The sequence below is a fragment of the Magnolia sinica genome, chromosome 8, assembly GCF_029962835.1.
Source record: "Magnolia sinica isolate HGM2019 chromosome 8, MsV1, whole genome shotgun sequence".
NCBI lineage: Eukaryota > Viridiplantae > Streptophyta > Magnoliopsida > Magnoliales > Magnoliaceae > Magnolia > Magnolia sinica.
This window is the reverse complement of record NC_080580.1, coordinates 5,417,444-5,489,532: the sequence shown is the minus strand read 5'-3', so window position 1 is coordinate 5,489,532 and position 72,089 is coordinate 5,417,444. Positions and strand designations below refer to the sequence as shown.

At 40.5% G+C, this 72,089-nt stretch overlaps 4 protein-coding genes across 16 annotated transcripts; all 4 read left to right on the top strand.

Moving 5' to 3' along the window:
* The first annotated feature begins 1,996 nt into the window (after nucleotides 1–1,996).
* On the top strand, nucleotides 1,997–18,155 carry LOC131252699 (uncharacterized). 12 transcript variants are annotated; one of them, XR_009174645.1, is made up of 9 exons: nucleotides 2,010–4,510; nucleotides 11,109–12,263; nucleotides 12,491–12,599; nucleotides 12,728–14,160; nucleotides 15,648–16,191; nucleotides 16,461–16,546; nucleotides 17,046–17,102; nucleotides 17,418–17,465; nucleotides 18,020–18,155. XR_009174645.1 is itself a non-coding variant. In XM_058253378.1 (8 exons), exons 4-8 carry the CDS (start codon nucleotides 13,843–13,845, stop codon nucleotides 18,045–18,047), a joined length of 576 nt encoding a protein of 191 aa, XP_058109361.1. In that variant the 5' UTR covers nucleotides 1,999–4,510; nucleotides 11,109–12,263; nucleotides 12,491–12,599; nucleotides 12,728–13,842; the 3' UTR covers nucleotides 18,048–18,155. The 12 variants fall into 12 exon arrangements, 1 of the variants encoding a protein (XP_058109361.1); XM_058253378.1 differs by lacking the exons at nucleotides 17,046–17,102; nucleotides 17,418–17,465 and having other exon boundaries at nucleotides 1,999–4,510; nucleotides 15,648–15,688; nucleotides 16,089–16,191; XR_009174641.1 differs by lacking the exon at nucleotides 17,046–17,102.
* A 4,650-nt stretch (nucleotides 18,156–22,805) lies between these two features.
* Nucleotides 22,806–27,871, top strand: LOC131252697 (UDP-glycosyltransferase 76B1-like). Its single transcript, XM_058253374.1, has 2 exons — nucleotides 22,806–23,362; nucleotides 26,919–27,871. The coding sequence occupies exons 1-2, from the start codon at nucleotides 22,876–22,878 to the stop codon at nucleotides 27,794–27,796; spliced, it is 1,365 nt and encodes a 454-aa protein (XP_058109357.1). The 5' UTR covers nucleotides 22,806–22,875; the 3' UTR covers nucleotides 27,797–27,871.
* A 5,631-nt stretch (nucleotides 27,872–33,502) lies between these two features.
* On the top strand, nucleotides 33,503–47,201 carry LOC131252693 (UDP-glycosyltransferase 76B1-like). Of its 2 annotated transcripts, XM_058253371.1 has the most exons (3): nucleotides 33,503–33,654; nucleotides 38,780–39,152; nucleotides 46,210–47,201. In XM_058253371.1, the coding sequence occupies exons 1-3, from the start codon at nucleotides 33,622–33,624 to the stop codon at nucleotides 47,085–47,087; spliced, it is 1,284 nt and encodes a 427-aa protein (XP_058109354.1). In that variant the 5' UTR covers nucleotides 33,503–33,621; the 3' UTR covers nucleotides 47,088–47,201. The 2 variants fall into 2 exon arrangements, with proteins under 2 accessions (XP_058109354.1, XP_058109353.1); XM_058253370.1 differs by lacking the exons at nucleotides 33,503–33,654; nucleotides 38,780–39,152 and adding an exon at nucleotides 44,170–44,720.
* Nucleotides 47,202–63,706: 16,505 nt separating this feature from the next.
* On the top strand, nucleotides 63,707–66,523 carry LOC131252695 (UDP-glycosyltransferase 76B1-like). Its single transcript, XM_058253372.1, has 2 exons — nucleotides 63,707–64,235; nucleotides 65,510–66,523. The coding sequence occupies exons 1-2, from the start codon at nucleotides 63,740–63,742 to the stop codon at nucleotides 66,385–66,387; spliced, it is 1,374 nt and encodes a 457-aa protein (XP_058109355.1). The 5' UTR covers nucleotides 63,707–63,739; the 3' UTR covers nucleotides 66,388–66,523.
* The last annotated feature ends 5,566 nt before the right edge of the window (nucleotides 66,524–72,089 follow it).

Sequence of the window (72,089 nt, the reverse complement as noted above, 5' to 3'; positions counted from 1 at the left end):
TGTAATTTATTTTCATAGTGGATTTCTGTCACTTTGTGCCGTGGTTTTTTCCCACAAGGGTTTTCCACGTTAAATCTTTGTGTTCTCTTGTGATTGCTTGACGTTATTGGATTGTTATCCTAGATATAGATCTGTGTGATTCCGTAGCACAAATCCCCAACATATATATATATATATATATAATATTCCTTTGAACTTAAATACTACACCGATTGAAATTTAGGCTGTATATTGAACTTTCGATACAACCACTTCTTTCCCTTCGACATAGATAGAATATATAATCCAGTGCAAAAAGTGGGCCACACCATGATGATCACTTTGCATAAAGCATGTTCCAAAAATATGAAAAGATATCTCGATTACAAACACAGTAGAGTCGAGTCGACTCGAAAATTATTAGTTTCTCCAAAAACTGATAGGAGGTTTTTTTTTTTTTTTAAAAAATTTATTTTTTAACGACAACTATCTTCTTCTTTTTTTTCCCTTTTCTTTTTTGATTGGAAAATTGGTTGTGCATCCAAATAGGCCAGCAGAAGTAAACATCATGAACCATAGCTTCCAAGTAGGACAACAACTTAGAGCACTGCAGCATTCCTCTTGAAATCACGGTGGACTGCTTCCCTCAACAGCTGCATCTGCTCCCTTGAAACAGTCCTCACCAGAAAGCCAAGCCCACATCTAGACAAACCAAAAACACCAACATCATGTTAGAAGTTATACAGATTAATGTATTTCTGTATAATGTGGAAACCGAAAAGAGCAAAATAATCAAAAATCAGGACAGGCTGAAGCACGTCTGAAACGCTGTCCTTAAAGCGTTATTTGCCCCTACTCAAGTGAATTGAGTATGCTGATAGGTTACAGGCAAATAGCTTCTAGGATACGACAAGCCTGGTGTGGGTCTGCGTTCAGCAAACACGAAGGCCTACCAAATAGAACTCAATTACACGCTTTCTGGCAGTATTACAGTATAAAGGAAAAAAATCCCAAAAGAAGAAGAAAAGAAGAGAAAAAGAGTTTTGACTTCTGCACAGGTCAGTTCAAATCTTCAGCCACTGGTTCAGTTGAACAATTCTAGACCACACCGCTGGTCTGTTCTTCAAGCTAAGGTTTAAGCCTTGCTATGTTGCTGGAAACACTAGAATATATGAGTAGAGAGGGGCTGGTTGTCTCAGTTCGTATGGGTTTGTTGGAGTGAGTTCAGATGGTTTGGAAACCCATCCAGGTCCTCCTTTTATAGGCTATGGTGACTAGGGGGTTATGGTACAGAGACTTAAATTCCATTAAGCCATTTCTGGTTGTTAGAAAACTAGCCGTTTTATGGCCGTTTTCTGACTGTTGTGCATGGACCATTAAGCTGCTGCATGCTGACTGTTGTGAGACAACAACTAGCCGTTTTCTAGCTGTTGGGCTAGCCATGCAACAGTTACAGCTGGACCCTGCACTAATGACTCAGCTGTTACAGTTTCTGCTGCAACAGATCTTTTCAGTCCCTCTATTTATACTGAGAGATTTCTCTCTCAGTCCTTTAGTCTCTTTGCTAACCAGCCACCCGCCATAGCCACTTAGTCGCATCGCGACTCGCACACGTCTCACTTCGGTTCGCTCAAGGTCTCGAAGGAGCAACCCTCTGCGATACGATGCGGACGTGCGAAGTGCGCCACTAGCGCCTCTACAGCCACACTGCCTCACATGCCCACGCCCTCGCACCGAGCCCGAGCCCGAGCCCGTGGCCATGCCCGTGCCCGAGCCTGAGCGCACGCGCGCGAGTGTTCCAGTGCTCGCAAGGTCCATAGTCCACGGACTAGGTAGGTAAATATTATAGTACTCCACATCCTTCATATAAACCACAAGTTTTTCTCTTCTCTTTTCCATGTGGGACTATTCCGAAAAACCCGCAGAAAAATGTTTTTTCAAAACAACTTTTTATATTATATATTATTTTATTATTAAAATATTTTTTATTAAAATCAATATTTTTTGCAACACATCAATCTGCCCACTGTGGCCTCCAAACCTCACTGCCAAAACAGCCAGCTCAAAAGGGCCGCAAGCTGCATGCAACCAGCAACAAACTCACAGCCACCATCCAAAACCAAAATGGCAGTACTACCAGCCACACCACACCAAACAGCTGCACCGGCAACAACATCGCCACAGCAGCCCAACGACTATTCCAGCACTTAGGAGCTTAAGCACCAACAGCTGGACTGCAGCCAAATCAGTGCATATCAGCTCGCATTTAGAAAAATAGGGAGCAATGTACAACTACCCTGCAGTCCCACTGCTGACCGTCGAGTTCTTCACGCCCATCAACTGCTCAACGTACATCCAGCAAGCTATATACAAAAAGCAACATCCCATCGGACCATCAAGCACTTCTACCAAAAGACCACCAGAAAAGGCGAATTGCAACAATTGCAACCCTGCTAAAAGCCAACACCTGAGCGGAACATGTTGCCTTCCCCTGACTGAAAGAGGGACAGCCGCCCAAGCCCAAGCCATAGCCTAACAACTGCAACCCTGCCAGAAGCCAACACCTGAGCAGAACATGTTGACTTCTACTGACTGAAAGAAGGACAACATGAAAGCTAGTTCAGGCGAATGGCTGCAGGTCGGACCTCAGGTAACCCGCAAGAACCCTTCACCCTCTTTGCAGGAAACATCTCCTTCGACACGACGGTAGAGGACATAACCAGAATATTTGGGCGATATGGTAAGATTTCAGACACCATACCTTGGAACTTCAATATTAGGAGACGCCTTCATAATATTCCAATACCCAGATGATGCAAAAGCAGTATTGGATATCCTCACTGAGAAGCTGGTGGATGGTCGAATTCTGATGGTAGAAATGGCAAAGGCCCGTTCGGCCCAATCACCCAAAACCCAGCCACCGCCAATTAGGGATGCCTCAAATCCCCCTACAACAGTCCATAAAGTGCCTGAGAAGGAAGGTAGGTCTTTCGTCGAAGTGGTGAAGGGGGCGGACATCAGACGCACAGAAGGTGTTCGACAAAATGGGGTGGGCATCAAACACGCAGAAGGTGCTCGACAAAATATTACAGAGAAGTTCACAGTCAAGGCGGATAACAAAAGTGTAGCTTTGAAGCTGAGGGAGTTGAGCTCAGCTCTGGTGGCTCATGCAGTGAACATAGACGTGCCCATTATCAGACTAATTCAGGAAATTAAACTCTCCAAGTATGTTTCCTCAGCCATAGATGTCTCGAGAATTGGCCAAGACAGATTCCTTATGGTCTTCAAGACGAGGATGGAACTCATTTCTTTCTTCACAGATTCTTACCTACACAAGAAGATGGGCCTTGGGAAGGTAGAGGCATGGTCACCGAAGTACGTCACTGGGGGCGAGGGAGTATGGATTCGGTTCCATGGCATCCCGGCACATGCCTGGATGGGATCAATGTTTATGGCTCTAGGAAAAACATTCGGTAAGGTTGTAGAGGTGGACAGGTGTTCGCTTCTGGGTCTAGTCCAAGTTGCAGCTAGAATCAGAGTAATTATCCAACCAGGTACAGATACTCATACGCCAAGAGGTCTGGAGGTGGCAGGGAAAACTTTTCCGATATGGCCGACAGTTGAAACACCCCACGCCATTATTGCGACAGATATGAGTCACCCAGGAACGCAAAAGGACAGGCAATCCACTAGGCAATGGGTGGAGAAAGCATTTTACTACCCAGCCCTCCTAGGGCACAATAGAAATGTCAACCATCCCCTTTACTTCCCAACCATTATCATTCCACCATGGTCTCCCCCATTCCCCTGTCCAGGAGCAACTCATACAATCCTCCACGAAGCATGATGAAAATCCAAAGGAAGATGCTTTGAGGACACCCTTAACCTCAGCGACCAAATTGGCCTTTTGCCCACCCCTCATTCGATCCCACACGCCCAGCTCCTCCCCAACTATGCAGTCTGAGCTGCGTCCGACCCAAATACCAGCCCCAAAAGTCCACCCCCCCCCCCCCCCCCCCCGAAACAGATCTCCACAACTCAGCAGATACACATGGCCCTCCAATTCAAATCTCCTACATCGCCTCGGAAAGCCCTCTCAGAAGGGAATAGCCCACTAAAGATAGGGGAAAACTTTGAGGAAGACCCGGAGGATGCTCAAATAGAGGCATAAAATGCAGTGAAAGAAAGAAGGGTATTAGGCGGTGGGGGGCTGCTAGCTGTAGACCTCTCCCCATACTTAAAACCTGTCTCTCCAACTAACACCCTTCTAGGCTCACCCCAAATAGTCCCAATAAGCTCAAAACCCAAACTCTCCCTGGTCATGTCTCAACAAGCCTCGTCAGCATACTTTAGGACAGAGGCATCTAACAATGAGCTGCAAAGCAGTCCTTCAAGTATTCCTCAACGAGATAGCAGCCACTACAAGAAAATACCTTTTTACTGGCGCATTTTTTTACCAGCGGCCATCTCTATCTACCGGTGATAATGAGAATCACCGGCAGCCATCAAAAATCGCCCCTGATTTTGATAGGTGGGCGCCGGTGAAAGGTTTTACTTAAAAAAAAAAAAAAAAAAAACCAGTCGCATTTCATTTCATTTCCCTCTTTCCCTCTCTTTCCCTCTTTTCTCGCTCTCCCTTCCCCGATCTATCGGCGCGCCCTTCATTTCCCGTTCTCTTTCCCTCTCTTCTCGCTCTTCCTTCCTCAATCTCTCTCTCATCTCGCTTCTCCATCTCCCTTCCTCGATCTCCTTGATTTCCCTCCCTCTCATGATGTCTCTCTCCCTCATTCTCTTCGACGCACAGTTTCATCAATCTCTCTCCAACAGTTGAAGAGAATAGAAGAAATTAGATGAGGAAGTCGAAGGTACTCTCTCTTTCTCTCTCATTTCCTCTTTTGATGGCGAGAAATTGGGCAGCAGCCATGGCAGCGGTAGCCATATCCGTTGCTGTCCATGGCCGCCTACATGTGTATTTTAATTGTTTGAAGAAATGCTTCAGCCATATTAGTTTGTTGCTGAACAGGATCCAGTTCCTTCATGTCGTTGGAAGGTCCACATGAGTTTTAGATCTACCTGATTTTTGGATTCATAGCAGAACATGAGATGGTGTAGCTGATGGACGGAGTGGATGCCAAACAATATCATGGTGGGCCCGACAGAGCTTTTCATGGCACGGGCTCCCTGCATCAAGTGTTATAAGACATTCGAGTTGGAGGACCTTCCACCGTCCATGGCGCAATGAACTAACATTTACATGGTTGTAGAGCCAGTGAATTCTAGCTGTCCATCTGGTGAGCTTAATAAGATGCTGCCATTGCATTAACGGACTTTTCTACTTTAAATGTGATTTAGATCGGGTTGCGGACACTTTCGTGTACAAGATGGACCATATAAGGCCCAATCGGAGGCGGAAGTGATTCGGACCTCATAACCTTAAAATAGGCTTATCTTGAAAACCAGAAAGAGTTATTCCACATGTGGACCCTCCATTTTTTTTAAAAAAAGAAGTTTGCCTCGTTCTGTTTCTGATGTGTATCAAAACATGGATCAAATTAGACTGTCCACAGATTCCATTGTAGAGGTATCATGAAAAAAAACTATGCTCATTTGATTATTTGATTATCTAATTGGTGGGCATTTACTGGTTGCCATTTGTTATTGTTCTGCAGAGTTTTTTTTTTTTTTTTTGAAATGAGGTGAAGTGTTTTTTCATTTCTGTAATTCTATTTGTTACTTCTATCTCAATTTGTCATGAAGAAACCCCAGGGTGTAAAAAGCAGTTGTTATCCCATGTAAAATTATATATATATATATATATATTGAAGGATAGGATCAAGCAATAGAGAACCCAAAGAAGTCACATCACCACTATTGGTAGTTAATAATGGAGTACCACCACCAACCATGATTTAGGGCCACAATAGGAATGAGGCTAAGTCAGACTACCTGCATCAAAGATCAAATGGCAACCCGGTTCCAGTGTTAGGGTACCGATTCAGGTCATCCAGATAATCAGAGTAATGGTAGTCATTGCTTGTGGGAGATAATTGGTTTGTTAGGGTGATGCAGGACATGAAAATTAAATATGATATGCGAGATTTCAGGCTTAAGATCACGTTAGTTCAAAAACAATTTCACAAATTCCATATCCCACATGAAAGTCCATACATTCAATTAAGGGGAATCTATGCGGGTCCAGGCCTACACATTATAGGGCTGGATCAATAAAAATTATGAACCAAACGATACTCGAAGATAAGAAATAATCATCCACGCATGCATAGTAATCAGTCCCTAATCCAAGGGATTCAGAAATTCCAATTTGGGGAACTCTAGGGTAAGAAAATTGACAAATAACTTAGGGAAAACGTAATCTAGGGTTAGGATTCATGAAAAACGGTTATGAGAGGATAAAAGATGATAAAAACCTGAGCCAAAAGACGATCTCGCGTGTGGACGGCAACAATGGCCTAGACGGACGTGCGTGTGATCTCGACCACACATGTGTGGGACCCACTATTCAGAAAAAAGACACCTTGGCCCTGGTTGGCCAGGGATGGTCTCTAAAACTCCCAAATCTCAGCTTGATCTGATGTACGGTTTGTGCGTGGTGCTCCGCTGAAGTTTCAGCTCGCTTGCGGGCCGAAATCTGGAAACCTGCTGTAATGAAGAAATCTGATGCAACAAAAGGACAAATTTAAAGTACGGATGGTGAGGGAAGATGGAAAAAAAGATGATGGAGGATGGGGGTGAATCGGGGTCGATGTGGCTTCGCACCACGGTAGTTAGCCCTTCGAAAAGGGAGGGCTTCGCACCCACTTTTGAATTCTTCCACAACTCACGAAGAAAGCAGAAAAATAAAGCAGAAATTTTTTTATTAACTTCAATGAATCAAAAGAACTACAAGGGGTGCCTATTTATAGGGAAAATCCTATACCCCAAAACTCGCACCATGTGCGCAACCTATTACTTGGCGATGAAGTAAACTAAAATAAAAATCAAATAGAGAAATCTAAAGCGTTCACAATGTTCTAAATAATAACAATAACCAAAACCTAAAATATGAAATCAATCCGACGAGTGGGCCACAATCATGAGATCCTATGATGGGCTTTTCTTGATTATCAGGCCCAATCTTTTGAACCAAACTTTGTCTTCTAGGTAAGAGGCCCTCCTTGGACATCATCATCGAGACAAATCGATGGTGGGGCCCTCCTACTCCGTGCGTACGTGCGTAGGTGAGGCGACGTGCGTGCACGTATGCGCGAGATGTCCCCATCAATTCTCCTCAGCTGTGAAGATTTCGCTACTAGCGAAATAAAACTCCTGAACCACTCCAGGACGTCAAGATCAAGTCTCTGAAGCTCCTCCGTAGTGAGTCACGTGCTGTCTGAAGCTGGGCGTGACTTCCACTTGACCAGGTACTTTTGAAACTTGCCGTCCAACGTTAAAACTATCTGATGGTCCAGGATATCCTCTATTTCCTCTCTCAGTGTGTGAAGGTTAGGTATAGGAGGGAGTGACTGAGAAGAAATGTCAGGAAGAATATGTATGGGAGGTAGAGGTTGAGAAAATGGGTTGGGACGGGTAGGTATGGGAGGTAGAGGCTGGGAAAATGGGTCGGGACGGGTAGGTATGGGACGTAGAGGCTGCGAAAATGGGTCGGGAAGGGTAGGTATAGGACGTAAAAGCTGAGAAGATGGGTCAGGACAGGTAGGTATGGGAGGTAGAGGCTGGAAAAATGGGTTGGGACGAATAGGTATGAGAGGTAGAGGTTGGAAAAATAGGTCGGGAGGGGTAGATATGGGACGTAGTAACTGAGAAGATGGATCGGGACAGATAGGTATGGGAGGGAGAGGCTGGGAAAATGGGTCGGGAGGGGGCCATGGATCAAAAGGTCTGATGAATCATGATGGTTAGGCGAAAGGATAGACAATGCATCAATGGCCCCTTTAAATGCAACTAGATCCTCCACATTGAATGTAGAACTAATTCCCATGGAGGGTGAAAGATTTGTCACATACGCATTGAGACCGTTTCGTTTTATAATTTTGACGGGTCCAATACTACGCGCGTGTAACTTACGAACGACCCCCGGAGGATACCGCTCGGGCCTGATACGGACCATCACAGAGTCCCTTACATTGAATTCTTTGAAACATTTATGCTGGTTTGCAGAAAATTTGTAATGTTCATTACTAGTAATGATGTTCTGCCTGATTTCTTGATATCATGAATGAATGTGATGCACAAAAGACTCTGCAGGCTCTGACGGCCTATGGGACAGTGACTAGGGATAAGATCAATAGGTTTCTCAAGTTTATAACCAGTAATGACTTCATAAGGACTGAGACCTGTGGACCTATCGACGAAACTATTAAATGCAAACTCAGCTGTAGGTATTACGGTGTCCCATGTTCTGGTGTGCTCTATATCCCTCCTAGGGGGAGACTCATCCAGTAGATCATCAGGAAAGACATCACGAAACTCATCTACTACCGGAATAGCCTTAGTAGGTAACTCTATACTAGCCTTTGGGGCACTCTCTCTAGCCACAAGGCCGTACGTGTTGTGCTACTCAAAATAGTGGTCTTGATCCCTTGTTGGGGTGGGTGCATGGGTGCATGCCCATGACTGATTCCTTGACCACCTCTATTCATTGGTATATCCTCCTGGCCACCTGCCTGTGATTGAACATCTACCCCAATGCTGGGATTTGTCCTGGCGGAGGCCTTTAGTTGGGTAATGCGCGTATCAAATTGATCAAAGCGTTGGTCTATATATTGTTCATAGCACTTACCCAAATACTCGATTTGCTGGGACAACTTGTTCATTGACTCTAGCAGTTACTCTATGTTTAGTGTAGGGTGCAAGCCAAAACCATGACCCGTACGTGTGGGCATACGCTGGCTAACTCAACCTAAGGACTTTCTATGACAACTATATGCGTCTAAAAACTAAATGATCCTACGAGACTCTATATGAAGGATACTACACACCGTTACGAAAATTCAGCTATATATATCAAGGACTACGGTTTTCTAGCAGCCATATATGATGGACTGGATGCATGAATGACTCAAACAAATTAAACCCTAAATATGTGGTGAATTCCCTTATAAGAACCCTAGGCTCTGATACCAAATTTGATGCAGGACATGAAAATTAAATATGATATGCGAGATTTCAGGCTTAAGATCACGTTAGTTCAAAAACAATTACACAAATTCCATATCTCACATGAAAGTCCAAACATTCAATTAAGGGGAATCTATGCGGGTCTAGGCCTACACATGATAGGGTTGAATCAATAAAAATTATGAACCAAACGATACTCAAAGATAAGAAATAATCATCCACGCATGCATAGTAATCAGTCCCTAATCCAAGGGATTCAGAAATTCCAATTGGGGAACCCTAGGGTAAGAAAATTGACAAATAACTTAGGAAAAACGTAATCTATGACTAGGATTCATGAAAAACGGCTATGAGAGGATAAAAGATGATAAAAACCTGAGCCAAAAGACGATCCCGCGTGTGGACAGCAACAATGGCCCAGACGGACGTGCGTGTGATCCCGACCGCACATGTGTGGGGCCCACTATTTAGAAAAAGGCCATCTTGGCCCTGGTTGGCCAGGGATGGTCTCTAAAACTCCCAAATCTCAGCTTGATCCGATGTACGATTTGTGCGTGGTGCTTCGCCGAAGTTTCAGCTCGCCTGCGGGCCGAAATCTGGAAACCTGCTGTAATGAAGAAATCTGATGCAACAAAAGGACAAATTAGAAGTACGGATGGTGGGGGAAGATGGAAAAAAGGATGGATGATGGGGGTGAATTGGGATCGATGTGGCTTCGCACCACGGTAGTTAGCCCTTCGAAAAGGGAGGGCTTCGCACCCACTTTTGAATTCTTCCACAACTCACGAAGAGAGCAGAAAAATAAAGCAGGATTTTTTTTTATTAAATTCAATGAATCAAAAGAACTACAAGGGATGCCTATTTATAGGGAAAATCCTATACCCCAAAACTCGCACCATGTGCGCAACCTATTACTTGGCGATGAAGTAAACTAAAATAAAAACCAAACAGAGAAATCTAAAGTGTTCACAATGTTCTAAATAATAACAATAAGCAAAACCTAAAATATGAAATCAATCTGACGAGTGGGCCACGATCATGAGATCCCATGATGGGCTTTTCTTAATTATCAGGCCCAATCTTTTGAACCAAACTTCTTCTTCTAGGTAGGAGGCCCTCCCTGGACGTTGTTATCGAGACAGATCGATGGTGGGGCCCTCCTACTCCGTAGGTACGTGCGTAGGTGAGGCGGCATGCGTGCACGTATACGCGAGATGTCCCCATCATAGGGCCTGTGGGATGCAACATAGCAAGTAAGAGCAATGCATCCCTGTCATTGATGAATCAAATGAATGACCTGATCACAGGCAGAATAATGAGGTGATTGAGAAGCATGTCCAATATGGCACTCCATGTTTGGGATGAGGCCCAATAAACTGTGTTAAGAGGAGCATGGCCATGTGTAACATCAGCTTGGTGAACAAGAACTTGATCACCATTACCAAAATGTGCTCCACGAGCACCACAACTGGAAAGAGCACCATGAGAACCTCCATCACATTAAGCAACAAAGGAAGAAGAGGATAATGTACCTTGTGATGAGGAAGGAGGAGCCACATGAGCATCCCGGTTAAGTGTAGGGGCCCAAAGCTCATTAAAAATAAGAAAGGGAACTCAAAATGGATGTTGGCACCTCGCATACTGACAGAACTAACAGAAGGTCATAGTTGGGTCCAAGCCCATTGGGAGAACTAAAAAGTTTCTCATCTAAAATCAATTGTTGAATAGAAGCCAATGCATCACATCAACTCTTGATTGGACCAAAACAATTATGGTAGAGGAATCATGCTTGTAGTTTTTGAGTTGTGACTTGAGTTGAATAGCACAAGCTCTATAGGATTGGGAAAAGAATGTATAAAGGTGAGCCAAGCATTAAAGAATCCTCTAGTCTCTATACACCAACTTGACCAGCAACATCTTTTATGACAGTAGCACTGATAAAACTTGGGAGATATTCATCATTCTTGATACAAAATTGACTCATTGGTTAGGCACCAGAGGGGAGCCCCTGAAGTCTGTGAGTAGACCAAAATACTGAGAAGTAGAGGAATCATTCCAGTAGCCTTGGAATAGGGAATAGAGTGGAATAGCACAAGTTCTATAGGATTGGCAAAAGAATGTTTCTAGGGTGCACGAAGTAGTGCAACGAGCAAAAGCATATTGGTCCTTCATCTCAATCTAATAACAAAAGGATCATCACGTTCAATGGGTTTGCACTCTCAGGTATGCCTCTGACTATGCTATTCAGCTTTAGAAGACACAATTAGCAGCTTGTCAGCCTTTAGAAGTATATGGATTGCAACATTGGTCAATTGATTATGTCATCTACCATTCATGTTATTTTTGCTTGTTGCTTCCCCTAAATGGCCTCTTTATGAAATGGAAGCCACCAATGCCTTTCTACACAGTGATCTTCATCAAGAAGCATAAATTCACCAATAAGAAGGATATTAAAGGCTCTATATGGGCCAAAACAGATTCCAAGATCATATCGTTTTCATATTGGTACAGTTTTGCTGGTTGGAAGGCTATTTCCAAAGTTTTGCTGCATCTCCATTTATCACCTTTTCTTCCAAATACTTGTTATGTACATCATCTAATGTGAATGTCTAATGAAGAACTAATTTTGCTCTGTTTTTTGGTCATTGATCTTGATCATACTTGTTACATTCTTTCTCTGGTTGCATAAAGCTGGATCTTCTACACTAAATACCACTCCTCTTTGTATGGCTATACTCTCAAACGATCCTATCAATGTAGCAATATAGTGGTCCACAAATATGCTCTACAGCAGCCTATATATATTTTTTAATTCACTGTTTTGGTAACTTTTGTATTTTGCTTTTGATGTCTTGGACTATTTTAACAGTCTCTTCATGTTATGTTTTTTCCATGGTGCAGGGGACATCTGAAGCTCACCCTCTTGCCTTCATCTGATTTGCGCATCTCATACACTGGTGATGATGGCTGCACTGAAAGACTGGCAGTCTTGAGTATAATTTCGGAGAGCTCAGCAGTGGTAATTGAAGAAATTTCTGCTGACGGTTCCAGTCGCTCGTTTCAAGTAAAGCTCCCCGAAGGGCAAGTCTCATACTTTTGGTGCTCGGAGAAAGTCCGCACTTATTGGGGCTGAGCTACTCACAAAGGTAAGTTTACTGCTTTGACTTGTAGAAGTTTCTGAACAGTTAGGCATCCTAGCATGGAGAAGTTCAGGAAATGCTGGGATACATAATAAGAGACAGAAACAAAAATGTGTAAAATACACTCAGCATTGAGTCCTTCAGTTGATAATGCAAAAGCAGCATAGTAGCTTGGCTATTTTTTGATCTTTTCAGCGACTGACATTGTTAACAAGTATCTTCTTGTTTGGCAGAATCCTAGCAACAGGGAGCCTGCTGAGACTACTAGGTGGAGACCTGGCATGCAGGGTCGTGGGGGTAGGGGCGCTAGAGGGAGCTATTCTTCTTGTTACATCTCCTATGGTATACATATTCCTCATTTTAATATGAAAAAACTGCATCTTCTTCAACCTTCGTTGTTTCCAAACCATCCATTTTTTCATTCAGGTCTGACCCTTTTGCATCAGTCAAGAACCCTGTGTTAATTTCAGGTGATTCAACTCCATCTGGTTTATCACCACCAGCATTGCTATTTGATTCCACCGACTTGTCCTTCTTATCTACAACGTCAAAGCTGTTATCAGCAATTTCTTCAGTGGCTTTTTTTTTTTTTTTTTTTTGTTAGCTTGTTAGTACACCCACTGTCAGATCACACTTCACTGTTAGCCACCCCCACCAGGGAATTGATGCCAAGACCTCAGTGTTGAAACAAGGTATCTTTCACTCAGTCTACCACTTGACGTATGGATCTGGGTGTTCCCCAGTGGCTGAGTCTTGTGCATTGCCTTCCTGAACTCTGTCATTCTCTTCTTGTTCTGAGAGATTATTCACCTCAACATTTGCTTGCTCAAGCAATGCTGCCATCTTTTGAGCGGCAATTCTCTTGTAATGGGCCTCATAGTAAGCTTTCTTCTGAGCAACAGAGCCCGGGGTGGAGTATTTCTGCACCTCTTCCAAGTGCCTGTTATGGGAGAAGGATGACCATTTTCCCCAATCTAGAGATTCTGACACAAACCTTCCAAAGGAGATGGATCCTTCCAATACAGGGGCTGGATACACCTGTTGACTGTGGTGATGAAGGGAATTGTCAGTAGAATGAGAGCAGCAGTTTTGTTGCATAAGACAAGCTGATTCTGCCATTGCCTTTGCCTTTGCCTTTGCCTTTGCCTTTGCAGCAGCAGCAAGAATGAACAAGGAAGCCCTCTAGAATCTTGCCTCTCCTTTGAGAAAAAATTGTGACCATCAATTTGTAGCATTCTTGGATTGCAGAATTGCAAGTATAACAGGTGTTATATATATATATATATATATATATATATATATGCATTACCTGTATGAATAGGGGATTTGATTTGGTTTCCATAAGCATTTTTCATATCATTTTTACTACAAGCTTTTAGTTTTGAGTGGTGAAATAATACTGGAGTTGTATTGAGTTAATGCAAATATCCCTCGTGGTGATATTTGCCAGCTACTTCTTGCTGTGAATGCTAAGGTTTCATCATTATTTTTTGTCACTTCCTCTTGGCTAAACTGAATTCTTTAGGACTGAAACTACAAAATCTGTGGGTACTGTTGCTAAGATGTAGTTAAAGATCTGTGGAGGATGCTGATATTGTCTATGCAGATATGCAACATGCTGAGAAAGAAACATGATTGGAAAATGCTTGTTGTTTTAATACACGCAGTATTTTTAGGTGCAAGTTGTTTGATATGCTTGTTACCTTCTTTGCAATCAGAGTGGAAATGCACCCTTCCTAGCCATTTGTCTATTGGAGCAAGTGATTTGATCACCCGGATCCTTGTTGTGGATCCAATTAAGCTAATGACAATTCCTGAGATTCGTCAACATCCATGGTTCCAACGTCATCTTCCTGGCTACTTAGCCGTTCCTGCAATAGATGTGTTGCAAAGAGTGAAACAGGTACTAAACTTTCTTACCACTTGATGCATTATGTAACATGGGCTACCCTCTGATGTGTGTACGTTGTAACTTCCCAAATGGTGGTGACTCATCCACCATACATGTGGCACTAATCCAGACCTTCCAATTTGGAGGTCCCATTGTGGATGGAGCCTCCCTTGAAAATCACACTAATTAAGAAACATCTAGTTTTAGCCTTCAAATGGTCAGTTAAAAGAAAATGGATAGCGGTCCAAATTCAATGGCCAACACCAAATAAATTAGATCGCCTGATCAGTATAAATTTTGACCGTGCTCCATGCAAAACAGGCCCTAGATTTGGATGGTCTGGATTGATGTACTAGACTGTTTGGATTTGATTGGCTGTACTAGAGCGTTTGGATTTATTATGTTTAAATGTTGGCTATGCTCCATCAATTGTTTGGATTGATATACTAGACCATTTGTATATGCTCCAACCTGACTAGCATCTATAGAGAGGGGTTTAGGCTTAGTGATAGGTGACTGAGATGGTCACCTTGTAGTGAGTATGTATCAGTAATCGTAATAGAAAGAGTGGCCCAACCTTTCCATAAGTCATTCCTTTTTCTTTATTCTTCAGTAATTGGAGTTAGTTGCATCGAGTATTTCATTCCCAATGGAGTTCTAGTCATAGGCATAAATACTCACATGCTTGCATTGGTTCACATCAGACTCCGTTTCTTTTGCAGATCAAAGCATACATCTTTTGCTCAATCAGTCTATACCCTGAATGCTGTAATTTCATCTCATAAAGGCAATAAAGCCTTTATGAGATGATGGTCTTGACACTAATATCATGGCTTTTGAAGAACTGTGGTTTGATCTTTGTACTTGAATGGACTTGGATGTTGTAGTTTGGAGGAAGATGTTCTTTAAAAATCTAGTGGGGTCATAATCCAATACCAACTGCAGGTTTTTTGAGCGAAGATAGGGCATTTGATCTGAATGATTGTCGGAAGAGGATTCATAAAATCTGGGACAAGGATACAATGATGATTGATTAATTCACAACTTATTCATGAATGATTCTATAGTTTATGAAAAGTCCAAAAAGAAAAAAGGAAAAAGGAAAACACTCGTTTTTTTTTTTTCTTTCTCAAGAATCCTGAATCTCTTCCAAAATATTTGAATCAAGTCTAATTGCACTGCTGATTTATTATTTTTTTTTTCCAGCATCCGATAATATCTTCATTTTTTATTATTATTTATGGACATTGCTTTTTTACTTTGAATTTCCCTTTACTTATATATCTTTGTTGAGCTTTGCTCTGAAATGCGTGCTATACTTATTTTAAGCATCACTCTTTGTTTCTGCATGATATTTCTATCCATTGATAATCACCAATTTCTGTCATATTTAAAAGAGAAGAAGAGAATTCAATTGCGTTACCATCCAGTGTGCGCTTATTATTCAACTAATAAAATATTTTCCTATCTTGCTCACTATTAACCGGTCTTTCTAACAGAGGAATTTTATGGTTCTGCCAGCAACAACCAGGCAACGGTATGATCTTCCTTATTTTGTCCGTGATGCCATTCCTTTGTTTATAGTTGCATATGAAGTTGAAGTTGCATTCTATAGTTCTAACATGTATTAGTTAGGGAACAATTGTTTCTCGATTATGAGCTTGATGAATAAGTTGGCATTCATAATCTTCATAAAGGAAAAGAATCTCTGATGAATATATTAATGTATGGAGTGGTAAGCTAATGCAAACGAACTTGACAATTAGGAAATGGTTCCTGTGAACTCCTACAAATACATCAGCACCGGGCTCCGCCAATACGTAAAATGAAAAGAAATGCCAAAGCTCTACTCTTCTTTCAGTTCCTGAATTGTTTGAATTCTAGTCTCCCAAACAGGCCACTGATTTTGATTTTGTGCATTCGGAAACTGTTTCCGGGTACAACTTAGACAACACCATGCATGGTTTCTACATCGCACCAGCTTTCATGGACAAGCTTGTTGTCCATGTCAGCAAGAATTTCATGACCTTGCCTAACATTAAGGTATGCTAATTGCTATGTATGAGCTTCACTGGGGCTGGAATGCAGCTGCAACATACGAACCGTGCATTGGGTCTTTAGGTGGGCCACACAAAGCGATGGAGTGGTCTACATGGATAGTTGCCAGTCTCATTTTTGGGCCAGGTCATGTACATTGTGGGGCTAACCTTCTGCACAGCTCAGATGTTCCACTCTCTTCTGTTGGGCTGCTTCCGAAGTGGGTCCCATGATTGATTTCTTGAAATTTGAATGGTTTCAGTGAATCATAACAGGTTCCACTCATTCTGGGTATTTGGGGAAGTAAAGGTCAGGGAAAATCATTCCAATGTGAACTTGTCTTTGCCAAGATGGGAATCAAGTGAGTTATCTCTCTTGCCTTTTCTTGTTCCATTTCTCTGGAAAATGCTTTGATATTGAGGGGCTGAGTATGGCTCATGGCCATTTCTGGCGTAGAGAAAAATAGTTTATGATTTATGAATTTCTACTCTTAAAACAACTTACAAAAACAAAAAATGAGAATTGGGGCTTGTTTATGTTGTTTTAGAAAGGAGTTCTTTCATATCTGCGGCAGCATCGTTTTATGATTTTTGAACTTCTAATAGGAGTAGAATTCCCGAAGAATTGCGAATTGTTTTCTTCATGGTCTGTGCAAAATGCATTCTTAATTACAACACTGAAACTAACATCAATCAGCATGGTCAATTGGTGTCCAAAAATGATGAGCAAGGTGTTGTGAGGCTAGGAATCTGTTTGGTGGTATGCTTTTCGAAATGGTAGGATTTTTCTTGTATTTTCTTCAGTATATTGAAATGGGGTTGCTAATCCCCATCTTTAGATTCTGATCCACTATCCTTAAGCTGTCAGATTTTCAATACCCCAGAGAGAATTGCTGCCCCCTTCCTTTGATTTGAATGGTTGAACACTATCTTTAGAAAATAAGCATTATTTTGTAATATTAATAGCTAGGACATGGTTGTGTTGGAATCCAGCAAAGAGGAATGCTAAAATGGTACCCATGTGCTGTAATGGGTTTGAAACCATTAGGAATGCTGAAGGGTGTCATGCCCTGGGCTCCACAGCCTATGTGAACCAATCAAGGCGCGTGTGGCCAACATGCACATGGGTCCCACATGCACACTCACTGCTAAGGACTAGCCTTCCTCTCCTAATTCATCTTTTTATTTTTATTTTTATTTTATTTTCCTCACTGGAAAAATGCTCTATTGCAGTGACCTTATGCACAGGTGTAGATAAAGCTATTATGAAAAGCGGAGAAGGTCAGCTTCCGCATAGTCATATATATAATCTATATACATATCTACCCAGCCTAGTTAGTAAATTTGTTAGTAAATAATAGATAAAACTATTATTAAAAGCTATTATGAAAAATTGTTTTCACCACTCATGATGTATCTACCTACGGACTGAAATTTCAATACTGATGTGTTGCTCATGATGGGAATTGGAAGAGTTTGCATTGACCCTGCATGAATTCTGGGAATTGAAAGAGTTTGCATTGACCCTGCATGAATTCTAGGAATTGGAAGAGTTTTCATGACGGCACACACATGAGACATGTCCATGAAATTTTAAACCCCAGTTCATGTAGTTGGACCATTGAAAGTCATGAGATACGCCCCAGATACGCCTCATGTAACTTTTGGATTGGAGTTTGACCTTGTTGCTTATAGTGAGTGGGCCCCTTCTTTCATTAACTTGTATGAGAAGGAACGCATTCTTACTGGGCCATTGAAAGTCATAGGATATGCTATCTAAATCACAGAAGATTATTGAAATGTAATTAATTTATTTTTATTATTTTGTCTTGCAGGTTGCAGGCAGAGACAGATAATGGCTAGATGGAGGGATTTTTTTTATATGTATTCAGAGCATTTTCAACATATTATTGTAAATATTATACGATTTTCATCGTAAAGTAATACGATTTATTTAGTATTCATTTTTAATTGTGGTGTGCAATATTTTTTAGATTCTAAATATTTAAAAACAATACAGGTTTTAATTAAATATAAACAATTAAATGGATTAAGAAAAAAATTAACTCGTGATTAGCACCTTTATAGGCGGTCACTAGTTTTTACTGGTGCATATTTAAAGGTTTTCCAAACATTTTTCATGGCATATATCCTTGTTTCAAGACATTTGATAGATTTGTCAGGAGCCTTTTACTAATGCCTTGGTAAATCTGCATTGACGTATACCGACGCTTAGATATGTCTAAATGATGCTTCGGCAAGCCTTTTTCGGCATTTCTGCATATATTTCATGGTGTTTTTCCAACCTTTTTGCAATGCCTTTTCCGGTATTTCTACATATACTTTTCAACGTTTTGCCAACTTTATGGCGGCGCTTTAATATGTCTGACAAAGCTATGCAGACCTTTACCGGCGTTTATTTAGCGGCGTTGTGGCAACCTTTTGCGGCGCTTAAATATTTTTTTAGCTGCGTTTGTATAGCTTTAGCAGCATTTTTACAATTTTTACCTCGCTTTTACAATTTTAGCGGCGCCTTTCACAGACTTTTTCGGCGCTTTTAACGGCGCTTCCTGATACTTTAGCAGCGGTCAGGATAAGCGCCGGTAAAGAGCTGTAACGACCGGTAAGAGTCAGTTAAAGCGGCGGTCAACAAAAACGCTGGTAAAAAGCACGACCGCCGGTAAAAGATACAGCGACACCCCCGTCTAACGGTTTTTTGGACTTTTAGGGGCATTTTTAGCCGCCAATAAAACTCCATTTTCTTGTAGTGAGCGCCCAACCTTTCTCCTCTCAGATACAAGATCCCCCTCCTAGCAGGTCTGCTGACCCAATCCAAGAGACAAGGTTGGGTCTCTTGCAGATAGAGGTTAACCTTTAACTCTTAACTGAACAGTGTACTAGCCAGGATGCCAGCCCCAATGTATTTCATAAGGAGGAAAACAACTCCATTAGCACAAGGCGTACTGAAAATCCTTTACAAAGGGGGATTCAGATGAACATGGGAACCAACAGAGTGGCTGATACAAACTGGTTTAGGAGACTAAGGACGTTGAAGCGTCGGGGCGATATGACAACGAAGTTTGCCTATGGATAAAATCCTCATTTAGAATGCGCGCAGGGTGGGGAATTATCCCACAATTAGATCCATTAAAAGGCTAATTAGAGAATTTTGTCTAGCTATCCTGACAATTCTAGAACCAATGCTCTGAGATGAAAAGCGGATTCATATTGGATTGAAATTGGGGTACCATTCATCATGTTATAACACCATCCAGGGATGGAAGATTTGGGTATTCTCGGCATCTTTTCTGTCCACGGAGGTGCTCGCTACCTCCGATCAAATGTTGACCATGGCGGTTGGGTCTCCACGATGCTCCAGATAAGGTGAAAATCTCCTATGTTTATGTGAAGTGCTCCAGGATATGAATTGTCCAACAAGAAAATGACATTTATTCTGATTTTCTCGATGGCATCGAAGGTCAGTCGATGCCATCGAACCAGGGAGTCAGATATGTCCAACAACATTATCTAATTTTCTTGATGGCATTGAATCAACCTTCGATAGGATCGAAATTACCTTCGATGGCATCGCTAGAGCCATTTTTTGCCCATTTTTTTACCGTTGGAGCTCAATTTTTTTGTAAATGGCATTCGATTCTTGAGTTTTCGCATGGGTTTTTGGGGCAACAGAAGCTTAGGTGAATTTATATTCATATCCCTCATCTCAAGTCTTTATTTCGTCGAGTAATAAGCAATCTTTCTTGAGGTTAATACTCTTATAAGGATTTCAACCTCCACATTGAAGATGTGCTTGAACTCATATATTTTTTGGAGATTGGACTTAAGCTATCTTGGCAAACCATTGCCCAAATCGTCTAGAAGACCCATCTAGGTAATCCCCTAGGAAAAACCTCTCACTAGTTGTAATAGATTTAACCAACCTCCCATCACCTTAGTCACCTCGAAGGAGCATCAAATGCAAAGTGTTTGATCTTGGAACTGATGCCTTGGCAAAGTAGCAACATCATGATCGGGGGAGCATTGGGGAACTAATTGAAGCACGAGAGAGCGACGATCAAGTAACCCAAGAAAGTGTTACAAAAGGGTCTCAATCCGACTGGTAAGTTGTCATATTTAGAATTTCATTATTATTATCTTTTCTTGTGTCGGATTGAGGGTAGGAGTTTGTGATCCAAACTCATCCTAGGTTCTTATATAGGACATCGGCTCTTGGGTAGAACTTACAACCCTTAGGTTCTTGTGTAGGACTTTGGCCCTTGGGTAGAGCCTGCAACCCCTAGGTTCTTGTGTAGGACACATTGACTCTTGTGTTGAGCATAAATTTAGGTTCTTGTATAGGACATTGGGTCTTATGTAGGGCCTAAATCTTCAGGTGATCTTGTGTAGGACATTGGCTTTTGCGTAGGGCCTAAAACCTCAGGTTCTTATGTAGGACATTGGCTTTTGCGTAGAGCCTAAATCTCGAGTCCTTGTGTAGGGATGTAAAAGGTTAGATGTTAATTTAATTTAAAACCTTCAATAGGGAAATCCGGTACACTCATGTGTTAAGTGTGTCCGTCAAGAGTGGAGTAGGCAAGTAGTTGAACTAGTATATATGATTATGTTTGGGATTGTCATTTGCACACTAGTTTAATTATTCTTATGTGTTTGAATGTTGAATTATGTGACCCTCTATTAGCTTGGAAGCCCTAGAGTTAAATTGTCTTGCTTAGTTTAAGTTAGGCATCTAGTTTTTAAAAGGTATATTTTTTTAAATAGGTCCTAATTACCCTTATCCCTTTAGGATATAATCTTTATTCTTTAGCTCCGTCAAGCTTCCGCACGCACAACCGAGGTAATCTCATTACGCAACAGGCATATTTTCATAGTTCAAAATCTAGGAGGAAGCCAACCCAGGTCCATCGTGTTGATAGCCTTAGTGAGGCCCACCAAAGTTTTGTAATGGACTTATCTTTTGAGGTGTCCATTGATCATGGTAGGGAGCATCTTATAAATATGTCAAGTTGGGAGAAAGATCCCTTCTCAACCATACACAACAATATCGAAATCAAAGGAAAGAAGAAAAAATAGGCAAACTGCAACACAAATATTTACGTAGTTTCCTTTCAAGATGTCTACGAATTCACACCAATTCTCAAAGGAAAAAAAAAAAAGAAAGAAAGAAAAGAATTAACACTCAATACAGCAATGGCTCTCTCTCTCTCTCTCTCTCTCTCTCTCTCTCCACATAATATATATTATCCCAAACGAACTACGGTTTACATAAAAAATAATTAAAAAAAAAAAAAATCCATGTGAATTTATGAAATTTCCCTATGGACAAGGGGCACACCATCAGACCCCATGCGCGTCCTGTGACCCCAGTGAGCTCGTCCTGCGATATGTACAGTACACCTGTGATTATCAAGTTCCATAGATCCTAACACACCATACATCATATAAAGACACAATGGGCCGGGTCTACATACAATGTAAAATGTCTTAATGGTGCACATCCTCATCCCAACTATTCCATGTCGTGTCACCATATATGTTCTGCATCATGATAATTTTTGGGATGCAAAAATAACTAAGAGGGGCGCATCTAATGGATGGGTTAGATGACAGTCATAAATCATGTTACCCCATACTGCTCAAACTTATCGTAATTACCATACATTCTAATGATATAATCATTCCTTAATTTCATTCATATACCGGAGATGCAAGCGTAATATGGTAGAGCCATCTCTCAACAGGACATGTGGCAGACTGATGTTCAAATCAGGTCCACTCATATACAAGGCCCTTGCATGGGACGCGGATCAGGTGGTGTTGCCAACACCACCCGTAGAGGTGATGTGTCAATGCGTTGGGCCCTGTGGGGCCAACGTCGTGTGTGTGTTTTCCCTTCATCGAGGTCAGAGTGACCTTATCAACAGGTTGGATGACAAGTAAACATTACGGTGGGCCCTAAAAAGGTTTCAACGGTGGGTGTCATTAACCCCACTGTTTCCTATGGTGTGGTCACTTGAACTTTGGATCTACTTCATTGGTAGATAGGGGACGACTCAGCATGACTTGTTAGGGTCAACTCAACCCAAGGCCCCACTAAGTTGGTCCGAGTTACCGAGTCTTTAAACCATGCAGGGGAGTCGCATCCCACTGTTCCTAGTCACTAGTGACATATGCAAAGGCCAAAGAGAAAACTTTTGATACTTCAGCAGTGAGGTGGATGACAGGAACTTAACGATTAGAAATTGTAGGAACGGCATGCAAATAATCCAAATTAAACTGTCCAAATTATAGAACTCGGTTGACATGCATCGTGAATAAAAAGTTACACTTAATTGATAATCTTATTATTGGATTGGCGGACATTTATTGGACGGTTAAAAACATATAATGACCATATTTTAACAATCAAGTGTCCCACTAATTAGTGGTTAGGATCATTCAACCAATCTGATTTCGGGACTGACTTTTAAAGAGTGGGTTCCACAATTTAGTTGGTTTAATTTGAGTTAATATATGCAACATGCATAACTACTGAGTGCCTGTGTATCAAGTGTGATACTTTGCAAGAGTATCATTTAACTCCCTATATACATGCCATATATGTGTGGAGTTCCTTGCTTAGCCGAAAAGCCAGTGACCGATTTCCACCGCAGCCGATCACATCTCAAAACCAATGGAAGCATCGAGAGATATTCAAATCCAAGCAACAAAAGTCCCTCATTTGGTTATTTTGCCATTCCCATTTCAAGGACACATAAATCCCATGCTTCAACTGGCCACTCTCCTACACTCCAAAGGATTCTCAATCACCGTAATTCACACTCACTCCAATTCCCCCAATCCATCCAACTTCCCCAACTTCAACTTCGAGCCCATACCCGACGGCTTATCCGACGGTCAGCTCTGGACTGAGGACCCCATAACCCTTGCGTTCATCCTCAACGAGTCATGCCAAGCACCGTTCCTTGATCGCTTGTCCCGATTGCTATCAGATGGCCCGGTTACTTGCATCATCACTGATGAACTTTTTTACTTCACTGAAGCCGTTGCAGACCAATTGAAGCTCCCGAGAATTTTGTTAGGCACGAGCAGTGCCACATGTGCCACCACCATGGCGTCTTTGAAGCTTCTACAGCAAAATGGACTCCTTTCCATCACAGGTACGTGTGCCTTTTAGAGGCCCGTTTGGGTGTCTCCCAAATCTTGATGGTTTTTTCTTTTACAACCTGATATAAAATCTTTCCAGAGATTGATCAAGGTACACACAAATAGTAAAAAAATAATAATAATAATAGAGTTGAACTTCAATTTATTTATTTTTTAAGCTACTAAAATTTCCATATTCCAGAAAAAACAATAAACGCTGTATACATTCGGGCATCCCCAGCCCCAAAATACCGAGGACCGCTTATCATATACCCAAGAAGCAAAACTTAACCACAGCTCTAACACCTGACACATGCTCCCCGGGGCCACCCTATCAAGGAATAGGGTCCCTCGAATATTCTGCTGGAGCTTCGACACTTCATGAAAAAGCCAAACCAATTGGGACCCACTCCCTAGCTTGACTAAGGCAGGGATGAACATGATGAGGTCGACATGCAACATCTTCATTGAGAAGATAATTGTTCCGAATCCACTGAACTTCTTTAGACTTCTCAAATCTATGAGAAAGAAAGCAAGCGAAATAGAAAATAAATTCTATAAAATTTGAAATTGATTAATGAATGAAATAAACTAGTTCACAACCCTTTAAATAGGGATACCAAGCAATGTGAGAGAAATCAGAAGCAAACTACAACTAAAGCTCCTAGAATTCGCAACTTACTATAAATAGTAAACTTACTATTTATAAACGGTCGTGATGTCAACTAGCTCGCAAGGTTTTCAGCCAAAAATAGTAAGTCTCCTATTTAGCTTCACCAAACTGTTCTCCTAATTATTCTAAGCTCTTTTCATGTTGGGCGCAACTCTTAAAGCCCAACGGATGAAGAGTTATAATCAAACTAAAACTTACTATTTATAGTAAAAACGAAATTAAAATAGATAAACGACCATCGATCCAAGGGTATTTCGCAAATCCTACTTGTGCAACCTGGCGTGGTGACTTAGGTGGCTAAAGTATCTTGTTCTACCCCAAAATCATATATTTTATGCCCAATAACTCATCCCGGATTGTGAGATATGCCCGATCTAAGGTTCGACGGTCTAGATCACTTTTGTAGTCGACCGAGCCTTTTCTAATCCATCTTGGCCATGAAACTGTCCGCGACCCACTCTACATCATTGACTATGCCATCCGCCACCCCATTGGCCTTTCTAAAGATATGCCTCACTCTAATGTCAGCCTAATGTAGAAGATATTCGATGTGGAACCTCCGGTTATTCACCATATCAATCATAGCTTTCAAGTCGCTTTCCACATTGATTTTAGGGAATATATTGGCCGCACATAAGTATAAACCCTTGGTTGATGCAGGGAAGGACATGTTGAGGTTGATCACCATCTTCCTCATGAATAACTACTCCGAATCACCGGAGCTCTTTAGACTCTTCATAGAGATTCCTCGAATTCACGAAGGATGAAAATATAAAATAATTTCTAATAAATTCAAAATAAATTGATTGATGATGGAAATGAAATTGCAATTCTTTAAATAATGAACTTAAACCTAGGATGGAGTTTTAGACTCAAACTCGCTTAAAACATGACTTACTATAAATAATAAACTTACTATTTATAGACAACCATGATTCCTACTAGACTTCATGGTTTTCGACCAAATATAGTAAGTGCCCAATTTGGCCTAACCATGTTATTCTAATCTTTCTAAGCCCTTTTCATGTTGGGTATGGCTCCTAAAACTCAAAGGATTAAAAGTTATGATTGAATTAAAACTTAATATTTATAGTAAAAATGAAAATAAAATGAACTTTTGACCGTCGATCTGGTGGAATCTCGCAAATCCGGCATGCGCAACCATGTATAGCGGGTTGGTTGGTTAAGGTAGCTTCTCTTACCCCAAAATCATATATGATATGTCGAAAACTTCAATCCAATTTGCGAGATACAATTATTTTAAGGTTCTGATGGTCCTAATCACTTTTGCCTCCGACCAGGCCTTCTCTGGTCCTTCTTAGCCATGAAAGTTTCCGTGACTTGTTCTACATCAGTCCACTCCACTTCAAAAGAACTTGTCCTCAAGTTCTCATCCTGTTTCGGCTCATGATACTCAGTTAGGTCTGCAACGTTGAAACTAAGTGAGATCTCCATGTCATCCGGAAGATCAACAATGTAAGCGTTGTCGTTGATTGTTTGAATGATCGGTACCGGTCCAATCTTCTTATTCTTTAACTTTTTGTAGGTCCTAGTCAGAAATATCGCCTTGCATAGATGAACCATAACACTTTGAACACTTTTTGTCGTTGATGCTTGTCGACTTACTCCTTATACTTGTCGTTCGAGTCATGCAATTTGGTTTGCATTTCCGCATGAATGCCAACGATTTGGTCCATCATATGTTATGATACCCGAGAGCTTGGGAAAATGACCAAGTCAAGTGCATGGCGGCGCACTCAACCATAAATAAGAACAAAGACTTCCCTGTCGAGCAGTTCACCATGTTGTTGAATGCAAACTCCACTTGAGACAATGTCAAATTCCAATACTTCAGTTTGTCACCAAAAATATACCAAAGGACATTTACTAACGTGCAATTAATAGCTTCAGTCTGCAGCCCTTGCATGGTCAACTGACTCTCTTGGCAGAAAGATTTCATTCTTTTCGAAAGATAACAAATCTCTGGATCGCCGTCTATAGGATTTTCATTCATACCTTCGTTGTTTGCCATCAGCCTGAGGAGAGTCCTCGCTCTGATACCAATTGACTCAGGGATGAACGTGATGAGGTCAATTACCGTCTTCCTCAAGGATAACTACTCCAGATCCACGGAGCTTCTCTGGACTCCTCACAGAGACTTCTCGAATCCACAAGGAAAAAAACAAGAAAAATAAAAATAAATTCTACAAAATTCACAATTTGATTGATTGATGAAATAAACAAGTTTCAAACCCTTTAAATAGGGATACTAAGCAATGTGAGAAATTTCGGAATCAAACTACAACTAAAACTCCTAGAATTCGCAACTTACTATAAATAGTAAAAAAATTATTTATAGTAAGTGTACTATGTGGCTTAACCACGTTATTCTCCTATTTTTTAAAAACAATTTTCATATTGGGCACAACTCCTAAAGCCCAACGGGTGAAGAGTTATAATCAAACTAAAACTTTCTAAAAATAATAAAAATGGAAATAAACATGGAATTCGACTGTCGATATGATCGAATCTCACAAATTTGGCATGGGCAACCCGACTGGCTAAAGTAGCTCGTCCTACCACAAAATCATCTATGGTACGTCGAGTAACCCATTCCAGTTTGCGAGATATGCATGTTTTAAGGTTATGATGGTCTTGATGACTTTCGCCTCCGATCAAGTCTTCTTTGGCTCATCTTGGACATGAAAGTGTCCGTGATCCGCTCTACATATGCAGCCCATCGGCCTGGCTCAGTTAGGTCCATTTACAAACCTTAGTAGGTATAAAATATCTATTAGAAAAATGAAATACAAGGAAACATATGATTGATCCTTTATAAAGAAATAAATGCAACAAACACATTAGAGTAAATGTATTAACCAATCTGTCTTTACCAGATGGTCAACCAAACACACCCATTCCTGAGATTCCGCCGCTCAGGATCAAGGACATTCCAGGCATCGGCACGACAGATCCTGATACATTTGAGCAAGTGGGGGCCAATGTTCACAATGCAATGAGGTCCGCTTTGGGTTACATCATGAACACATTTGATGGTCTTGAATCAACTGCATTGGTAAAAATTAGACAAGATATTCATCCCGTGTCACTGTTTGCGATGGGTCCACTCTATAAATTCTCACCAAGATCATCAAACAGCTTACTAACACAAGACTACAGTTGCATGGCATGGCTAGACAAGCAGGCGCCACAAACCGTGATTTACGTCAGCTTCGGGAGCTTAGCTTCCTTTGATAAAAGAGACTTGGTGGAGATAGCCTGGGGGCTAGCCAATAGTGACCAGCCCTTCTTGTGGGTGGTCCGGCCTGGCTCCATCCATAGCCATGATTGGGTCGAACTACCAGAAGGGTTCGAAGAGAAGACACAGAAGAGGGGCCGGATCATTAAGTGGGCTCCACAACAAGAAGTGCTGGCCCACCCATCAGTGGGAGGATTTTGGACACACAATGGTTGGAATTCTACGTTGGAGAGCATGTGTGAAGGGGTCCCCATGTTATGTTGTCCTTATTTATGGGACCAAATGGTGATTGCTAGGTATGCCAGCCATGTTTGGAGGGTGGGAATGCAACTTGAGAATGGGTTTGATAGAATTGAGATAGAGTGGGCCGTAAGAAGATTGATGGTGGAGATTGAAGGGAAGGAAATAAGAGAGAGGGTAAGTGCTCTAAAGGAAAATGCAATGCGTTGTATTGCGAAAGGAGGTTCCTCATATGAGTCACTCGAGGGTTTGGTTGATCTTATCATGTCTTTTTAGTGCCTCTTTTCTTATCATATTTCATTTGTATTTTCGTTCTATGGCAAGCTAAAACAAGATGCGTGCAATCAAATATGTCTTTGTCTCTGTGTAACTATAGTCCTTTGATGTTAAACAATGTACTGATTGAAATTTAGGCTGTATGTGAATTTTTGATACAACCATTTCTTTCCCATCAAAGGGTTGATGCAGATAGAATATACAATGCAATGCAAAAATTGGGCCGCACCATGATGATCACTTTGCATGAAGCATAGTCTAAATATACTAGGACTGGTTTCTCCAACTGATAGGAGTTTTTTGGAGTTGTTTCTAGTAAATTATGACATTTAAAAAGTATAATTAATATATAAACAGTGCTTACGTGTGCTGAGTTGAGTCACGTTTTATCGGTCCGATTTTAAGTCTTGGGAATTATATTACAATTCAACTGTAAGTCTTGGGAACGATTATGTCCGATTATGTCCCGAAAATGATTATGGTATGATTATAGGTCTTGAGAACAATTACAGTGCAATTATAGGTCTCGATAATAATTACAATCCAATTAGGGATCCTGAGAATGATTACGGTCCGATTATACCCAGAACAATAACAATATGGCTGTAGGTCACAGGAACATTTACCAAGCAATTATAGGTCTCAAGATCAGTTACAGTTCGATTCTAAGTCTTAGGAATGATTACAATCTGATTGTAAGTCTCATGAATGATTATAAGTTTATTATAAGTCATACTAACGATTACAATCCCATTATAAGTCTCGGGAACAATTACGCTGTAGTTATAGATCCTGAAAATAGTTATAGTACGATTATAGATCTATGGAATGACTATAGTGCAATTACAAGTTGTAGAAATGATCACTGACTGATAATATATATAGTATTTTTTTCTGAGTGTTGATGGTATGTGTTGAAGGCACACAAAATCCAAGCGTTGTGGCTACTCATTGGTCCACGTCATTTCCGATGACTCTAGTTAAAAAGATAGGCTAGATTTCTCTCTCACAAATTGGTTGCTAACTACACAACACAACTTTTAATGTGTGGAATATTTTTGGGTCCCACCATGATTTTTGTGTTAGATCTACGCCATCCATCAATTTTACTAGATAATTCTAGAGTATAAGCCCAAAAATGAGGTACATCCAAAGCTCAAGTAGAGCACACCATAGAAAGTAGTGGGGATTGAACAAGATGATTATTTTCCATCTGACCTGTTCATAAGATCATGCATACCTGGATAAAGTTAAAATACAAATATCAGCTTGATCAAAGCCTTATGTGGCCCTAAGAAGTTTTCAATAATACTATCAATTGCTAGTGCCTTCAGTGGTGTGAGCTTTGGATTTGTAATTTTTTAAGGTTTGTATCCTTAGAATGATATGAAAAAATAGATGGACAGTGTAGATCTAAGAAATGCATCATCATGGGGCTCACGTAAATTTCACACCTCGAGAAAATCCATTGCTTGCACTGTGGCACAGGGGAGCGGATTAGGTGAGACCACGACCTCACTCACAATCTAAAAAATTAAGGCTAAATGTGCTATTAATTTAGCCTTGGTTGCTAAGGAACCGAGCGTAAAAGTTAGCTTTTAGCCACGGTTGCTAAGAAACTTAGGGTAAAAGTGAGCTTTTAGCCATGGTTAGTAAAGAAATGAGGTTAAAAGTTATTTTTTTAGCCACGATTGGTTACAATGAAAGGCTAAAAGTTGTTTTTTTTTTTTTTGTTTTTAGCCACAGTTGTTAAGGAACCAAGGGTAAAATTCAGCTAAAAGTTGTTTTTTTTTTTTTTTTAATAGCCACAGTTGCTAAGGAACCAAGGGTAAAATTCAACTTTTAGCCACAACTACCAAGTAAATGATGATAAAAGTTAGCTTTTAGCCACGGCTACTAAGTAACCGAGGCTAAAAGTCATATTTTAGCATCAATTGCTTATAAAGCGAGATTAAAAATGTGTTTTTTTTAGAATCAGTTGCTAAAGAACTGAAAGTAAAAGTCCATTCTTAGCCATAGTTTTTAAGCAAACTACCCACGGTTTCAAAGTATCCGAGATTAAAGGTTAACTTTTAGCTATTGTTGTTAAAGGACTGATACTAGAAGTCAGCATTTTAACAAAAGTCATCTTTTTAGGCATGGTTACAAAGAAACTAAGGCTAAAAATTAGCTTTTTAGCTACTGTTATCAAATAACGAAGGTTAAAAGTTAGCTTTCAGCCACAGTTGCTAAGAAATTGAGGGTAAAAGTCTGTTTGGAATTGACTTTTAGTCTCAATTGCTGAGGAATCGAGACTGAAAGTTAGCTTCTTACTACAGTTGCTAAGGAACTGAGGAGAAAAATCCACTTGTAGCCATGGTTGTGGGTGAATTGAGGCTAAAAAATGTCCACTTCTAACCTCAGTTGCCATGGAACCTAAGTGAAAAGACAGCTTTTAGCCATGATTTCCAAAGAATTTGGGCTACCGTCAGCTTTTTAGCTACGTTGCCAGATAACCTAGTCAATTTTTAGCCACGGTTGCCTAAGAACTGATGTTAAAAGTCTGCTTTTGTTCTCTATTGCAAAGGAACCAAGGTTACAAATCTAAGCCAACTTTTAACCTCAGTTGCCAAAACTGAGGCTAAAATGTATTTTTAGCCTCAGTTGAAGAAACAATACTAAAAGGCTTTTTTAAGCATTGGTTGCCGACAGAGTGGGTAAAGTTTTTAACCACAAGACTTTCAACATCGATTTGGGTAACTGAGGTGAAACCGAGACTAAGGCTTTAGACACAAATTTTGTACTTTTTAGCCATGATTTTGTACCGAGGCTAAAAGCCTTTTTCTAGTACTCCGTTGTGGCCCTGTTTTGATGTACTCTGTTCTGGCCCTGTTTTGATGTCTGTTATTAGCCTTTCTCACGGTTGCCTCCATCTTTTATTTTCTGTTTTTTAACGAAATCACATGATAGGTAAAGCCCGTCTCTTTCTGTGGTGCTCACCGAAATAATGTACAATCTTTTTTGCCATTTCAACCCACCCACCTCTCAAAAAAGAAAGGTCCACCCATATGCAAGAGCCTAGCATGATCTATTTTATATACTAAGATCTGCAAAATGGCATATTGGCTTTGCATGCGAATGAGTTATACAATTTGGCAAAAGGCCTTTTACACCTTGAAAAGCTATTATTTTTTACTCACCTTGAAAAGCTATTATTTTTTATTGACCTTGAAAAGCTATTTGATTCTATGCATTCATACAAACAGGTACCTACATAACCAGCCTCTCAACCATATTGTATTATTATTTATTTATTTTTAACAGACGCACTCATGCCATAGTAGATTTTCACCACAATGGATGCTCAAACCCATGAACTCATGCTGAAACTCTTGTGAGTCTACCACTGAAGCATGAGTACGGACCCAACCAAGTTGTATGACTATACAACAAATGTTCACATATACATGGCAGCAAAGCTTCACATTGTTAATTTGCACATTAAAGGTAATTCCCATATATCTTTAATCAAGTGGCGTCAGACAGAGGATTCAAATTGGCGTGGGATGGTGGATTAAGGGCTAATTGAAAACCAGAGAATGAACTTCACATGAGGTCTAGCTATGTGGGCCCCACTGTGATACGTGTTGAACATCAACACCGTGCATTTGATGGGTCCCCTTTAAATATGGGTTATTCCAAAAATCAGCTGTATACGGAACTCAGGTGGGACATACCATCTAAATCATGTGAAGGCATGCCTAAAACATATAAAAGCACTTGGTGGGCCCACCTAAAATTTGGATGATATGAAACTTCGTCTGATCCCTCATCCAAGTGGAACACACATAATGGATGGGCTGGATTTGTGAACCACGTCTTGGTGGGCCTAAGAAATTATTATGAATGTTTTAATGGCAGGGTAACCCCTTTCAACTTCTGTATGTGGTGTGGCCCACAAAAGTCATGGATCAACTTGATTTTAAAGCCTGAGTCCCACCATGGAATGGGTCATCCGACTGATGGCACACATCATGGTGGGCCCACACAGCTCGACCTCATGGGAAGTTCCCATAAGGTCATAGAACCATCTCTCTCTCTCTCTCTCTCTCTCTCTCTCTCTCTATATATATATATATATCAAAGAAAAAAAGAAAAAAAAAAAAAGAAAAGAGTGTAGATAGTAGATAACATAGAAAAAGATTAAAAGACAAAACTATTTTATTAAAAAATGAGTAAAAAGCTTTCACATTCTAACAAGAAAATTTTCTAAATAATTACTTTTAAAAATGAAGTCAATTAAAATTTACGTAATAACTAAGTATCTTAATTAAATTAGAATTTGACAAAGATTCCCAACAATCTTTTTTGTTTGACCAGCTTGACCATCATCTAGTTTTGTGGTCAGGCCAAAGTTTCAATACTTAAAATTATTATTTTTTAAATAATAAAAATAAAAATAAAAATTCTATTATCTTGTGCTCTGGAATTATTAGATAAGCCCTAAGGACAGCACACTGCTTGTGACCGCTTGCATAGAGATATCTGCGCCTGGTGCTATGTGGGGTCTACAGAGATATCCGTGGAAAATCCACTCCATATATCTCTTTTGAAAGACCACAATAGGATGAAATTCTAAAAACCAGGAAGATCCAAAAATCAAGTGGGCCACATTAACAAAACAGTGCGAACAACAATGTCCACCGTTGATACCTTCCTGGAGCTGACCATGACGTTCATGTGCTATTTAAACCGTTATTAGAATTATTACCACTCAGATAAATTGTAGAAACAAATATAATCCTGATACAAAACCTCAATCACGGCCTGCGTTCAATCCCCACCGTTTCCTGTGGCATAGCCCACATGAGTTTTCGATTTCCTGATTTTTAGAATCATGGCCTTTCAAAATAGACTATAGTTGATTTGTCACAGGCTTCCCTATGGGAATGCATGGATTCATTCATGCACTTCAATAGGAAGGGTCCAATCATGGCTCCCACTGTAATTTTCTTTCTGAATTGTTTCTTGAGATGGTAGCCAATAATTCAAAAGTGATCCCAGATTGACAGCCAATTTCACAAAAATCATGGGGACCGCACGGCCCAATGGTCCTACGATGGCTGTTTCAACCAAAGTCTAGCCACATTCATGCCCCACTGGATTGGCAAATCCTGGCAAATTATCTTTACTGCCTAATCCACCATGGGGCCCACTGGATGGACGAATATGATCTTTGTTAGTAGCATCTGTTTTTGGTGAAAGGTAAGGGTTCATGTCAAGTGTCCAACACACCAACTCATTGCATGTGGGACTATGGATCACTAAAACAGACTTTTTATACAACAGCCTCCATTGTCTATGGAGGATACCCTAAAAATTTTACAGATTGGAGGATCCTAACCATTACATTAGCGGCCCACAAATAAAAGGCTTGAGAGAAAAAGAAAAAAGAAAAATAATAATAAAACTATCTTTGAAAATTTTGCTAAAGACAGCTAGAGTCTACTACCATGCAGGGAAGTCGCATCCCTACTATTCTTAGTCACTGCGGACGAACGCGGATTAGGTACTATCAGGGGTGTTCATCTGAATGTATAATACGTGCTTGACTTGTCATCGCATGTGTATCAAACATTATACTCTGCCAGAGTATCGATCATATAACTCCATATATGTACAGGGAGAGACTTACCCTGCGTAGCCCAAAAGTCAGTGACCCATTTCCACCGCAGCCTATCAAATCCTCAAAATCAATGGGAGAATAGAAAGTCCTGCAGATCCAAGAAAAGAAAATTCCTCATTTGGTTATTTTTCCACTCCCATTTAAAGGACACATAAATCCCATGCTTCAACTAGTCAATCTCCTACACTCCAAGGTGTTGAAATGTGGAGCCATATCTGGACAGCCGCTTGACCAATCGAGTGCCCTGTTCGACCGGTTGAGTGGGCTCCTCAACCAGTCGAGGAGTGGTGACTCAAAGTTCAGCGATCATAAGTTTTTTGGTTTTGAGGTGCTCGATCGGTCCAGGCCCTTGCTCGACCAGTCAAGGGTTCGCTCGACCAGTCGAGGTTATGCAGATTTGTTTCTGGATTTGATGCAGACTGCGGATTTTTTAATTGGTTTTCGCAGAGGTACGAAAGGGGCGTTGCCTAAACTATAAATAGGGGTCCCTAGGGCTTTTCTAGGGATGATGAGAGTTATTCAAAGGTGTGGGCAAAGAGTTTCTCTATACTTCCAAGGGCGATGTTAGTATATTACCTTGTAATCTTTATTTTTCTTCATAGTGGAAGTTTGCATTCATTGTTTTTTTACCCTTGTGGGGGTTTTTTCCACGTATATCTTGTCTTGTGGTTTGTTTGGAATGCTTTGATTCTTTTTCTAGTTTATATTTCTTCTTGTTTATCATTTGTGGGTGACACCGGAGATTGGATCTCGGTTCATTGCGTTGTTGGCGTGCTGCGCAACAACTCGTATGAAAGCTATTGGTTTAGTTCTATTGGGAGTGATGACAGAAGAAGAGAAGACTAGAATTGAGAAGTTTGATGCTTCAAACTTTGCCTTCTGAAAGATGCATATGGAGGATTATCTGTATTAGAAGGACCTCTATATTCCTTTAGAAAAAAAAAGAGAAGAAACAAGAAAAGATAACAGATGACAAATGGTTTTTATTGGATCGAAAGGTTTTAGGAATGATCCGACTCTCTTTGTCTAAGAGCATCGCCTTCAATATATCCAAGATGAAAACCATAAAAGAATTAATGGAAACCCTAGCAACCCTCAGCGTCCAATAAGGTTCATCTTATGAAACAGCTATTCAACATAAAGATGTCAGATGGTGGGAGCGTGGCTAAACATCTAAACAAGTTCAATACAGTCACGTGCCAGTTAAAATCCGTTGGCATTGTTTTTAAGGATGAGGTCAGAGCGTTATTGATCTTGTCCAGTTTACCAGACAATTGGGATAGTTTGGTGATTGTTGTGAGCAATTCTTCAGGGTTAACAAAACTGAAATTTGATGATGTGGCCGGTCTAATTCTCTGCGAAGAATCTATAAGATAGGCATTAGGAGTTTCAGGAGATTCAGGAAATGCTTTAAACGTTGAAGGAATAGGAAGATCGCTGAACAAAGGAGGCAACAAACACAGACGTTCTAAGTTGAGGAAGAAGTCCAAGGGACCGAAAGACAAAGGTGGGTGTTGGCATTGTGAGAAGAAGGGGCATATGAAACATGATTGCAAGGCACTCAAGAAACAAGAAGGAAGCTCTCAAGGCGGGAAGGATTCATTGAATCGATCTGAGGAGAGTGACACAGGGGCGTTGATCTTATCTCTTGATGTGTGAAATGAGTCTTGGGTTATAGACTCCGGTGCTCCGTTTCATACTACCTCATGTAAGGAAGTTCTGCGTAATTATGTATCAGGTGACTTCGGGAGAGTCTACCTGGGTGATGATGAGTCGTGCAGTATTGTTGGAAAGGGAGACGTTCATGTTAATTAGAAAGACGGAACGACTTTGAAATTGAAGGATGTAGACAAGTACCGAGTTTGAAACGAAACTTGATCTTAGTGGGGCAGTTGGTCGATACCGGTTATATGACGACCTTCACTTATGATTCCTGGAATATCACAAAAGGTGCCTTGGTGATATCTCTACGTAAGAAGGAAGGTACTTTATACGTGACTTTAAGATCGTATAGTTTACTCGCAGTCGCATCAACTGGAGTGAATGGGCAGTTATGACATCAGAGGTTGGGACATATGAGTGAGAAGATAATGAAAATGTTATTGTCAAAAGGGAAGCTACCAGGGCTGAAGTCTATTGACTTAGAATTCTACGAAGACTATGTGTATGGCAAGCAGAAGAGGGTAAGTTTTAAGAAAACAGGACGCGCTCCAAAGACGCATTTGTTGGAGCTTGTACACACTAATGTGTGGTGAACGGCACAAGTATCATCTCTTGGTAGCTCACGTTTTTTGTTTCCTTTATTGATGATGCTAGTAGAAAATTGTGGGTTTTTTTCTTAAAACATACATTTGATGTATTTGATGTATTTAAGAAGTGGAAAGTTATGGTAGTGAGACAGGTAAAATAGTAAAATGTCTCAGATCTGATAATGGGGGAGAGTACTGTGATAAGAAATTTGAGGATTATTGTGTAGCAAATAGAATCAAATATCATAAAACAATTTCAGGGACACCACAGCGGAATGGTATGGCTGAGCACATTAACAAGACTATCCTTGAGCGTGCCAGGAGCATGAGGTTACATGTAGGGTTGCGTAAGATGTTTTGGACAAATGCTATGAATACTACCGCATATCTCATCAATAGAAGTCTCTTAGCATCATTAAATGTTGGGCTAAAAAAAGAAACGTGGACTAGGAAAGAAGTGAACCTTACACATTTCAGAGTGTTCAGTTGCACTTCATATGTTCACATTAATGCAGAGCACAGAAACAAGCTAGATGCGAAGTCCAAAGGTGCATGTTTATAGGCTACGGGAAGCATGCTTTTTGTTACAGATTTTGGGATACAAAAAACAGAAAAATCATTAGAAGAAAAGATGTAGTCTTCAATGAAAAAGTGATGCATAAGGACAGTGTGTAAGAAAATAAGAACGAGGAGAAAGAATCCGTAGAGTTAAAAGAGTTACCGGAAACGGGTGTTACAGCGTCACAGGATGATCATGCACATGAGCATTATGAGGCAGAGCCACAGACACCGATTGTGAGGAGGTCTACTGAGGAGAGGAGACCTACGGTCCAATACTCACCCTCTTTATATTATCTACTGCTGACAGATAATGGTGAATCAAAGTGTTTTGAAGAAGAATTACAATCAGATACACGGGTTAAGTGGGAGCAGGCCATGGATGATGAGATGGACTCTCTTGAGTCTAATCGTACATGGGAGCTAGTCACTCTACCCAAGGGTAAGAAAGTTCTTCATAACAAGTGGGTTTACAGACTGAAAGAGAAACATGATGGTTCGAAATGGTACAAGGCTAGATTGGTTAGAAAGGGTTTCAATAAAAGGCATTTATCAATTTCACTAAAATATTTTCACCGGTAGTGAAAATTCTATGATTCGCATGGTCTTGAGTATAATGGCTACAAAGGACTTACATCTAGAGCAGCTAGATGTTAAGACAACTTTTCTTCATGGGGACCTTGAAGAAGAGATATATATGCATCAGCCGACAGGATACGTGTCACCAGAAAAGGAGAACAAGGTGTGTAGACTGAAGAAGAGTCTATATGGCCTGAAGCAGGCCCCAAGGCAGTGGTACAAGAAGTTCAACAGTTTTATGTCGGGAAACGATTTTAGGATATGTCATGCAGACTATTGTTGTTATTTGAAGAAGTTTGATATGTTGTACATCATCCTTCTTTTGTACGTTGACGATATGCTTGTGGCCGGTTCAAGCATGAAGAACATCTCAGATCTCAAAAGACAACTGTCTAGAGTATTTACCATGAAGGATTTAGGAGTTGCAAAAAAAATCCTAGGCATGAGGATAAAGCGTGACAGGGAAACTAAGAAACTGGTTTTGTCATAGGCAGAGTATATAGTCAAGGTACTTGATCCATTCAATATAAGAGGTGTTAAGCTGGTTAGCACTCCATTAACCAACCATTTTAAGCTATCTAAAGAGAAAGGTACAAAAGATGCAGGAGGAACTAGACTACATGGCTAAAATCCCATATGCATCAGCTATAGGGAGTCTCATGTGTGTTATGGTGAGTACGAGACCAGACATTGCTCAAACAGTGGGAGTTGTTAGCAGGTTCATGAACTGGGAAGGAATATTGGGAAGCTGTGAAGTGGATCCTCAGATATCTGGTAGGTACTGTGCATATAGGGCTGTGCTATGGTGGATCGGAAATCAAGCTACAAGGCTACGTAGATTCAGATTTAATAGGAGATATCGACAGTAGAAAAAGCACTACAGGTTATGTCTTTACTCTAAGTAGTGCTGCAGTCAGTTGGGCCTCTCAGTTATAGAAGATAATATCTATCAGTACGACGGAAGCAGAATATGTTGCGCCTACAGAAGCGTGCAAGGAGATGGTGTGGATGCAAGGTTTCATGGAAGAGTTAGGTAAGAAGCAAGCAGATTGCAAGCTGTATAGTGACAGTCAGAGTGCAATACACTTGGCTAAGAATTTAGCCTTTCATTCAAGGACCAAACATGTTGACATCAGATATCACTTCATATGTTCGTTACTGAAAGATAGATCGATTACTCTAGAGAAGATTCATACAAGTAAGAATCCTGGAGATATGCTGACCAAGGCGGTCACACGAGAGAAGCTGAAGCTCTGTTCAGCTTTGATTGGTCTTCAGGTTTGAAGACGGGGAGGTGGTGCACTCCGGATGAAGAAGACAAAGGTTTATGGCGATTTGTCTCCAAGTGGGAGATTGTTGAGATGTAGAGCCACATCTGGATGACCGCTCGACCAATTGAGTGCCCTGCTCGACTGGTCGAGTGGTCCGCTCGACCAGTCAATGACTGGCTCGACTCAAAGTCTAGCGAGCATAAGTTTTTTGGTTCTGAGGTGATCGACCGATCGAGGGCCCTCCTCGACCAGTCGAGGTTACGCAGATTCGTTTCCGGATTTAATGCGGACTGCGGATTTTTTAATCGGTTTTCATAGAGGTGCGAAAGAGGAGTTGCGTAAACTATAAATACGAGTCCCTAGGGCTTTTGTAGGGATAATGAGAGTTATTCTAAGGTGTGGGTAAAGGGTTTTCTCTATACTTCCAAGAGAGAGGTTAGTATATTACCTTATAATCTTTGTTTTTTTTTCATAGTGAAAGTTTGCATCTGTGGTTTTTTTAACTCTTGTTGGAGTTTTTTCACGTATATCTTGTCTTGCGATTTGTTTGAAATGCTTTAATTCTTTTTCTAGTTTATATTTCTTCTTGTTTATCGTTTGTAGGTGAAACCGGAGATTGGATCTCGGTTCACTGTGTTGTTGGTATGCTGCGCAGCACAAGGGATTCTCTATCACCATAATTCACACAAACTTCCACTCTCCCAATCCATCCAACTTCCCTAACTTCCACTTTGAATTTATAACTGATGGCTTATCATATGGTAAGATATGGACCAAGGACCCCATAACTGCTGTGTACGTCCTCAACAACTCATGCCAAGAACCATTCCATGATTGCTTGTCCCGATTGATATCAGATGGCCCACATGGCCCAGTTACGTGCATCATCACTGATGCAATTTTTTACTGCACGAAAGACATTGCGGATCAGTTGAAGGTCCCGAGAATTTTGTTAGGCACCAGCAGTGCCTCTTGTGTCAACACCATGTCGTCTTTGAAACTTCTACAGCAAAATGGACTCATTTCCATCTCAGGTTCGTCTTTCTGTTAGAGGCTCATTTGGGTGTCTCCCAAATTTTGATTGGCTCCCCTCATGATGTTCTTGAAACCTATTGATCTTAATACGCAGGCAAGAAACTTCTTAAATTGTGGTATGCATCTTTACAAACCTTGGTTTGGTGCTACAGCCAAACACACCATGTATACCAAGCATCTCAGACCATGTATATCAAGCATCTCAGATGTACCACATCTGACAATTAACTTAATATCTCTCTCTCTCTCTCTCTCTCTCTCTCTCTCTCTCTCTCTCTCTCTCTCTCTCTCTCTCTCTCTCTCTCTCTCTCTCTATATATATATATATATATATATATATATATATATCTTCATGAGCAATAGAAGCAATCATCGGACACTTGATACACTGATATAAGCAATCTAGAGTATCCGAATTGCCTCTATATACACTTTTCGGACAATCTTAATAGTCTGATTTTCTAGTTGAACTAGGACAGCTGATCTTCTTCTTCTTCCTTTTTAAGATATCCATTCGGTATCCACCAGTTGGATGGTCAAGATCATTTGATCTTATCAATTCTTAAGCTATGCTCCATGGAAGCGGATTTCTTGAAAATCCTTTCCCATGGAGCTCCTTCGCCGAATGCTACTTGGGGCTCACCGTGATGGTTCTGAAAAATACAACTTGTCCATCCGTTTTTTCAGATGATTTTAGGGCATGAGATAAAAAATCAGTTGGATCCAAAATTAAAGGCTGCCATAGGAGAGGGAATAGTCGGGAAAGAGTTTTCCACCGTTGAAACCTCACTTAGCTCTATCTTGATATTTATATGCCATCCAAACTGTTTATAATTTCAATCCCACTGGAACGAAGTGAAAACACAAAACTATTAACCTCGTACTAAACTTTTGTAGCCATACAAATACATAAACGGTGGTCACTGAATCTCAACTATTTCCTCTTGTGCGGCCCACTTGAATTTTTGGTCCACCTGATCTTTGATCTCATGCCCTAATATGATCTGAAAAAATGGATAGACGTGTGGATTTTTCAGAAACATCATAGTGGGTCCCACGTATCATCCCAGCCCAAGAACTTCCTGCAAAAGAGAGACCATAGTTTGAAATTTTACCTTGAGTAGGGTAAATGGGCCAGAGTCTATCTGGTCTCGATTCGACTCATGACTCACCTGAGTTGGGGGAGGTTGAATCGTTATCCCAAGCCAGAATGGACTCAACTGAACTGAGTCCGAGTTGACTCGGATGAGCACATGGGTCAAGTATCTAGCCCATCCCCTCAACTCATTTAGGCTCATTTCCAACCCCAAGTATGTATAAATCCTATTAGAAAAATGAAATACAAGGAAACATATATGATTTATTCTTTATTGAAGAAAAATGCAACAAATAACATGGCTGGGGGAACTTTTGTTGGGACCATTTAGTGATCATGAACATTCATTTGGTGGGCCCCACTGTGAAACTTCCCTACATATTTCACAAAACGTACAGCGGGGTTACAAAAATACATTTAACTCTACAAACAAGTAGACATACTAATGAATCCATCTTTACCAGATGGGGAGCCAAACACACTTATTCCTGAAATTCCACCCCTCAGCATCAAGGACATTCCAGACATTGGCACGGCAGATCCTGAAATCTTTGAGCATATGGAGACCAAGACTCACAATGCAATGAGGTCTGCTTTGGGTTAAATCATGAACACATTTGATGGTCTTGAATCAACTGAGTTGGCAAAAATTAGACATGATATTCATCCCATGCCATTGTTTGAAGGGGGCCCGCTCTATAAATTCTCACCGGGATCATCAAACAGCATACTAACACAAGACTACAGTTGCATGGCATGGGTAGACAAGCAGGTGCCACAGACCGTGATTTACATCAGCTTCAGGAGCTCAGGTTCCCTTGATAAAAAAAACCGTGGTGGAGATAGCCTGGGGGCTAGCCAACAGTGACCAGCCCTTCTTGTGGGTTCTCCGGCCCGGCTCCATCCATGGCCATGATTTGGTCGAACTACCTGAAGGGTTTGAAGAGAAGACACAGGAGAAGGGCCAGATAGTTAACTAGGCCCCACAACAAGAAGTGCTGGCCCACCCATCAGTGGGAGTTTATTGGACACACAATGGTTGGAATTCTATGTTGGAGAGCATATGTGAAGGGGTTCCTATGTTATGTTCTCCTTATTTATGGGACCAAAATTTGAATGCTAGGTATGTGAGCCATGTTTGGAAGGTGGGAATACAAGTTGAGAATGGGTTCGATAGAAGTGAGATAGAGTGGGCCATAAGAAGATTGATGGTGGAGATTGAAGGGAAGGAGATAAGAGAGAGAGAGTACAAGATCTAAAGGAAAATGCAATGCATTGTATAGAGAAAGGAGGTTCTTCATATGAGTCATTAGAGAGTTTGTTTGTTCTTATCATGTCATTGTAATGCCTCTTTTCTTATCATATTTCATCTGTATTTTCATTCTATGGCAAGCTACGACAAGATGTATGTGATCAAATAGGCACCTTGTTTCAGTGTAACTATATTCCTTTGATGTTAAATGGTGCACTGATTGAAATTTAGGCTGTATGTGAACTTTCAATACAATCATTTCTTTCTCGTAAATGGATCAACAGTCAACACAGATAGAATATACAATCCAGTGCAAACAGTGGGATGAGCCATTAGAGCTGACCATGATGTTTATATGCCATTTAAACCGTTATTAGAATTATTACCACTCAGATAAATTGTAGGAATAAATATAATCCTGATACAAAACTTCTATCATGGCCCGGCGTTCAATCCCCACGGTTTCCTGTGGTATAGCCCACATGAGTTTTTGATTTCCTGATTTTTAGAATCATGGCCTTTCAAAATAGATTATAGTTGATTTGTCACAGGCATCCCTATGGGAATGCCTGGATTTATTTTTGCACTTCAATCGGAGGGTTTCAATCATGGGTCCAGGGTCACAGTCAATCCGCTTCTAGCCCAAAGGGAATGCATGGTTCATTCATGCACTTCAATAGGAAGGGTCCAATCATGAGTCCCACTGTAATTTTCTTTCTGAATTGTTTCATTAGATGGTAGCCAATAATTCAAAAGCGGTCCCAGATTGACACCCAATTTCATAAAAATCATGGGGACCGCACGGCCCAATAGTCCTACGATGGCTTGCAAAGAGACTGCATCAACCAAAGTCTAGCCACATTCATGCCCCACTGGATAGGTAAATCCTGGCAAATTTTCCTTACTGCCTAATCCACTGTGGCCTACTGGATGGACGAATCTGATCTTTGATGGTACCATCTGTTTTTGGTGAAGGGTAAGGGTTCATGTCAAGTGTCCAACACATGCACCAACTTATTGCATGTGGGGCCTAAGGATCACTAAAACAGACTCTTTATACAACAGCTTCCATTGTCTATGGAGGATACCCTAAAGATTTTAGAGATTGGAGGATCCTAACCATTACATTAGTGGCCCACAAATAGAAGGCTTGGGAGAAAAAAGAAAAAAGAAATATAATAATAAAACTATCTTTGAAATTTTTGCTAAAGACAACTAGAGTCTGATACGGGAAGTCGCATCCCTACTATTCTTAGTCACTGCTGACGGACGCGGATTAGGTACTATCCCCATCAGGACGAATGCGGATTGCGCGCTACCCCCGCTGTCTACAGCTGGGAACAGGCAGAGCTTTGAGGGGCTACCGTGATGTATGGGTCTTAACCACACCGTCCATCCACTTTTTCGTATTATTTTAGGATACAATCCCAAAATTAAAGTAGATTTAAGACAGATATGGACTACACAATGGGGATTAAACTCTTACCGTTGAAAACTTGTTGGGGGCCACGGAAGTTTTGGATGGAGCTAATATTTGTGTTTTCTCTTGATCCAGGTGTAACTTTATCAATAGGTTGGATGGAAAATAAACTTCACGGTGGGCCCTAGAAAAGTTTCGACGGTGAGAATCATTATCACCGCTGCCTCCTGTGGTGTGGTCCACCTAAGCCTTGGACGGTGTGGATAAGGCCCATACATCACGGTGACCACTCAAAGCTCCAGCCCGTTCCCAGCTGGAGACGGCCCGGTAGGACCCAATCCGCGTCCCACCATCAGAACCATGCAAGAGATGAGGTCCCGGTAGGATCTATGTGGGGCCCACCGTCATGCATTTGTTTTGTCTATGCCATCCATCCATTTTAATGGATCAATTTAAAGCATGAGCCCAAAAAAGAGAAATGGAACGCTTGGGTGGACCACACCACAAGAAGCAGTTATGACAATGACACCCGCCGTTGAAACCTTCTTATGGTCCATAATGTTTATTTTCCACCCAACCTGTTCATAAGGTCAGACGGTAGTTGATGATGAAGGGTAAACATAAATACCAACTTGATTCAAAACCTATGCGCCCCCAAGAGGTTTTCAACAATAGGCATTCCGTCCCCACTGTTTTCTGTGGTGTGATCCACTCGAAACTTAAAGCTGACTCTTTTTGGGTTAATTTCATAAAATGATTTACCAATATATATAGATAAAATAAATACATTAAGGTGGGGCCCCATAGAGCTCCTGCTAGGACCATCCATCTGGTACCCAATCTGTTTCCTCAGTTAAATATGCAAATACTAAAGACAAAACCTTATGATAGGCATTTAATCATTTAAAAAATTGCAGGCAGTCGATACAAGTAATCCAAATTAAACTGTCCAAATAATAGATCTCCGCTGAAATGTATCTAAAATAAGAAGTTACATTTCATTGATTATCTTATTAATGAATTCGCAGTGGTTAAGAATGTCTCACTATGCTGATGCAACAATCAAAGTGTCCACTAATCAGAGGTTAGGATCATCCAACTAGTTTGATTTCCAAACTGCGACTTATCAACAGTGGGGTCCACCAAAAAATTTAATTGAATGTATACCACGTGCTTGACTTTTCATTGCATGTGTATCAACATCATACTCTGCCAGAGTATCATATAACTCCCTATATCCATACAGGGAGACCCCAAAGTCAGTGACCCATATCCATTGCAGCCGATCAAATCCTCAAAATCAATGGAAGAATCGAAAGAGCTGCAAATCCAAGAAAAGAAAGTCCCTCATTTGGTTATTTTGCCAATCCCATTTCAAGGCCACGTAAATCCTATGCTTCAACTGGCCAATCTCTTACACTCCAAAGGATTCTCTATCACCGTAATTCACACAAACTTCCACTCTCCCAATCCATCCAACTTCCCCAACTTCCACTTCGAATTTATAGCTGATGGCTTATCAGATGGTAAGATATGGACCGAAGACCCCATATCTGCTGTGTACGTCCTCAACGACTCATGCCAAGAACCATTCCGTGATTGCTTGTCTCGACTGCTATCAGATGGCCCACATGGCCCGGTTACGTGCATCATCACTGATGTGGCTTTTTACTGCACGGAAGACGTTGCGGATCAGTTGAAGGTCCCGAGAATTTTGTTAGGCACCAGCAGCGCCTCTTGTGTCGCCACCATGTTGTCTTTGAAAGTTCTGCAGCAAAATGGACTCATTTCCATCTCAGGTTCGTCTTCCGGTTAGAGGCTCGTTTGGGTGTCTCCCAAATTTTGATTGGCTCCCCTCGTGATGTTCTTGAAACCTATTGATCTTAATACGCAGGCAAGAAACTTCTTAAATTGTGGTATGCATCTTTACAAACCTTGGTTTGATGCTACAGCCAAACACACCATGTATATCAAGCATCTCAGATGTACCACATCTGACAATTAACTTAATTTATATATATATATATATATATATACACATACTCTTCATGGGCAATAAAAGCAATCATCGGACACTTGATACAGTGATATAAGCAATCCAGAGTATCCGAATTGCCTCTATATATACACTCTTCGGACAATCTTAATAGTCTGATTTTCTAGTTGAACTAGGACAGCTGGTCTTCTTCTTCTTCCTTTTTAAAGTATCCATTCGGTATCCACCAGTTGGATGGTCAGGATCATTTGATCTTATCAATTCTTAAGCTATGCTCCACGGAGGCGGATTTCTTGAAAAGCCTTTCCCATGAAGTTCCTTCTCTGGATGCTACTTGGGGCTCACCGTGATGTTTCTGAAAAATCCATCCCGTCCATCTGTTTTTTCAGATCATTTTAGGAATTGAAAGGAAAAATCAGGTGGATCCAAAATTAAAGGCTGCTATAGGAGAGGGAAAACTGGGGAAAGAGTTTTCCACCGTTGAAACCTCACTTAGCTCTATCTTGATGTTTATATGCCATCAAAACTGTTTATAATTTCAATCCCACTGGATTGAAGTGAAAACACAAAACTATTAACCTTATACTAAACTTTTGTAGCCATACAAATATTTAAACGGTGGTCACTGAATCTCAACTATTTCCTCTTGCGTGGCCCACTTGAATTTTTGATCAACCTGATTTTTTATCTTATGGCCTAATATGATATGAAAAAACGGATGGACGGGTAGATTTTTCAGAAACATCATAGCGGGTCCCACGTAGCATCCCAGGGCAGGAACTTCCTACAAAAGCCTTTTAGCCGGAAATCTTCGTCCGTGATGAGAGACCATTATTTGAAAATTTTCCTTGAGTAGGGTAAATGGGCCAGAGTCTATCTGGTCTCGATTCGACTCACGACTCACCTGAGTTGGGGGAGGGTGACTCGTTATCCCAAGCCAGAATGGACTCAACTGAACTGAGTCCGAGTTGACTCGGATGAGCACATGGGTCAAGTATCTAGCCCATCTCCTCAACTCAGTTAGGCTCATTTCCAACCCCCAAGTATGTATAAATCTTATTAGAAAAATGAAATACAAGGAAACATATATGATTTATTCTTTATGAAGTAAAATACAACAAATAACATGGCTGGGGGAACTTTTGTTGGGACCATTTAGTGATCATGAACATTCATTTGGTGGGCCCCACCATGAAACTTCCCTACATATTTCACAAAACATACAGTGGGGTTACAAAAATACATTTAACTCTACAAACAAGTAGACATACTAATTAATCTGTCTTTACCAGATGGGGAGCCAAACACACTTATTCCTGAAATTCCACCCCTCAGGATCAAGGACATTCCAGACATGGGCACGGCAGATCCTGAAACCTGTGAGCGTATTGGGGTCGGGATTCATAATGCAATGAGGTCTGCTTTGGGTTACATCATGAACACATTTGATGGTCTTGAATCAACTGAGTTGGCAAAATTTAGACAAGAAATTCATCCCATGCCATTGTTTGAAGTGGGCCCGCTCTATAAATTCTCACCGGGATCATCAAACAGCATACTAACACAAGACTACAGTTGCATGGCATGGCTAGACAAGCAGGCGCCACAGACCGTGATTTACATCAGCTTCGGGAGCTCAGGTTCCTTTAATGAAAAAGATGTGGTGGAGATAGCCTGGGGGCTAGCCAATAGTGACCAGCCCTTCTTGTGGGTTCTCCGGCCTGGCTCCATCCACGGCCATGATTTGGTCAAATTACCAGAAGGGTTTGAAGAGAAGACACGGGAGAGGGGCCAGATCGTTAAGTGGGCCCCACAACAAGAAGTGCTGGCCCACCCATCCGTGGGAGGTTATTGGACACACAATGGTTGGAATTCTACATTGGAGGGCATATGTGAAGGGGTCCCCATGTTGTGTTCCCCTTATTTATGGGACCAAAATTTGAATGCTAGGTATGTGAGCCATGTTTGGAAGGTGGGAATACAACTTGAGAATGGGTTCGATAGAAGTGAGATAGAGTGGGCCATAAGAAGATTGATGGTGGAGATTGAAGGGAAGGAGATGAGAGAGAGGGTAAGTGCTCTGAAGGAAAATGCAATGCGTTGTATGGCAAAAGGAGGTTCTTCATATGAGTCATTAGAGAGTTTGGTTGATCTTATCATGTCATTGTAATGCCTCTTTTCTTATCATATTTCATTTGTATTTTCATTCCATGGCAGCTACAACAAGATGTATGTGATCAAATAGGCTTTTGTTTCAGTGTAACTATATTCCTTTGATGATAAATAGTGCACTGATTGAAATTTAGGCTGTACATGAACTTTTCAAAACAACCATTTCTTTCCCTTAATGGATCAACACAGATAAAATATACAATCCAGTGCGAACAGTGGGCCACACTATTAGAGTTGGGCACAGGATGACTCGACTCGTCCAAATCATTCAGACCCGACTCAATCCGAACCGAGTGGTCGTGATTCAATCCGAATCGAGTAGACTTCGCCCAATCTGAACTCAAATCAAGCCGAGTTCAAATCACCAAGTAACTCGACTCGACTCAACTCGAAATCCAACTCGGTACTGACTCGACTCGATCCAAAACCCGTCTCGTGTGTGTGTGTGTGTGTGTGTGTGTGTGTGTGTGTGTGTAACTCCATATTTGGCATTTCTTATCTGAGATACCGTGTAGTTAATAGAGAGGCTACAATTCCGGCATGTGCACCTAGGTTTCGAGTTGCGATTTCAGACTATGGATACCCGCTTCACCTGACCCGACTTGGCACCTGTGACTGGATCGGACTCGGTCCGGATTAGTTCAAGCTAGACCTAGACTCGAATTGCGTTAGGTATGCTGGCCTCGATAATGAGTTGGGACGAGTTCTGGTCAGGTCTATTTCAAAACTGGATTGAGTAGGTCAACCCTAACTCGGTCCAAATCGACCGGATGCCCAGCTCTACACACCATGATGATCACTTGTGGTTTTTTTTTTTTTTTTTTTTTTTTAAATTTGTCGAGTTTTCACGAATTTCTTCAAGTTCAGTTGGGTTTTTCTCAATTTTTGACTGGGTCGTGTCCCGATTGAGTTTTTCTCGAGCCCTGATGAAGTCTAGTTGATCGAAGGTCCTTTTTTTTTCTTTTCTTTTTTTCTTTTTTTTTTTTTTCAATTTTTAAGCTATTGTATGAGATGGTGACAATCAATTGTTTTGTGGCCCCATCAGTACATTGAGTCCAAAGCTTGGTTTGTGGTGGGCTAAGGGCATGTTTGGACATACCATCTAAAGAAGGATTCAGAGTCAATACCCTTGTCTCCATCTGACACGATGGTTCCCAAACGTCGGTTTCAGCCTACAGGATGATGTTGATGAAAGGACGAGTTGGAGACCCTTGTACGCACTAACTACCCGCCCCTTGTAAAATATTAAAAATAAAAAATAAAAAAATCCATTCTCATGTGTTGTGGAATTATTAGATAAGTCCAAAGGGAATGAATGGATTCTTTCATGCACGTCAATGGGAAGGTTCCAATCATGGGTCCCACTTTAATTGTCTTTCTAAATTGTTTCATTTGATGGTGGCCAATAAGTCAAAAATGGGTGTTGAAAGTGCACAACAGATTTTTTTTATTTTTTTTTTAATGAAATAGATTATATTCAACCAGAAATGAACATTATACAGACTAGACAGGCTTGCGGGCTCCCACCCAAAAAATAGGGAGCCTATCATGTCTTCATTAGAAACCACAGTGATACCTAGAGACTAATTAAGCAAAGTACACACAATCACACAACCAAGTTAAAATAAAAACAATTCAAATTTTATGTGAAAAATTTTTTAAAAATAAATAAATAAATAATCAGGGCACAAAGTGATGAGTAATGCACTATGAAAGCAGAAATTATAAGAGACAGAGCCTTACCGATTCGAACAAGCCTCGAATCTACTTCACAAGCCCTAGGTATGCCCTTGAACCCTCAGGAACGATTTAGAAAGCTCTAATATACCTCTATCTCAAATCCCGATTATTGTTGATGTATATAGTATTACAACCAGAATAGGAAACAAATTCTGCACTTACGTAATTCTATACGCATCTACGATGGAACCTTCAATGCCATTGATGACCCTCGATGTTGTCGAACTTACTTCGATGACATCGAGTAGCAACACTAAAATGTTTCAGCAACCAATATGGAATTTTCTAGATTTTCTTGAAGGGATTAAGCATTTGTTGATGGCATCGACCTCTGCTCGATGGCATCAACAAACCCTATTGCTCACAGAATTAAGACATTAACAATAATATCCACCATATCTTTAATCTCCATTCATCATATCTCCTTATCGATTACTATCTCTAATTTTGCCTTCCATCATAACTCCACCATCACTTCTTATGTACAATTCATCGTCCATTTACACATTCGCTAAGCTTAAAGAAGTTACACATAACTTGAACTTCTCTATGAGAACTACCTTATTAAGCATATCAATCAGATTCACGCTTGTGTAAATATTCTTTAAAGTCATGCCTCCTTCCTCAAGCACCTATTAGATAAAATGGTGACATACATCAGTATATATGTTTAGTATGTAAGTGATAAATAAAAAATTCACCAAATTGATCACATTTTTGCTGTTACAGTTAACCGATATGGCCTCCTGTTGATGCCCCAATTGATTTATCATTCCTTTCAACCAAATACCTTTATTGAACGCTTCTGTCACCGCTATATACTCAGCCTCGGTTGTAGAAAGAGCTACTACAAACTGAAGCTTCAACATCCAACAGATAGCTCCACCCGTTAGCACAAACGTGTAACCAGAAGTCAAACTTCTATTGTCCATATTGCCTGTGTAATCAAAATCTACATAGTTTACTAACTTGTCCCCTAATTTTTCAAATGTTAAGATGTAAACTTGTGTACTTCGAATATATCGAAGTAACCCTTTTACTTCCTCCCAGTGTAACTTGTCAGGGTTAGACATGTATCTATTAACAACATCCACTCCATGTAAAATATCCGGTCTTGTACAAATCATGATATAAATCATGCTGTCAACTACACTCGAATAAGACACACGAGATATATCCTACTTTTCTTCATTAGCTATTTTATAACATTATTCTGAAGATAACTTAAAATGAGCCACGTGGGCAACGCTGACTGGCTTTGCTTTGTCCATCCCATACTTCATTAAGACCTTTTTAAGGCATTCGGCCTGAGATAACCATAGCTCGTTCCTTTTCCTATCTCTATGTATGTCAATGCCGAGAACCTTCTTTGCAGCTCTTAGATCTTTCATCTCGAATGTCTTTGATAGTTGAGTCTTCAGTATGTCGATATCAGACATATTATGACTGGCGATAAGCATATCATCAACGAACAAAACCAAGATAATGAATGTCCCATTACTTAATGTCTTGTAATAGACACAATGATCATACTCATTCTTGTTAAACCTCTAACTCATCATGAAATAATCAAATTTCTTGTATCACTGCCTATGCGACTATTTTAGGTCATACAATGACCTCTTTAACATACAAACCTTATTCTCAACCCCTTGTATTTCGAAACTCTCTTGTTGCTTCATGTAAATTTATTTTTCCAATTTCTCATGCAGGAAGACAGTCTTCACATCCATCTGTTTCAAATTGAGATTGTATTAGGTAACTAACGCTAAGACGAATCTGATAGACACTTTCTTTACTATCAGTGCGAATATCTAAATGAAATCTACACCTTCTCTCTAAGCATATCCCTTCGCTACCAACATTTCTTGTACCTATCATGTTTCTTCTTAAAGATCCACTTGTACCCGATGACTTTATGAGCGACGGAGAGCTCCACTAGCTCCAATGTTTCATTCTTATATAAGGAGTCCATCTCATCATTTATCATTGCTTTACACTTTATTCATCTGGCTCATCAAGAGCATCTTGGTAAATATACGGATCCCATCATCCGTAATGAGGATAAATGCAACATTTGATTCATCCCTATATCTCACCGGTGACTTGCAATCTCTTGGCGGATTATTTCTTACAAGTGACTACTCCACCTACTCCTGTACCTCTAATTGCGTCTCAGTGTCAACCTATGTTTCATCTCTGTCTAATTGGATATCCACAACTAACTTCTCGACTTCTTTGTGCTCATACTTACCGAATAAGTATCCTTAATTGAATTTGACGTCGCAACTAAGGATAATTTTTCGTGTGATCCGATCATATAACATGTACTCCTTCACACCACCACCATAGCCGACAAATATGTACTTTTTAACCATTTGATCTAACTTATCTATCTCAACTGATGGTACATGGGATTAAGCATCACAACTATATACACGTAATCCCGAGTAGTCTACCTACTGACCACTCCACACTTTTTCTGAAATTTTACATTCGATACTCATAGAAGGGGACCGATTCACTAAGTAACAAGTCATATTAACGACTTTAGTCCATAATTCCTTGCCACCCCAACGTTACTAATCATGCATCGAGCCCTCTTCAAGAAAATCTGATTCATTCACTCAGCCAAACCATTTTGCTTTGGTATGTGGCACACTATGTTGTGCCTTATAATCCCTTTATTTTTACAATGCCGATTAAATTCTCAAGAAGTGAATTCCCCACCGTTATACATCCTTAATACAATCTTTCGCCCTGACTATTTTTCAACCATCACCTTCCACTGTTTGAAGTTGGTGAAAATATTTGATTTATTTTTCATAAAATAAACCCACACTTTTTTGAAATAGTCATTAATGAACGTAACAAACTATGACGACCCTCTACTAAAAACCATGGGCACCGGCCAAAATACATCAAAATGCACATAATCTAGAATCCCTTTACAAACATGTTTCTCAGACTTAAAAGACAACATTGATTATTTACCATATATAAAATTCCTGCATATACTAAAATCAATGCTTTTAAAAACTAGAATTAAACATCAGTCAGAAAGTACCTTCATGCCCCGCTCGCTCATGTGACCTAAGTATGCATGTCGTATACGTGCAGACGTGAAATCTGTGACAGATGTTATAGCTCCGCCCGATAAAGTACTCCTGATCAACTTGTTAATGTTTCCGTTCCTTTGTGCCTTCATGATTACAAGTGTCTCCTTTGAAACTTTAAGGACATGATCAAACCAGGTAAATTGTACCAAAGCACTTCAAGTGCACTTAAAGATATCAGACTCTTCCTTAAATCAAGAACGTGTCTCACTTCAGTCAAGATACGCTCAATACCATCAAACATCTTGATGTGCACCAATACAATGCCTACCACTTTACAGGGATTATCATTGCACATAAACACCTGACCACCATCACACTAACTATAACTTGTGAACCAACTTCAATGATGAGTCATATAGTACGAAGCCCTTGTTTCCAAAATCCATTCTTCGTCGAAATACCCAGATTTTGATGCAATCAGCACGTCACTACTATTCATTTCCTCACTGGATTCCGTAATATTGGATTCCTTGAAAGAACTATCTGAATCTCCTTTCTTGACTTAGGATTCTGATAATCCTTCTTGATCATGTGCCCTAACATGCCACAATTCCAGCACTTCAACTTGCCTTTGCCCTTACTCTTGGATTTTAACCTCAATCGCGAAAATCTATTGTCTCGCCCAAAATTTCTCCCTCTCGTAACCAATGCATCTATAGAAGCACCCACGTCACCATTTTTCTTTCTCATCGCCTTCAATTGAAGAGCTGAAAAAATAATCTCAACACTAATAGTTGTTCTACCTGTGCATAAAGAGTCCTTGAATGACTCATACAAAGTTAGGAGATAATTCAACAGAATGCATGCCTGATACTCATCCTTCATGGTTTCATCCATGTCCAACAATGTGCAAATCAACCTGTTAAAGTTACTAATGTGGGTTTCAACGTTAGCCCCATCTGCCATCTTCATATTTAATAATTGAAGCTTTAAGTACAAGTGATTTTCAAGAGATTTCTTCACATTGAACAGCTGAAGCTTTATAGCGAACCTCATTCATTAACCACAATTGGATAGTAGTTCTAGCTTTCTTATCCATCTTGTTCCATTCGTCTTTTGTTATAGATTTTGATCGCTTTTCAAGGAGAACTTCATCTAATCCTTGCTAAACTAAGATACTATTCATCTTAACTTTTCATAATTCAAAATTATTTTTATCAGAGTATTTTTCTACATTGAACTTCAGGTAAAATGTCATTGATACACTGCTTTCAGATTTGATATGCTTCCCAGCGTTATTTTTGAAACCACTTGTTAAAAACTGCAAAAACAATCAGAGATGAATCAAACAAAGTACACACAATTGAACAACTAAGTCCAAATAAGAATAATTAGAATTTTATATGAAAAAACCCTTTTGGAAAAAAACCACTGCACAAAGCGACAAGTAATACACTATAAAAAAAAAATTTACAAGTAATGGAGCCTTACCGATTCAGACAAAGTCTCGAATCTACTTCACAAGCCCTAACTAGAGATGTACACGAACCGAGTTAGCTCGCTCGACTCGACTAAAAAAATCTCGATTCAACTCAATTCGAAATTGAGTTTGAGCCGAGTTGAACTGATTTTTTGAGCTCGAAAAAATTTTAAACCGAGTTTGAGCTTGCCCGAGCTCGACTCAACTCGGATCAAACCTCAACTCGAATCAAACTCGGATCGAACCAGTTCAGTGACTCTTTTATTTTGATATTGATGTTGCTCACCAAGTGTTTGATGAAATGACTCAACGAAGTGTCGACTGGTGGTGATGAAGGTATGGATATGAAACAAATACTTTTATCTCGATTTTGATGTTGCATACTAAGTGTTTGATGAAATACTTGTAAACTGTTGGTGTTGTTTTACATACAATAAGAAATTGAACGTGCACTCCACATGTTTGAGAAAATGCCGCACAGGCTCAATCTTAGCTCGAATTGGCCCGAGCTGTTGACTGAACCGAGCCAAGCTGGCTAATCAAGCTCGAGGATCGAGTTGAGCTGAGTCAAGATGTGTCAAGCTCGACTCGTGTACAACTCTAGCCCTAACTATACCCTTGAACTCTTAGAAACGATTTAGAAAGCCCTAATACACATTTCTCTATCTCAAATTATGATTACACTTGATATATATAGTGTTACAACCGAAATATGAAATAAATTTCACACTTACACAATTCTGCGCGCATCTTCGATAGGACCTTTGATGTCATTGACGACCATTGATGTCATCGAATTTACTTTGATGACATCAAGTAGCAACACTAAAATATTCTAACAACTAACCTGAATTTTTTTTAATTTTCTTGATAGGATCAAGCATCTGTAGATGCCATTGACCTCTGCTCGATAGCATCGACCAGTATATCAATAGCATCAATAGACCTTATTGCTCACAAATTTAAGACACCAACAATATTATGCTTGCAAAAATATTTTTCAACCAAAGTCCAGCCACATTCATGCCTCGGTGGATAGGAAAATCTTTGCAATTTTTCCTGAGTGCGTAATGTACCGTAGGGCCACTGGACGCATAAATCTGATCTTTGTTGGTAGCATACGTAAGCCGTGACGGGTAAGGGAGGAGTTGTGGGTTCAGGACAACTGTTAAACGCACCCACTGATTGCATGTGGGGCCCATGGATCACTGATACAGCCTTTTCATACAACAGACTTCATTGGCTATGGAGGACGCCCAAAAACTCTCACGAATTGGAAGATCCTAACCCTTACATTAGCGGCCCACAAATAGAAGAATTGGGAGAAAAAGAAAAACAAAAAATAATAATAATACTGTCGTTGAAAATTTTGCTAAAACGACTTAGAATGTTAAAATAACCCAATAGAAGACTTGGGAGAAAAAGAAAAATAATAATAAAATTATTATTCAATTTTTTTTTTCCAAAGACTACTATCCCCCGTCATATCTATGAGACCCATCAAATTAATGGACCTGATCACCAAACAAAGGTCTCCACTTGTACGGACTAAGTAGATAGGTATGTCACACGCACTCCAATCCACCAAGATCCCTACCATTCGGACCAGAGTTAGATGAATCCCGGTAATCCTAATCTCTTTGTGGCCTACCGTCTGTATTATATCCACACCAGAAATGCCCACCGTTAAAACCCTATTGGAATCCACTGTGGTGTTTATATATGACATCCAACCTGTTCGCAGTGTAATTCCCATGAAGATGAAGGGAAAACACAAATATCAGCTTGATCCAAAACTTATGGCCCCGAAAAGGTTTTAACGGTGGTGTTTAATTCCCACCGTTTTCTTTGGTGTGGTCCACTTGAGTTTTGGATCTACATCATTTTTGCGTTCATGGCTTAAATGAGCTAGAATAATGAATAGACGGCAAGGACAAAAACACATACATTATGGTAGGGTGCACATAGCTTAGACACCGCTAGCTGGCTGGCGTTGGGGTCACCAGCCAAACTTGGTCCTTGTGCGCGATTGCTTCCGACACCATCCGGGCAGATCTGTGTGGGGTCCACCGTGATGGATCTATTATAGACGCCATTCATCCCTTTTCTCATATCATGTTATAGAACGAGAGCAGACCACACCAGAGATGACTCTTGCATTTAATGTGAGCCATGCATTCTTACTCCGTGTGGTCCAATTGAGCTTTGGATCTACCTTATTTTTGGCCTCATGATATGGGAAAACGGATGGACGGCGTGGATGACCAGATACATCATGGTGGCCGCCACAAAAATCTGCCCGCACTTTGTTATGTCCGGTCGGGGTTGGACGCAATCCGCTTGCTACTGTTCCTGGTCGTCGGTGTACTGTTCCTGGTCGTCGGTGACATTTGCAAAAAGACCAATTAGAAAAACCTTTGACACGTCCGCGTGACGGATGATAGGTACTTAATCAATTAAAAATTGCAGGCATGGATACAAATAATCCAAATTAAATTGTCCAAATAATGGATCTCCGCTGAAATGTATCTGTAACAAAAGGTTACACGCAATTGAATATATTATTATTAGATTGGCCGACATCTATTGAACAGTTAAAATTATCCAATGATCCTATTGCAACAATCGAGTGTCCTCTAATCAGAGGTTAGGATCATCCAACTAGTCTGATTTCCAAACTGTGACTAATCAACAGTGGGGTCCACAACATGATTTAATGTAACTTAATGTATGCCACGGGCTTGACTTTAGATCACATGTGTACAAAACATCATACACCTACATATATATATATATATATATATATATATATATATATATATATATATATATATATAAAATACAGAATCGGTGATATGAAATCAGGGCAGGCTGAAGCATGCATGGAACGAGCCTGATGTGCTACATAAGGCAAACACAAAAATCGACTAATAGAACCATATTCTTCAAATGGGTGATGGAATTGCGAGGCAAAAGTTCCAATCACTGCTTGCAAAGAGAATGTTTCAACTAAAGTTTAGCACATTCATGCCTCGCTAGGAATAATGGTGATATGAAATCAGGGCAGGCTGAAGCATGCATGGAACGAGCCTGATGTGCTACATAAGGCAAACACAAAAATCGACTAATAGAACCATATTCTTCAAATGGGTGATGGAATTGCGAGGCAAAAGTTCCAATCACTGCTTGCAAAGAGAATGTTTCAACTAAAGTTTAGCACATTCATGCCTCGCTAGGATGGTATGTGGGAACCACAATGATGTTTCTGAAAAAGCCACCCAGTTCATCCGTTTTTTTAGATAATTTTAGTATAATAGACTAAAAATAAGGTGGATATGATTCAAAACTCAAGACAGCCGCACAAGAGGAAACAGTGGAGATTCAATAACTACTGTTTAAATATTTTTATGGCCACAAAAGTTTAGTATAAACAGTTTAATTAACATATAGAGATAAAGTATAAGAAGGTTTCAACAATGGTAGGTCCACTTGAATTTTAGTCTCATTTGCAAAAATGAACATGGTGAATTTCTTAGAAACATCACGGAGGCCCTAAGGAGCATCCCAGGCAGGAACTTCTTAGAAAAGACTTTAGCAGGAAATCCACGTACCGTTAGGTGAGGAGTTGTGGGAGTTGTGGGACGCGGATTTACTGATAAAGACTTCTGCATAAGTTCCTCCAAACTTAGGCGGGGGCTACGGTAATGGTTAGATTATTTTATTACATAGGGCTAAAAATGAACCAGATCCAATACTCAAATAAGCTAAAAACATAAGACATGAACGTTTATAAAACATTCGTGGGCCAAAGAAGTTTTGAATTTAATAATTTTGTTTTCAGTTCATCCCAATAGAAAGAAATGACGTCATGATCAGTATAGATGGCATGTAAACATCACTAATGACTTGAAGGAGGTTTTAATGGTAGGAATTTTTCTAACCACTTTTCCTTTAGTGAGGCCCACTTGAGTCTTGGATCCTGCTCACTTTTTGTCTCAAGTTCTCAAATGAAGAGTTAAATTTCTCACAAACATCACAGTGTACCTTGAGTTTTAAGGGCAGAAACTTCCTGCAAAAGGCTTTGGCAGGAAATCCGCGTACCGTTGGTAGCACGTTTGGCGTGAAGGGTAAAGGAGGAGTTGTGGGTTCATGTCAAGTGTCCAGACTTTTGATACAACAGTCTCCATTTGCTACGGCGGATACCCTAAAAACGTCACAGATTGGAAAGATCCTGACCCTTACATTAGCTGCCCACAAATAGAAGACTCAGGAGAAAAAGATTAAAAAGAAAAATAGTAATAAAATATCATAGAAAATTTATCCAAACACACCTTAGAATGTTAAAATAACCAAATAGAAGACTTGACAGAAAAATAAAAAAGCAAAAAATAATAATAATAAAACTATCATTGAAAATTTTTCCAAAGACGACTTCCCTGTCAAATCTATGAGACCCATCAGATAAATGGACCTGATCACCGAACAAACTTGTACGGACTAATCAAATAGGAAGCGGACTGGCGGGACAAACCAACGTCGACCCGGCTGGTGTGTTTACGTCCCTAAGTTCTGTGGGTCCCGTCACGAGGTATTTGTTATATCCAAACCGTCCATCCATTTGGCGGGCTCATCATAAGGCTTGACCTGAAAAAGAATGAAGATTAAAATATCAAATGGACCACAGTGCAAAAAGCAATGGAGGATTGAACATCTACCATTGAAACCTTTTTGGGGGTCACAAAAGTTTTGTATGAATATGATATTTGTTTTACTTTTCATCCGGATCTTTGTGACCTTATGAACAGATTGGATGGAAAATAAATGTTATGGTGGCCTTACGAATGTTTTAACGATGAGAATCATTGTTCCACTGCTATCTATGGTGTGGTTGACTTGAGTATGGGATATGATTCTTTTTTGGCTCATAGTCTAAAATAATCTCACCAAATAGATGAACGGTGTGGATATAATAAATACATCATTGTGTGTCCCATGTAACTTTGCTCTCCTTTTAATCGTTCATACAACTTGGAGCTCGAGCCGTAGGGCTGAAAGTCGGGCGGGTTGGGTCAGGTTGATGCTTAACCCTAATCCAACCCAAGGCTCCTATACCTCAACCCTAACCCAACCTAACCCAACCTTGGGTTGGGAATTCTCAACTCAAGCCCAACCCAAGTGGGCTCGGTCGAGTTGGTCGGGTATACGTGTTAATATTTTCGTTATTACATTAGTTTTTTATATTTCAATGTAGGATTTATTTTTTGTATCTATGATTTTATTAATTATATATGTGATTATTTGTCATAAAGAATTTCATTTTTTTTCTTTAAAAAAACAAGCTAAAATATAGGGCAACTACTCCTTTAAAAGTCATGTAGCATAGCAAGCAATCTATTTGGGAGAGAGAAATCCGGCATATCTTATTAGCTTGAGTCATTGGAAATGACATGGACAAATGAGACCCACCATCACTAGTGTGCCTTCGACACACACGATCCACACTCAATTATAATTTATAAGTAACTTATATATTGATCGGGTTCGGGTTGGGTCGGGCAACTCAAGACCTCAACCCAAGCCCAACCCAAGTTTTATCAGGTTGGTGTTTGTATAGCCCAAGCTTGAGATCGAACCCGATATATCTTGCCCGAGCCCAACCCAATGTCAGGTTGGTCACGGGTCAGTCGGGTTGAACCTGCCCAACTTTCAGCCCTATCGAGCCGCAAGGATAGGTAACCACACTAGCTAGGTTGGTCGTGTGTGATACACCAGCCAAACCGCTTCTAAGCAAATAAGTACACTACACGCATTCTTATCCACCAAGATCCCTATCATTCGGACCAGAGTTACAAGAATTGTCTGTATCATATCCACTCTGGCCATCCAATTTGACGGCTCATTGCAAGACATGAGCTCAAAATTGAGATCCAAAACTTAACTAAGCCACACAGGAAATAGTAAGGATAGAAATGCCCACAGTCAAAACTTCTTGGAATCTACCATGGATTTAACGCTCTGATGACACCCAAGGCAAGGGACGGACTCTAGGGGACCAAGATCTATGGAATTACACGCCAGAGATCCGAGGAAATCAAGCCATTCACGTTAAAGAGGCCCGATAATGGTGAAAAATGCAAGATTACATAGTTCTCGCCATCTGATTGGCTCAAAACTTCATACATGGCCTGAGGGCCATAAATTAACCGTACATATCAAATTTCAGCCCTCGGATCACTATAGAAGCGCCCCAACTGACAGATCAGCCCATAAACCATTAATTCTGGCCCGCCTGATATCTGGATATACTCCAATTTTGGTCTCAACCCATTAAATTAGATAGAAAACCAGATGGACGATGTGGATTTATCAAAAGAAGCAAGGTGGGTCCCACTTTTTCGCGTGTGTGCACAGCACACGTAGACCCGAGTAGCACCGAGCCAACAAACAGCAATTGCCGTTTCACGCGGCAAAACGGACGGACGCTGGCCATTTTTGCGGACGCTAGTGGGCCCCACACATTGTCCCAGTGGACAATCTAAACCGTCCACCGTGTAGAGGGCCTCGACTACTACAAAACCTTGCTGAACTTTTGGACACATGCAAGGCAGTCCTGCGACATTCAAAACGATTTTTGAGGTGATTTCTCCACTGGGTCGCGTCAATGGATGTTCAAAACCACCTATTCTTGACTGAAATTTCGTCCTGAATATAATGAACGGGGTGAATTTGAATGAAAGCACCTCTATGGGGCCCACCGATCACGACAGCGTTGGACGTGCGAAAGGTTACGCACGTTCACAAAATCTGGTTTTCCAGGTAGTTGTGGCCCACCATCTTTGATCATATGACAGATCTGAACCGTCCATCGTGTAGGTCAGCCAAAATACTTCTAAGAGACGTTGATTTTACAGAAATAATGTAAGGAACGCGAGAGTTATGAAGCCCCAAACTTGGCTGTGAAAAGGCTTTCGCTGCGCGTGCAATAGCTTTCCAAATCCGATTTCCACCACTCCAGCATCTATAAAAAGAGTTCCAAAACGTGGAGAAGAGGGAGCTTGGGAAGCAGGAGAGAGGCGGAGAGAGAAGTGTTTGGAATTTTTATGTATTTTTTCTTTATTTTTCTTCTTTTTCCTATGATTATGTTAGGCTAAATCCCTTAGATAGGGCTAAGAGGTGAAGCTTGTGGCGTGATGGGAGCTTATACAGGTTTGATTTGAACTGAACTGATTGACTTTGTTTTGATTTAAGAAATTCTTTTAGTTATTAATGGTTTGTTGTGATTTAAATTACAGTAGATCTGTGATGGCTTGAATAATTCCTTTCCTTTTATTTTGATATTCGGAAAACCTGTTGTTCGCCATCGTCTCATAGACATGGTTGGATGATGGAATCCTTCCTAACACTCATACATCTTTTAGTTGGTTATGGATTGGTCGAAGTTCTGTTGTTTACCTTGTCTCTTAGGCATAGATTTGTGATGGAATCATACCTAATTCTTATACCTTTCATCTCTTGAAAACTATATCAAGTAAGTTCAGTATAATATTCATGAAGCAGGCATAAGATCTCCCTGATCTCTACAAGTGGATCATCTGAATCCCTAGTTCCCTTTCTCTAAATTCTTTAAGTATAGATTAATATTTCATCATTATTCCTCAAATCACAATTGGTTTAGATTTCATCTTGGCCTAGTTTTAGATCTGGTTATTTTCAGATAACATACAGGTTTCAGTCCCTATGGATTTGACCTCAGTCTTACCAAGTTTATTACTACATCACATCCCTACACTTGGGGTATGAAAAGACAAAAATGAAAAGGTCGTCTTATTCAAAACCCCAATTATGACATCCCTTCTCTCGCACTTCACACCTCGGAACGCACTATTCTTATAGAGAGAAACGTGCTTTAACATCTTCTTAACCCGAAATGGCTGAGGAGAGGAAAGGTTCCTTTTTGAGGGTACTCCCGGGAACAGATCCAGTGGAGACAAGAATTGTCTGTATCATATCCACTCTGGCCATCCAATTTGACGGCTCATTGCAAGACATGAGCTCAAAATTGAGATCCAAAACTTAACTAAGCCACACAGGAAATAGTAAGGATAGAAATGCCCACAGTCAAAACTTCTTGGAATCTACCATGATGTTTATATATCCCATCCAACCTGTTAACGATGTAATTCCCTTGAAGATTAGGGGAAAACACAAATATCAGCTTAATCCAAAACTTCTATGACCCCCAAGAATTTTTCAATGATAGACGATCAATTCAATTATTTTATGTGGTATGGTCCATTTGAACATTTGATATGCCTCATTTTTAGGCTTAAGCCCTAAAATTATCTGATAAAAGCGGATAAATTACATAAATCATGGTTGACATCACTGAGTTTACTCAGTACTCAGTACTAGGGGTGTACACGAAACAAGCTAGCTCGGTTAGCTCACTCGACTCAACTTGAAGAAGCTCGATTCGACTCGATTCGAAGCTGAGTTCGAGCCGAGTCAAGCTGATTTTTTGAGCTCGAAAATGAGTTCGAGCAGACCCCAGTTCGACTCGACTCGGATCGAATCCAGCTCGAATCGAACTTGGATCGAACTAGTTCGGTGACTCGGTTACTTTGCCATTGATGTTGCTCGCCAACTGTTTGATAAAATGACTCAACGAAATGTGGCTGGTAGCAAGGAAGGTATGTACATGAAACAAATACCATTTTTCTCTTTATTTTTCTTAGTTTTTATGTTGCTTATAAGGTGTTTGATAAAATACCTGTAAAACCATTACCCTTATTTGTAAAACAATGGGATTTTGAAGTTGCGGTTTAGGTGTTTGTGGAAATGCCTCGATGGCGAACTCGGCTCGATCTTGGCACGAGCTGACCCGAGCTGTTGACCGAATTGAGCCGAGCCGAGCTCGCCAATCAAGCCCAAGGACCGAGCGAGCTGAGTTCAGGCTGAGGTTAGTCGGTGGCCGAGCTCAGGCCAGCTCGACTCGGTTCGACTCGATGTAGACCCCTACTTAGTACACCAAGCATAGTGAGTTACTCACCACGCAATCCGCTTCCCAGATGGATGGAAGCGGATTGCGTCCTGCCCCTACAGGACGGTAATTCATCCAGCAGAGCTCTGTGGGGGCCATCGTGATGCAAACGTCTTATCCATGCTGTATATACATATTTAAAAATCATTATACAGTATGAACCCAAAAATTATGCAGAACCAAGGCTTAAGTAGGCCACAAAGTGTAGATTGAAGGGCCACTATTAAAAACTTCTTGAGAGCCGTAGAAGTTTCGGATCAATCTGATATTTGTTTTTTCACTTCATCCAGGTTATAAGATCTTATGAATAGGTTGGATGGTAAAAAAACATCACAGTGGCCTTTAGAGAGGTTTCAAGGGAGGGTGTCATTATCACCACTGCTTCCTATGGTGTGGTCCACTGGATATCTGAATTCATTTCATTTTTTGTATCATGCCATAAAAAATAAAAATAAAAATCTTTTAATAGGTATGGACGGTGTGGATAATACGTTTACTTCACGGTGAGCCTCACAGATCTTTGCCGGACAGATTATGTGTGGGGGTCCACCATGATGTATCTGTTATCCATGCCATCCATCCCTTTTCTCAGATCATGTTATAGAATGAGAGTGGATCAAACTTCTAGTGGACCACACCAAAGATTACTGTTGCATTTAATGCAAGCCATGCATAGTACTCTGTGTGGTCCACTTGAGCTTTGGAGCAACCTTATTTTTTGGCTCATGTCATATCATGATCTGGGAAAAGGGATGGACGGCATGGATAACCAGATAAATCATGGTGGACCCTACAAAAATCTGCCTGGACGTTGCTATGTCCGGTGGGGGTGGGACGCAATCCACTTCCTACCATTCCTAGTCGTCCGTGACATATGCAAAGACCGATTACAAAAACCTTTGATGCTTCCGTGTGATGGATGATAGGCACTTAATCAGTTAAAAATTGCAGGCATGGATACAAATAATCCAAATTAAACTGTCCAAATAATGGATCTCTGCTGAAATGTATCTATAACAAAAGGTTACACACAATTGAATATATTATTATTAGATTGGCGGACATTTATCAAACGGTTAAAAATATCCAATGATCATATTGCGACAATCAAATGTCCTCTAATCAGAGGTTAGGATCATCCAACTAGTCTGACTTCCAAAATCAACAGTGAGGTCCACAACATGGTTTAATTTGACTTAATGTATGCCATGTGCATGACTTTAGGTCGCATGTGTAACAAACATCATAATCCACAAGAGTATCATATAACTCACTGTATATGTATAGGAGAGAATTCATTTCTTAGCCCAAGAGTCAGTTAGCCTTTTCCAATGGAAGAATCGACAGACCTGCAAATCCAAGAAAAGAAAATCCATCATTTGGTTATTTTGCCACTCCCATTTCAAGGACACATCAATCCCATGCTTCAACTGGGCACTATCTTACACTCCAAAGGATTCTCAATCACGGTAATTCACACTCACTCCAACTCTCCTAATCCATCCAACTTCCCCAACTTCAACTTCGAGCCCATTCCCGACGGCTTAACAGACCGTCAGCTTTGGACTGAGGACCCCTTAACCCTTGTGTCCATCCTCAACGACACATGTCAAGCACCATTCCATGATCGTTTGTCCCGATTGCTATCGGACAGCCGGCATGGCCCGGTTACATGCATCATCACCGATGAGCTTTTTCACTTCACTAAATCCGTTGCCGATCAGTTGAAGCTCCCAAGAATTTTGTTAGGCACCAGTAGTGCCACGTGTTCTGCCACCATGTCGTCTTTGGACTTTCTACAACAAAATGGACTTCTTTCCATCACAGGTATGTGTACATGTTAGGGCCCGTTTGGACATCTCCCAAATCTTGATTGGTTCCGATCAAGAAGTTCTTGAAAATGAATTAATTAATCTTGATGTGCCTTTTTAAATCTTATTATACATCTTTACAAATCTTGATTTAAATGGTACAGCTAAAAACATCATTAAATCCTTTTGAGGGGCTGTTTGGATGCTGTATCCTGCGTTTTATGTTATTTGTGAAGCACCTTTTCTTACAAAAAGAGAACATTGAGGATAGTTCATACAGTCCATATGGTTGTTACTCAAAAGATAATCTTATTCTACGGGTAAGACTAACGTATGCTGAGTCATGCTGAGTCTTGTATCATACATGCATGCATTAATATAATATAACTTCTATGTATGGGAAGTCATAATGCCACGTATGCCATAGTCAATCTTTAAACACCTCAGATTTGCCACGTGTGCCAATCAACATGCATGTGTGCTTTGACACCACATGCAAAAGACGGCATATGTGACAGTGAGTTTGCATCATCTAGTGACCGTTGCCCGGCCTTTCATGGTGAAAGTGTGTGGCTGAGGATGTTTTGAAATTAAGGAATCCAAGAAATCATCAAGTGGGCTAAGTTATAGCGACAGTTCACCACCATTTTTTGGAGTTTTAGTCTGTCACCCACCGTACACTTGGTGCACCCGTATAGCAATCCAGAGAATCCGAAATATTGCAGGCCCATGCCTCTGTGTGTGGCATCCACCCTATGGATGGTCAGGATCATTCCGTTAGTTCGATTCTTCAGTGATGCTCCATCTACATTAGACCCTATGATTTGGACAGTTTGCAATTGCATTGAGTTGTATATGTGAGATACATAGGGGTTATGTAAACAATAACTTGAAATTTTTCATTGAGCAGTTCTACGGATGTAACTGAGTATGAGTCGACTCGGATGAGCGCGTGGTTCTAGTATCTATCCCTTGGGCCGGGCTGGTCTTGCACAAGCCACGGACATATCAGTTAGGCCCATTTACACCCCCACAATACGTAGGTCTAAAACCTATAAGAAAATTGAAATACAACCAAACATATATAGCATTAATGATCGTTTATTGAGAAAATGAAACAAATAACATAGCTTGGGGCACTCTTGTTGGGGCCACGCTTTCGCGATCATGAACATTCATTTGGTGGGCCTGACTATGGAACTTACCTATAAAGCACACATACATTTAATTCTCTAAACAAAAGCAATGTGTAGATTAACTTAAACATATTAATGAATCTGTATTTAGCAGATTGTCAGCCAGAAACACTTATTCCTGAGATTCCGCCGATGAGGATCAAGGACATTCCGGACTTCAGCACGACGGATCCTGATACGTTTGAGCGCTTGTGGACCAATATGCTCAATGCAACAATGTCCCCTTTGGGTTACATCATGAACACATTCGATGGTCTTGAATCAACTGCACTGAAAAAAGTTAGAGAAGATCGTCATCCCATTCCACTAATTGCCATGGGCCCACTCCACAAATTCTCGCGGGGAACATCAAACAGCTTACTAACACAAGACTACAGCTGCATGGCTTGGCTAGATAAGCAGGCGCCACAGTCCGTCATTTACATCAGCTTTGGGAGCTTAGCTTCCATTGATAAAACAGACGTGGTGGAGATTGCTTGGGGTCTAGCCAATAGTGACCAGCCGTTCTTGTGGGTTCTCCGGCCTGGCTCCATCAGTGGCCATGATTGGGTCGAACCGCTGGAAGGGTTTGAAGAGAAGACACAGGAGAGAGGGCGGATAATTAAGTGGGCCCCACAACAAGAAGTTCTGGCCCACCCATCAGTGGGAGGATTTTGGACACACAATGGTTGGAATTCTACGTTGGAGAGCATATGTGAAGGTGTCCCCATGTTATGTTCTCCTTATTTATGGGACCAAAAGGTGAATGCTAGGTATGTGAGCCATGTTTGGAGGGTGGGAATACAACTTGAGAACGGGTTCGAGAGAGGTGAGATAGAGTGGGCCATAAGAAGATTGATGGTGGAGATTGAAGGAGAGGAGATGAGAGAGAGAGTACGTGATCTAAAGGAAAATGCAATGCATTGTATAGAGAAAGGAGGTTCTTCATATGAGTCATTAGAGAGTTTGGTTGATCTTATCATGTCATTGTAATGTCTCATCTCTTATCATATTTCATCTGTATTTTCATTCAATGGCAAGCTACAACAAGATGTATGTGATCAAATAGGCCTTTGTTTCAGTGTAACTATATTCCTTTGATGTTAAATAGTGCATTGATTGAAATTTAGGCTGTATGTGAACTTTCAATACAACCATTTCTTTCTTGTCAATGGATCAACACTGATAGAATATACAATCCAGTGCAAACAGTGGGCTGAACCATTAGAGATGAACACGGGATGACTGGACTCGGCAGACTTGAATCGTCCTACTTGTTTTGACCCAATTCGATCTAAAACGAGTGAGTCAATCTGAATCGAGTAGACTTCATCCAATCTGAACTCAAACCAAGTCGAGTTCGGGTCACCCAGTAACTCGACTCGAAGTCTAACTCAGTACTGACTCAACTCAATCTGAAACCTGACTTGTGTGTGTGTGTGTGCGCGCTGAATGCTCAACTGCACACCAGTTCACACGGAACTCGTGTGAACTTTTTTGAGAACTCATCATGCATGATGTGACTCTAAAATCTGAACCGTCCTTGTGAAGAAGCACCTTATGAAACCTCCAAGTCCAATTTTTACTTTGATCAAAAACTTTGATGGGCTATGAAAAATGAAAACAATTTCCTCCCTTGATTTGCATTTCTCTTTGCTATGGCCCACCAAAATTTTAGATCCATGTGAAAATTTGTTCTTAGGGGTTTCATGGGATTCCACATCACATGCATGTACCATTCAGATTAGACGTCCATGATATGTGTGCAAAGGTGCGCATGTGCTAGGTGCCCAGGTGAGCATGACTATACACACACACGGAAATGGTTCAATGCTCGTCGAGCTATGTGGGACCCACCATGATTTGAGTCTAACATCAACATCGTGCATTTGATGGGTCCCCTTTAAATTATGGGATATCCTAAAATTCAGCCATATACAAAACTCAAGTGGGCCATAACATCTAAAATCATGTGAAGATATGCCTAAAACATATAAAAGCACTTGGTGGAGCCCACCTTAAACTTGAATGCATCTGAAACTTGGTCAGACCCCTCATCCAAGTGGAACACACATAATGGATGGGCTGGATTTGTAAACAACATCTCGGTGGGCCCAACAAATGATTATGAATTTTTAATGGGAGGGTTACATTTTCAACGTTTGTATGTGGTGTGGCGCACACATGTGATGGATTGACTTGATTTTTAAGCCCGAGGCCCACCATGGAACGATGCATCTGACCGATGGGGTAGATGTTCGAGACACATCATGGTGGGCCCACATAGCTTGACCTGAGTTTTTCTCAATTTTTGACCAAGTCGTGTCCCAATTGAGTTTTTTCTCGAGGCATGAAATCTAGTCGAGTCAAGGTCATATTTTATTTTATTTTTTAGTTTTTAAGCTATTGCATGAGAAGATGACAATCAATTATTTGGTAGGCCCCACCAGTGCATTGAGTACTATCATCGGCTATCCAATGGTTTGATGTCGTGTCCCACTATGAGTGAATGGGAATGTTTGGATATACCATCTAAAGCAGGGTTCAGAGTCAATGCCCCTGTCTCGATCCGAGACGACGGTTTCCTGCGAACTTTGGTTTTAGCCGTAATCGGATTGCGTACTGAGTTACTCAACGTGCTCTCATCATATTGAGTAAATTAAGTTGGGGCCACCATGAATGTATGCAGTTTATCCACACTGTACGTCCATCCATTTTTTCATATCATTTAAGGGGTTGAGACCAAAATTGAAGCATATCCAAAGCTCAAGTAGACCATACCACAGGAAACAGTGGGTATAATGATTTCTACCGTTCAAACCTTTCTAGGCCCCACGGTGATGTATATTTGTCATCCAACATGTTTATAAGATCATACAGACATGGATGAAGGGAAAAAACAAATATAAGCTTGATCCAAAACTTCATTGACACTCAGGAAATTTTCAATGGTAGAAGTTCGATTAATACTGTTTCATGTGGTGTGGTCCATTTGAGCTTTTGATAATCTTTAATTTTTTCACATGCATTAAAATTATCTGATAAGATGGATGAACAGATTGGATAAAATACGTAAATCATGGTTAACCTCACAGAGTTTAGTCAGTACGCTATCGGCTTCCGTTACAGCCTACCAATGATATCGATGAAACGACGAATATGGAGACGCGTGTACGTACCAACTACCGCCCCTATTACAATATTAAAAATAAAAAAATCCATTCTCATGAGCTGTCGAATTATCAGATAAATCCAAAGGAATGAATGAATGAATTCATGCACGTCAAGAGGAAGGTTCAAATCATGGGTCCCACTGTGTAATTTTCTTTATTAATCGTTCATTTAACAGTAGTCAATAAGTCTTCAAACGGGTGATGGAATTGCAAGGCAAAAGTTCCTACTTCCTATCATTGCTTCCAAAGAGAACGTTTCAACCAAAGTCTAGCTGCATTCATGCCTCGCTAGGATGGTATGTGGGGGCCACTATGATGTTTCTGAAAAATCCACCTTGTTCATCCGTTTTTTTTAGATCATTTTAATATAATAGACCAAAAATAAGGTGGATTTAAAACTCAAAGCGGCCGCACAAGAGGAAACGGTGGAGATTCAATGACTACCATTTAAATATTTGTACAGCCACTAATGTTTAGTATAAATCTAATAATTTTGTGTTTTCACTTCGTTCCAATTGGAATAAACTTATACACAATTTGAATAGCATATAAACATCGAGGAGTATATGAAGGTTTCTAACTGTGGAAAACTCTTTCTTCAAAACATCATGGTAGGCCCCAAGTAGCATCCAGGCAGGAACTTCTTTTTGCAGGAACGTTTGCCGTGAAGGGTAAGCGAGGAGAGGTGGGACGCGGATTTACTGATAAAGCCTTCCGGGCCGCCGACTAGCTACTCACAGGTTAAGTAGCGAGATCACTGTTACTGAAGTGATGTCGCTAAGTTCCATGGGGCCTACCATGATGTATGTTTTGTATCCACACCTTCCATCTATTTGGAGAGATCATTTTAGGACAATAGGTAAAGAATGAGTTAAATCCAAAGCTCTGCTGGACCGAGCACAGCACAGAAAACAGTGGGGACAGTAACACCCACCATTAAAAACTTTTAAAGGCTGCAAAAGTTTTAAATCAAGCTGATATTTTTGTTTTCCCTTATTTCATGTCTTTTTTAACTTTTGAACAAGTTGGATTTCAAATAAACATTATGGTGGGCCGTAGGATAGTTTCAACGGTGGGAATTAGTCTCCCCACTGTTTTCTGTAGTGGGGTCCACTATAGATTTTTATCTGCGTCATTCTTTGGCTCATGCCCTAAATTGATATTTCAAAATGGATGGACGGTGTGGATACAATACATACATCATAGTGGGGTTCACATAACACACTTCACTAGCCAACTCGCTACTCAACCTTTCAGAAACTTAGGTGGGGGCCACCGTGATGTTTGTCAGAAATCCACCCCATCTATCCATTTTTTGAGATTATTTTATGACATGGGGCCAAAAATGAACTGGATCTAATACTCAGTTAAGCTAAAAACATGATGAATGAATGTTTACGGTGGGCCAAAGAAGTTTTGAATTAGGCTAATAATTTTGTTTTCAATTTATCCCAATAGTAAGAATGACATTATAAACAGTATTAATGGCACGTAAACATCACTGACGACCTCAAGGAGGTTTCAATGGTAGGAATTTCCATAACCACATTTTCCTTTAGCGACGCCTAGAGTCTTGGATTCTGCTCATGACTTTCTGTCTCCGAGTCCTGAAATGATAGGATAAATTTCTCACTAACATTACAGTGGGCCCCACCTAAGTTTTCAGGGGCAGGGCAGGACCTTCCTGCAAAAGTCTTTCGAGGGAAATCCGCGTACCGTTGGTAGCACGTTTGCCGTGAAGGGTAAGGGAGGAGTTGTGGGTTCACGTCAAGTATCCAGACTTTTGATGCAACAGGCTCCATTGGCTATGGCGGATACCCTAGAAACCTCACAGATTGGAAGATCCTGACCCTTGCATTAGCGGCCCATCGGATAGAAGACTGAGGAGAAAAGATAAAAAAGAAAAATAGTAATAAAATATCGTTGAAAATTTATCCAAACACGCCTTAGAATGTTAAAATAACCAAATAGAAGACTTGAGAAAAAAAGAAAAATAATAATATAAAAAAAAAAAAACTATCATTGAAAATTTTGCCAAAGACGACTTCCCTGTCAAATCTATGAGACCCATCAGATTAATGGACCTGATCACCAAACAAAGGTCTCTACTTTTACGGACTAATCAAATAGGAAGCGGATTGGCTGGACAAACCAAACTACCTGGCTGGAGTGCTGACGTCACTAAGTTCTGTGGGTCCCATCACGAGGTATGTGTTATATCCAAACCGTCCATCCATTTGGCGAGCTCATCATATGACTTAAGATGAAAAATAATGAAGATTAAAATATCAAATGGATCAGACTGCAAAAAGCAATGGAGGATTGATCATCTACCATTGAAACCCTTTTGGGGGTCACAAAAGTTTTGTATGAATATGATATTTGTTTTTACTTTTCATCCGGGTCTTTGTGACCTTATGAACAGATTGGATGGAAAATAAATGTTACGGTGGCCCTGGGAATGTTTTAACGATGAGAATCGCTGTTCCACACTTCCACTGCAATTTGTGGTGTGGTTGACTTGAGTATGGGATATGATTTGTTTTTTGGCTCTTAGTCTAAAATGATCTCACGAAATAGATGAACGGTGTGGATATAATAAATACATCATTTTAAGTCCATGTAACTTTGATCTCCTTTTAACTGTTTGTATTCGAACGCGCACACAGGTAACCACACTAGATAGGTTGGTGGTATGTGGTACACTAGCTAAGCCGCTTCTAAGCAAATAAGTACACTACACGCATTCTTATCCACCAAGATCCCTACCATTCAGACCAGAGTTACAGGAATCGTCCGTATCATATCCACTCCGGCCATCCAATTTGACGGCTCATTCCAGGACACAAGCTCAAAATTGAGGTAGATCCAAAACTTAACTGGGCCACACAGGAAATAGTAAGGATTGAAATGCCCACATTCAAAACTTGTTGGAATCCACCGTGATGTTTATATATCCCATCCAACCTGTTCACGATGTAATTCAGTTGAAGATTACGGGAAAACACAAATCATAATTGACCCACTGAGATTAGCTTACTCAGTACCCCAAGCTTAGTGAGTTACTCACTGCGCAATCCGCTTCCCTGGTGGATGGAGGAAGTGGATTGCGTCCTGCCCCTACTGGACGGTAATTCATTTGGGCAGAGCTTTGTGGGGGCCAACATGATGCAAACGTCTTATCCACGCTGTCCATACATATTTAAAGATCATTATACGGTATGAACCTAAAAATTATGCAAAACCAAGGCTTAAGTAGGCCACAAAGTGGGGATTGAAGGGCCACCATTAAAAACTTTTTGAGAGCTGTAGAAGTTTTGGATCAATCTGATATTTGTTTTTTCACTTCATCCAGATCTACATGAACTTATGAATAGGTTGAATGGTAAAAAAAAAAAAAAAAAAACCATCACTGTGGCCTTTAGAGAGGTTTCAAGGATGGGTGTCATTATCACCACTGCTTCCTTTGGGGTGGTCCACTGGATATCTGGATTTATTTCATTTTTTGTATCATGCCATAAA

Bases quoted from the DNA above. Each gene is read 5' to 3' on its own strand.
- LOC131252695 (XM_058253372.1), top strand. From the start codon at position 63,740: ATGGAAGAATCGACAGACCTGCAAATCCAAGAAAAGAAAATCCATCAT. The intron at 64,236-65,509 runs GTATGTGTACAT...TGTATTTAGCAG, and splicing joins TGGACTTCTTTCCATCACAG to ATTGTCAGCCAGAAACACTT.
- LOC131252699 (XM_058253378.1), top strand. From the start codon at position 13,843: ATGCTGATATTGTCTATGCAGATATGCAACATGCTGAGAAAGAAACAT. The intron at 15,689-16,088 runs TGATCTTCCTTA...TGTTTCCGGGTA, and splicing joins GCAACAACCAGGCAACGGTA to CAACTTAGACAACACCATGC. The intron at 16,547-18,019 runs GTGAGTTATCTC...TTTGTCTTGCAG, and splicing joins TTTGCCAAGATGGGAATCAA to GTTGCAGGCAGAGACAGATA.
- LOC131252697 (XM_058253374.1), top strand. From the start codon at position 22,876: ATGGAAGCATCGAGAGATATTCAAATCCAAGCAACAAAAGTCCCTCAT. The intron at 23,363-26,918 runs GTACGTGTGCCT...TGTCTTTACCAG, and splicing joins TGGACTCCTTTCCATCACAG to ATGGTCAACCAAACACACCC.
- LOC131252693 (XM_058253370.1), top strand. From the start codon at position 44,225: ATGGAAGAATCGAAAGAGCTGCAAATCCAAGAAAAGAAAGTCCCTCAT. The intron at 44,721-46,209 runs GTTCGTCTTCCG...TGTCTTTACCAG, and splicing joins TGGACTCATTTCCATCTCAG to ATGGGGAGCCAAACACACTT.